Source organism: Myotis nattereri, assembly GCF_964212035.1.
Source record: "Myotis nattereri genome assembly, chromosome: 2".
NCBI lineage: Eukaryota > Metazoa > Chordata > Mammalia > Chiroptera > Vespertilionidae > Myotis > Myotis nattereri.
The window spans coordinates 147607235-147679323 of NC_138076.1; the positions used below are offsets into that span (position 1 = coordinate 147607235).

At 40.5% G+C, this 72089-nt stretch overlaps 1 protein-coding gene across 8 annotated transcripts; it reads left to right on the forward strand.

Moving 5' to 3' along the window:
* The first annotated feature begins 9031 nt into the window (after positions 1-9031).
* Positions 9032-59840, forward strand: TSPAN8 (tetraspanin 8). Of its 8 annotated transcripts, XM_081084812.1 has the most exons (10): positions 9032-9204; positions 26158-26325; positions 26739-26883; positions 40829-40891; positions 44944-45078; positions 46478-46552; positions 46653-46760; positions 51321-51455; positions 54221-54304; positions 58536-59840. In XM_081084812.1, the coding sequence occupies exons 3-10, from the start codon at positions 26746-26748 to the stop codon at positions 58587-58589; spliced, it is 792 nt and encodes a 263-aa protein (XP_080940938.1). In that variant the 5' UTR covers positions 9032-9204; positions 26158-26325; positions 26739-26745; the 3' UTR covers positions 58590-59840. The 8 variants fall into 8 exon arrangements, with proteins under 8 accessions (XP_080940938.1, XP_080940939.1, XP_080940940.1 ...); XM_081084813.1 differs by lacking the exon at positions 26739-26883 and having other exon boundaries at positions 9036-9204; XM_081084814.1 differs by lacking the exons at positions 9032-9204; positions 26739-26883 and adding an exon at positions 25891-26062.
* The last annotated feature ends 12249 nt before the right edge of the window (positions 59841-72089 follow it).

The window sequence follows — 72089 nt, forward strand, 5'->3', positions numbered from 1 at the left end:
AAAGACAAAAAACGTCCAGGTCAACCAAAAAAGTTTGAAGACCAACAATGACAAGCATTACTGGATGAAGATGCGTGTCAAACTCAAAAACAACTTGCAGAAAGATTAAACATTGCTCAGCAATTTCCGAACATTTACAAGCAATGGGAAAGATTTTAAAGGAAGGAAAATGGGTGCCACATCAACTGAACAAAAGACAAACGGAAAACCGAAAAGTCATCAGTAAAATGTTGCTTCAACAGCACAAAAAAAAGTCTTTTTGCATCGAATTGTGACTGGTGATGAAAAGTGGATTTATTTTGAGAATCCCAAATGCACAAAAACATGGGTTGATCCAGGTCAACCATCAACATTGACTGTAAAGCCAAATCACTTCAGAAAGAAGACAATGCTCTGCGTTTGGTGGGATCCGGAAGGTGTGGTGTATTATGAGCTTCTAAAACCAGGTGAAACAGTTAATACTGATCGCTACTGACAACAAATAATCAATTTGAACCATGCTTTGATTGTGAAATGACCAGAATGTTTCAGAAGACACGGCAAAGTAATTTCACTTCATGATGACCCACTATCACACACTTCAAAACCAGTTAAAGACATGATAAAAGATCTTACCTGGGAAGTATTAACCCACCCACTGTATTCACCAGACCCTGCTCCTTCAGATTACACTTGCTCCGATCAATGGCACACGCACTTTCTGAGCAGCACTTCAAAACATATGAAGAAGTGGAAAGTTAGGTCTCTGAATGGTTTGTTTGCCTCAAAAGAAGAAAAGTTCTATTGGGAAAGTATCCACAAAATTCCCTGAAAGATGGGGAAATGTGTAGCTAGTGATGGACATTATTTTGAATAAAGCATTTTTGATGTTTCTCTTGAAATTATTGTGTGTTCTTTTATTGCAAAATCTGCATTTTTTAATTGATACACCTAGTAAATGATTACCCCAGTCTCTAATCCATCCTTCATAGTGCCATCAGAAAAACAACAGCATAATTCTTTCTAAAAAAGAAAAATAGTTCACGACTGCCCCCAGCTTTAAACTGTCAGTTGTCTGTTTACTATAGATAAAGGTAAATGTTTTAGTTTAGACTAAAAGGATCTTTGTGATCTGGCTATTCCTTCGCAATACAGTTCTTGGTGTGTTGGCTCATGTGGCTCTCTTTCTTTTTTTATTTTTATTGATTTTTAGAGAGAGAGGAAGGGAGGGTTAGAGAGATAGACCCATCAGTGAGAGAGAATCATTGATTGGCTGCCTCCTGCACACACCTCTGCTGGGGACTGAGCCTGCATGTGCCCTGACCAAGAATCAAACTGGCAACTTCTTGGTTCCTGGGTCCATGTTCAACTGCTGAACCTCACTGACTGGGCTCTCTTTCTTTTTGGGAAGCTCATGTCCCAATGTATAAATGTACCTCTGTCATCTTTCAAAATTCAACTCAGTTGCCTCCTTCTCCGGTTTGCCATGTGCACCACTCACCCAAGATAGAAGTAAATGTCTTATCCTTGTGAAACATATAGTATAGAAATTGGAGTACAAGCTCTGTAATTATTCTTAGTCTTATATTCTGGCTCTAACACTTATGGCCTGTGAGATCTTAGATACATTTCTTTAATTCCTCTGTGCCTCAGTTTCCTCATCAGTAAAACAGGACTAGAAATTGTACCTACCACATGGGGCTATAAGCATTAAAGAAAACAATCATGTAAAAGCATTTAAAACAATTCCAGGCATATAAGTACTTACTGAAGGTTACTTATTTTATCTGTTCTAAATAAGCCTTTATTTTAATTCCTCTGGCACTTTTTGCACTTATTTGCTTGCACATAATTCTCTCCCTGTGGTATTTTAAGCTTTTTGATGACAAAGACTGTTTATAATTCACCTCTGGGTGCCCAGAGAAGAGCATTCAGTCTGGCATACCAAAATATTTCAATATATATTTGTGGCTGAGTGAATATGAGCATAAGAGTGGGAAGCATATGTGCTATTTTTACTCTAGAGAAAAATTTGTGCTTCAGTGGAAAACTCTGCTTTGGTTAAAGCATTCCCTTCTGGGTTATTCAATTCTGATTTTATGGAGGTGCTAGGCCTTTAACTGCCTTTGAGCTATTTTCTAATTCTGCAAATTGTAGATAATTGATAGCAATAAATAATAATTTTTGTTTTGGGTATGCAAATAAATTCAGCATTGTAGAGATTCTATTGATTCCTTTCCCTCACTATAAAAGTAGCTAAATGTTGCTTCCATTTGTACATTCATTTCAATATTCTTGATCTACAAATTATCTTTGGAGTCTTCTTTAAAGTTATTGTAACTTCGTATCAACTCCCTCATTAATGTTAAATTAAATGAAATCTTTAACACATGCTCATTTGATATCTTTATGAGCATCGTGACTTTATATGTATTTTAAAAAATTCTCAAACAGTGCCTATCACTTGTCTAATGATGATCGTGTATTTTTTAAAATATTTCATGAGATGGTCTAAATAGGACACACTTTAGAGATGACCTAAAACCATCCTTCCTAAACGATATCAAGGTTATCATTCAAGATTATTAAAACACATTAGTCATTCACGGCCAACTTTGAAGCCTTTTGTCTAATGGGAGGCCTGACTTCAGGATCTCTATGTTAAAACTTGCACAACTCTTCTAACAACTCATCTCCTCTTCCCATGAGGCGGAGAACAAAGACAATTTTTTTTAAAGCACGTGGGGAATCATATGGGGCCCTTATGGGGCTCTGGGCATATGGAATCAGAGATGTGGGAATAGTCTTGAGGATTATAAAAAGGAAGATTTGGCAGAATAATAAAGGAAGGAAAATTACACCTTGAACACCCTTTCAATCTTTATCAAATTATAACTACTACAAAGATCATTTAACCACAAAAGAGTCCACCTTAATTGGATCCACTAATTTCTGGAAAATGACAAAACATAAATGATGAAAAACTACTAAAGGAAAGCAGGTCAGGTTAGGTCTGTCCAAACAGAAAAGTGTAATTTGGACTAACTGAAGAAAATAACCAGTCTGAGTTAGTGGCATACCTTATTTATGGCAAACTTTGACAAAAAAATGAAAGTTTATGAAGGTCACGAGTTACAGAGTAAGATCTTAACTTGCCTTGCTTTAATGAGAAAATTCAAGTCATTTGTAATCAACACATTAATTGTGTGCAAATGTATGTGGTTAAATCTGCTCAGAAACAACAGTTTTCCTTAATTAAATTAAAGCCTTCTGCTCCTTACATTTTGATTACATTATTTGTTTGTTTCACAGAACAAATGTAAAATCTTTAATTATCAGCATAATTAGTGAGCTTTTGTCATACTACAGAAATAAAGATGAAGGACTAATCAAGGAAAGATGGGAAAAAAGATGCTGAATTTCTCATGCGATTTTCTTTGTGTTTTATAAAAGTTTCTATTTTCCTCCTGTTTGAAGATATAACTATTTATTGATGCTTATTATTTGAATGAATGTTAGGTGTCAAAGATTGCTCAGTGATCAGTAGGCTTATATAGGTTGGCTAACAGGTGTATAAGGTTAAGAGCCATAGCAATAAGAATGATTACTTGTTGAGAATTTACAAAGGGCCAGTCTTGTACCAAGCACCTTATATGTAAACTCTCACAAGAACATTCTTCTTGTGAATGAAGTAATACACCTTTTCCTTTGAAGCCTCACTCTCCTTTATGGCTGGCTTTTCAGTTTTCATTACTGACATTCTTAACACCTTGTCCTTTTCCTTCATGGCACTCATCATACTTTGTAAGGACAAACTGACTTGTTGCTTTTTTGCTTTGTATCTCTATCCTGCTAGAGACTGTAAACTCTACCAGGGCACTGACCATACTTGGGTCTACTGACTATAATATACCAGGAATCTAACACTTTATAGGCACTTAAAAATATTTGTGGGACAGACAAAAGAACCAAGTTCCCTAAGCTGGTAAGAAGCAGATTCTTACTCAGACTCAGAACTCTGAAGACAAAGCCCATGCCTTGGCCAAGAGTCTTTGGCTTGCAACTCCTCCTCTTTGGAGCGCTCATTATCTCTCTCTTTATGCCCTTTTACCTCACAGCCTCCCTGATGGAGCCTTCTTGTCTTCCCTGCAAGCTGAGCTGCTTTGTACGTTACCGTTCCTGGAAAAAAGTGGTGAAGCTCTCATTCTTGAAAACATTGTGTTTTTGTGATGTCAATGGACACTGTTTCCAGCCTGCTGTGTGTTAGCATAATTGGAACCTGCCCTCCTCTTGGGAGGGCCGGGGTGTGCAAGGTGACTTCATGATGGGCAATGCTAACATGAAAGCACTCGGAAGATGTCAAATAGGCAAGTTGGGAAAGGATTTTAGTGAAGAGATAAAAGAGATTAAAAAAAGGCTGCTGACACGTTAGAATGCAGTTATTGGTTTTGCTGCTTTCACATTAGGTTAAAATATTGCAGCAGGTTTAATGAAAGGAAGCACTGGGTTTTGTGCCAAAACAACCAGAAAATCTCCACTTATGGTGATGATGAGACAGAGTCGGGGAACAGTTGTTTCACTGGCAAAAAATGATTGTTTTTCAAAATCATACCCTCTCTTCTCTCTAGAAATTCCTTATGAAAAAAGGTAATCACAACATTTATTTACTCTTCTGTTCACTCAATATTTGCTAGACACAGTTTATGGTATGAGAGACATAAAGTTGAAGAAATATAGGCCAGGGTTACAGGCATGCTAGTAGAAAGAAAATGAAAATAGACAAATAACTGCAATAGAAAATGCTTAAATTGAGTTATGGAATAAAAAGGGATATAAGAGATTAGAAGAAAGATATCTTTTAAAAATATCTCATGTGTTGGTGAAGATGTGGAGCAAAGGGAATCCTTGTGCACTATGGGTGGGATTGCAGATTGGTGCAGGCACTATGGAAAGCAGTATGGAGTTCCATTAAAAGTGGAACTGCCTTATGACCCAGAAATTCCACTTCTGGGAATATATCCAAAGAAACTTGAAACACTAATTTGAAAGAATATATGCACTGTTGTGTTCACTGCAGCATTATTTACAATAGCCTAAATTTGGAAGCAGCCAAAGTGCTCATCAGTGGATGAGTGGATAAAAAAGATGTGGTATATTTACACCATGGAATACAACTAGGTAGTCAAAAAGGAAGTCCTACCTTTTGCAGCAGGATGGATGGACCTGGAGAGTTTATGCTAAATGAAATAAACCAGTCAGAGAAAGACAAATACCATATGATTTCACAGATATGTGGAATCTAATGAACAAAATAAGCATAGATACAGAGAAGAGAGTGATAGCTGGAAGGAAGGGGGATTGGAGGGCTGGGTGAAAAAGCTGAAGCTATTAAGCAAATAAGCAACAAAACAACTCATAGGCACAGACAACAGTATTGTGATTGCCAGAGGTAAAGGGGTTGGGGGAAGGTAGAAGAAGGTTAATGGGGGATAAATGGTGATGGAAGGAGAATTAACTTGGGGTGGTGAACACAAAATACATATATGGATAATGTATTATAGAATTGTACACTTGAAACCTATAAAATTTTATTAACCAATATCACCCCAATAAATTTAAGAAATAAAATTTAAAAAGCCAGAAATTCAAAGGCAAAAAGTGGAGGGAAATTCAACCAGGCAAGTAAGTTTGTAAAAATTACATTTATAAGCAATAAATCATTGCTATACCCAATTACTCTAAGCAAAAAATATTTTTAAATCTCATCTGAGAGGTATCATTTGAGTTAAGAATCAAACAGATCTGATTGTATCAATGAAATTGTTGATATGAGGAGAACATTTGAGATAGGGAGAATTGAAGGACTAAAAGAGAACAGGAGGTAAAATCAGGAAAAAGGCAAAATGTCCAAATTGGTTGTCATGATGGCACTAGGTAGGAAGTTTTAGGAATGAAGATTAGAAAGGAGCATTGGGAGACTGGTGTTGAAGGGGCTTGAATGTTCTTCTAAGGAATTTATATTTTGTTTAAGAAACAGGAATAATTGATTGAGTCATTGGCCATTGATGATACACTCAATCTCCAGCCCCTCTTTCCTCTTGGAGGTCAAGGGGTGGAGTTGAATGTTGCATGTGAGCCTTGGTCTTTCTGGCAACCAGCCATCCTCAGCAAGCTATTTTAGGACCCCCTTCCCCACCACCAGTCATCACATTAGCATACAAAGACACTTGTTATCCCTCTGGAAACTGTAAGGGTTTTAGGAGACAAACACCAAATATGTATTTCTTATTATGCTACACGTTTATACTGTATGATTCTAGTTCTGGAATTTTGAAGAAGGCAAAACTATATGGAGAGAATATAAAGATAAGTGGTTGTCAAGAATTGGAGGAGGAGAGAGGGATGAGTTGGTGGAGCACAGGAGATTTTAGGGCACTGAAATGATTTCGTATGATACTGTGATGGTGGACATATCCTTATATATTTGTTAATGCCTATAGAATGTACAACACAAGGAGTGAACTCTAATGTAAACTATGGTCTTTTGTTATTAATGTTTTAATGTGAACACATCAATTGTAACAAATGTACCGCAGTAAAGCAAAATGCTAACTATAGGGGAAAGTCTGACAGGGTCAGGGGAAGGAGTATATGGGAGCTCTGTACTTCCTGCTCAGTACTTCTGTAAACCTACAACTGCTCTAAAATGAAGTCTATTATTTAGAACAACAACAAAGTAAATATAGGAGGTAATGGTTGTTTAGGGGGCAACAAATAGTTTAATTTGACAGTCTTGAGTTTGAAGTCCTGAGATATATAAGATACCAGTATGGTACATAAAGGAATTTCACAGTCAGGAGGAAAAAGTGACCCAAGTAGGACGGCCAACAAAATGCTGGGCAGAACACCAACAAATTGAGTACAGTGACTTATCCTGGTTTTTGGAAGAGAGAGGTCCCCTGCCCCCTGACACACACACATTATGAACACTGCCTGTATATGACTGATGTGCCTTGTGAAAGCCATACTAGATCTGGGGCTTGAACCCTAAGTGTCCTCGAGAGGAACTACCACTCTCCCTTTACCGTCTTCATTAGCTTCCAGCTCTGGCAGAACCCACTTTGCTTTTCTTCTGGAGAATATTCTAACGTACCAAATTGGCCCCTATACTTTGAGAAAAAGTTTAAAATGGAAACAGAACAAAGTGTCCCTGTTCTAGAATGGATGCTCATACAACTTTGTTTTCTTATGTATATCTGCCTGCCTGCATCTTATCCTGAGATAATTGTGCTCATTTTCCTTATCCTGAAAAATTTCCTAAATCTTTTATTGGGCCCTGGTCCCTGACTTCCTCTTTATATATTTAGGCTCTGTCTCTACTCAGGCAACACGCTGCTCACACCTCGCTGCTTCCCCTCTGAGAGGAACCAAAGCAGATCTAAAGCCTCGTCATCAGCCTAATGCTGAGACCTGTCCAGTTCTCTGTCTTTTCAGCTTTAGATTGAGACTCTGGGTTTTTAAAATGTTAATTTTCTAAATAGCTAATACATTTGTATCATCCAAAGATAAAAAGGAAATAAAAAGTATACCATAACAAGTCTTGCCTCCATCCTGCCTCCTCCATTCCTTAACCTTTAATTTCTTCGTTTACTTATATATTTTATAATTATGTGTATATTTGTGTAAGTTGCCTAAGATTCTTTCTGGGACATGGCATGATAAAGCTATTAAAACTTTCATATATTTTGCCATCTAATACTTTAAATATTTGGTTGAATTTACTAATGCAATAAGGCAGGTGTTATTTATTTATTTATTTATTTATTTATTTATTAATATATTTCTCTTGATTTCAAAGAGGAAGGGGGAGGGCGAGAGAGATAGAAACATTAATGAAATGAGAGAAACATTGATCAGCCACCTCCTGCATGCCCCCTACTGAGGATCGAGCCTGCAACCTAGGCACGTGCCCTTGTCCGGAATCAAACCCGGGACCCTTCAGTTTGCAGGCCAATGCTCTATCCAATGAGCCAAACCAGCTAGGGCTAGGCAAGTGTTTTAAAAGTGAGAGTCAAAAGGATGAGTTGCTAGGAAATGAGATCATAAACGTACATCATTCATTTTTGGATTGGTGGGGGCAACTGGACTTTCAAGAGTCTTCTGACTCAATGGTCAGGAAGTGAGGTTGTAGCATGAGAACAATGGGTAGTTTCAGTTGACATGGTCAGCAGATAGAGTTGGGAAATGTGTAATGGTTTTTAATATCTATTGTGGAAGGTATGGTTTCTAGTTACTGAAGCATTTTAGAGAGATTTGCCTAAGGGCCTATAGGTTGTTATTATCCAAGACAAGAAACCCTTGAGGTTTCTAATATCATAATTTTGTGATCTAATATCTAAACCCTACTGCAATTTGGTCTCTGACCCTGCTGGAGTGACTAGATCATTTTGCAGTTTAAACTCTGAATCTGTCTACCTAAAGAACCGCATTCCTTGCATTTTTCAGTTCACCACATAACTTGTGTTACCAGACTTCACGGGAAACTGAGGCATTAGTCTCTGGCATTCATAATCCTCTTCCCCTGCTGACTATGTCTTATGACTCCAACTGTTGGCCATATCCCCTGACTCTATCTGCTGACCATGAGTGAACTGAAACTATTCACTGTCCTCATCTTGTAACCTCGCTTGCTGACCACTGAGTGAGATGACCCTTGAAAGCCCAGTTACCTCCACCAATCCAAAAATGAATGAAAAGTTTATGGTCTTTGTTATAATAATGTTATCATCATAAGGAAACCCCTCTTATGTGTGGAAATAATTATTGTGTGAAATAATTAATGTGTGAAATGTTTGCTGTGTGAAGACCCCCAATACTCTGTAACTTCCAAAATGTGGTGAACACCCCACTGTCTTGATGTGAATGCCCTAAGCCTTAAAGCGTAAACACCCTGCTCCTAGCATAAGGCACACCGTCTGGCCCACACTGATAAGACACAAGTTGCTTATTACTGGCTATATAAGCACCAGATTTTCTTCAGTCAATATCTCCTGCCTGAAGAGAGGAGGACTCCATGTCACTCCTTGAGACATGCCCCTGACTGACTGCTCTGCTGTGTGAGCCTGAACCAGCTGCGGCCTCCTGTCTGTCTCTGTCTTCATCGTCCATCTTTTGGTGTGTATCGCCGGGTGGCCTTTGCTGGAGCCTAGGACCCACTAGGAATAGGTAAATAAACCTTGTGTGATTGCATGCTAATTCTGTCTTGTGTGTTCATGCGTTCCGGTTCGGCTCAGCTGTCTAGATGTTGAAGTACCAGGGGATAGGCCGTTATTATTGATCCCTGGTCACCTGCATATGTCCCACTAAATCTAGACAGATAATTAATTAATTGGGGCATAATTGGGACAGTCCTATTTCCCTAGCAACTTATCCCTTTGACCCTCACTTTGAAAACACTTGCCTTATTCTTCCCATCTTAGAGCATGTCCTTGGTTCATGCCAAAGGCTATGTTCTCTGATTAATAAAATTACCTTTAATTCCTCAAAAGAGTCCTGTGGAATGTTCATTTACACCCTACATTTCCATTTTTTTTTTCTGTTTTAAATGACCACTTTCTAAGCTGTAATCTGCATTTATGATTTCCTATAGATTTTCATAGAATCAATGAACAGTTTACTTCTAGATGATACAGCCTCATAATCTTAACTGTACAAATGGTCAGAAACCCTTCCATTTAATTAATATGGGGTCAAATTTCCAGATCCTTCTGAAATTTCCATTGGAACTATATTTTATCGCAGCTTCCATATACTGAGTGCTTCCCTTTCCAGTGACACTTAAAGTATTTGCCTAAAGTAAGTGATTTCAACTTCATGTTTTTTGTTTCTTCTTCAACCCTTTCCATTTGGACTCTGTTCTCTCCATGGGACTGATTGGTTTCTCTTTGATAGCAGTAATGTCCATACTGCCCACACCAGTGGTGACTGAGAGTTCTCAGCTCACTAGACCTCTCAACAGCACTTGGAAGCTGTCCCACTCTCTTCTTAAGACACTTTTCCCCCCTTGATTCATGGACACTACTTTGTTAGTTTTCCTCTTAACTCACTTTTAACTGCTTGTCAGTCTTATCTACTTCACTGTTAAGCCTTAAAATTTGACATGCTGCAGGAACTGGGTCAGGATTCTGATGTTAACTATCCATGCCTTCTCTTTAGGGAATCTTACAGAGTACTTTGGTTTTAAACATCTATGTAGCAAGGATGCCCAGATTTATATATCAATTCCAGATTTATGTATTCAACTGTTCACCTAACATCTCCACTTGAGTGTCTGATAGGTGATCTCAAATTGTAAGAACTTCTCCTCCCCCGGTTTCCTGCATCTAGTAGCTCACTGTCTACAAGTTGTTCATGCTGCCATCTGGGTGGCTTCCATGTCCCTCTATTTCTCCCATCCTCAATGTTAATTTCTCTTCTAAAGCTGTCTTGAATCCAGTCACTTCACTTCCTCTGCACAACTATCACCTTAGACCAACTACCATCATTTTCTGCCTAAGTGACTTCATTATGTCACTTTAATTGCTTAAAACCTTCTGTATTAATTTGTTAGGGCCATCATACGAAAGTACCACAGACTGGGTGACTTAAACAGCAGAAATTAGTCTTAAAATTCTGGAGGTTAGAAGTCTGAGTTCAAGTTGTCAGCAGGCCTCTAACTTTGGCTTATAGGTGGCTGTCTTCTTTCTATGTCTTCACATGGTCTTTCCTCTTTGTGTCTGTGTCCTAATTTCCTCTTCCCCAAAGGACATTAATCTTATTGGATTAGGGTCAACATTAATGACCTAATTTTATCTCTTTAAAGACCCTGTGTCCAAATATAGACACATTTCATTTATTTACCTATTATTTTACTACTAGAGGCCCAGTGCACGAAATTTATGCAGCGGGGGGAGGGGGTCCCTCAGCCCGGCCTGCACCCTCTCCAACTCTGGACCCCCTCAGGGGATGTCCTACTGCCGGTTTAGGCCTAAACCGGCAGTCGGACATCCCTCTCGCAATCTGGGACTGCTGGCTCCTAACTGCTGACCTGCCTGCCTGCCTGATCGCCCCTAACTGGTCCCCTGCCAGCCTGGTTGCCCCCAACTGCCCCCTTCTGCTGGCCTGGTTGCCCCTCACAGCCCCCCTGCCAGCCTGGTTGCCCCATGCAGCCTGCTGCTCAGTCGTTTGCTCGTCCCTCACTAACTCCCTTGCCAGCCTGGTCGCCCCACAAAGCCTGCTGTTCAGTCGTTTGGTTGGCCCTCACTAACCCCCCTGCTGGCCTGGTCATAGGCAGCCATCTTGTGAGGGTGTGAGGGTAATTTGCATATTACCTCTTTAATATATAGGATAGGTACAAAATTGTAAAACACATCCCTAGAACTTACTTTATCTTACTTAAGGGAAACTTTATACTTGTTAATAAATAACCCTCCATTTCCCCCTCTCTCATCACCCTGGCAACCAATATTCTGGTCTTTGATTTTATAGATTTGATTGTTTCTGATACCTCAAATAAGTGGAATAATGCAGTGCTTGTCTTTCTGTGACTGGCTCATTTCACTTAGCATAATGTCCTCAAAATTTATTGATGTTGTCACATATTGTACAATTTCCATTTTTAAGGCTGAGTGGTATTTCATTTTGTATTTATACCACATTTTCTTTATTTATTCATCTGCTGATCAAAGTTTAGATTGTTTCCACATCCTAGCCATTGTAAATAGTGCTTCAATGAACTTGGGAATGTAGATATCTTAATAAGAACTTAATTTCAATTGTTTTAGGTATACTTATATACAGAAGTGGGATTGCTGGATCATATGGTAGTTTTATTTTTCATTTTTTGAGGAACTGTAATATTGTTTTCCATAGTGGCTGCACATTTGCATGCCTACTGACAATGTACAAGTGTTCTAATTTCTACATATCCTCACCAACATTTTTTTTCTTAATAATAGCTATCCTGACATATATAAGGTGTTATCTCATTGCGGTTTTGATTTGCATTTCCCTCATGATTAGTGACAATAAGCAATTTTTTTTTCATATATCTGTTGGCCATTTGCATGTCTTATAGGAAAAATGTTTATTAAAATCCTTAGCCCATTTTTAAAATTGGGTTATTAGTTTTTTGTTGAGTTGTATGAACTTCTTATATGTTTTGAATATTAATTCCTTATCAGCTATATGGTTTACAAACTTTTTCTCTCCTTCTGTACAATATCTTTTTACTCTGTTGATTGTTTTCTTTGCTGTGCAGGAGGTTTTCAGTTTGTTGTAATTCCACCTGTTTGTTTGTTTGTTTGTTTGTTTGTTTTTGTTGCCTGTGCCTTGGGGGTAACAAACTGCTAGACTATGGTTGGCTAACCTGTCTGAGCTCCAAGACAGGCAGGGCAGAGGTCAGTCTTCTGGGGAGACCCTCAGAGAAGTTGGTGTGCTCTGTACATGGCTCTACTCTTTCCCCAGGAAAGCTGAGGGCTGGACTTTTTTATTTGCTCAGTCTATGCTGAACAGGAGGTGGGACTATGTGTCTGTGGGCGCAAGTTGCTGTCTCCATTTTCTCTTAGGCTGCTAGACTGTGGTGACTCATCCAAGTTCCCAAACTGGCAAGACTGAGGTTAATTCTCTGGGGAGGCTCCTCAGAGCAGTTGGAGCACTGGATAGGCAAGCTAAACCCTTCCCTCTCCTGGGAGAGTTGGGTGCCAGGAGATCTCTTTCTAATCGCATGGCTTTGCATCAGAGGGAGGGACTCTACGGAAAGAGTGTCCTGAATCTCCTTACTGGCTAATCAATCTGTTTTTGTGTTTAGGAACCTTTTTCATGTTTAGGAACCTTTCACTTAGTTTCTAGATTTCTCATAAAGGAAATATGCCCATGAATTGTTGCTTAATTGGTGTGTTTGTGGGCTGCATGGCCTAGGGCCTCCTACTTCAATATCTTGCTGATATCATATTCAAATAAATCAGGGGCAGGCACGATTTAGCTTATAACACCTGCCTATACTTCCAGTCACACTTAAATGAGCGCTTCATTCTCATTTCCCTGGCTTACAGCTCTCTCTACAGGATAGGACCTGAAGAACTTCCTCTGATCTCACCTCAAACCACGCTCCCCATAATGCTTTATAATGCGTGCACACCAACCTTTCCCCTCCAACATGCCAAGTTTGTGCTCACCTTAGGGCCTTTGTACTACCAGTTACTTTTTTCTGGAATTATGTTACCCTGGTTTTTGCTTTCTTATCATGCAGGACATGTAATATTTATTTATTTACTCAGTGTATTAATTTTTAATAATAATAATGAATATCACTTGAGAGCTTACTTTGCATGAGGCACTATGCTAAGCACTTATATGCCCTATTTGATAGAAACAGCATGCAGAGTGCTTGAAGACACATGGTTTGGAGTTAGACTGCCCGAGTTCACATCCAGGCTTTGTCACATACTTTGGGACCTTGGGAAAGTTATTTAACTTTTCTGTTCCTCATTTTCGTCCAAATCAGCAACCATTTATTTTTATTCTAAATAATCTCAAAATTACCGAAAGTATATAAATAATCCTCATGTAGTTTTGTTTGGAGACCCATTCATGTTCATTAATTTGGCCAGTAGCCTCTCTTATATAAAGGATCTCATTTAGGATCATGCCTTTCACCAAGTTGCTGTGTCTTTCTCTAGCTCTTTGAGTAAGGAACAATTCCCTAGTCTTTCCTTAACACTCATGACCGTAATGCTTTACATGTTTTAGGCCAGTTATTTTGTAGAATGTCCTGAATTTAGGTTTGTTAAGTGCTTCCCCATGATTTGACCCAGGTGTAGTACTCAATTTAAGTGTTACCCTGTCAGAGTTTCATTTAATGTGAAATAGTTCCCTCAGTTACTTGGTAGACAGTATCCTGCCTTTTTTTCCCCTTCTGGTTTCTTTTCCGGCATATTTGTTTGTGTGTTTGTTTGCTATCTCAATTTGGCGGACTATAAAGTCCATGAAAGCAGCCTGGACTTTATTTTTATTTTGCAGTGCTATATTCTAGCACATATAGTGGTTATAATCTGCCAGTCACTGGCACAGGCAATAGCAATATAATGGTGAACACAAACGGATGCTTTTTGTTGTTATTTTAAAAATGCATTAGGTGGTATATTCAGGTAACTTGCTATTTAGTCATTCATTCAATAAATATTTATTGAACACCTACTACATTCCGAGCTCTGGGGATATGGCAGTGAACAACATAGAAAATGTTCCTGATGTCCTAAAGTTTACATTCCAGAAAGGAAGCAGATAATACAAGTAAATCAATGTATTACAAAATATGTAATACAAAAACATGTAATACAATGAATGGAGAGGATAAACCATCTAACTCTACAGATGAAGAGAATTCCAGAGAGAGAAGAGGAAATGGGAAGACCCTGAGATGGGAATACATTCGGCAACTCCAAGGACCAGCAAGGAGTTCACTGTGGCTGGCGCAGCTTCAGTGAGGGAGAAAGTGGGAGGAAAGGAGGCCAGTGAGGCAGCCAAGGGCCCAGATTGTGTGGCTTCGGATTTCATTCTAATTGTGATGGAAATCCATTAGGGGGTTCAAAGCCTGGGAGTGACATAATCTTGTACTGCACAGAGAATTGCTTTGTGCACTATTTCCTTCTCAGAAAGCTCCTTGGGGGATTGTCTGAGAATCAGTGATTCTCGAGAAACTTGACATTTCTGGCTGATATTTTCGATACATCAAGCCCTGTACTGGTAGCTGGAAATCCTGGAATGTGTTCCCAGATTTGCACATTCCTTTTTGAGGGGCCTTGGCTAGGCCAGTTTTTCTGGCTTAACAATACCTCTTCATACTCATGTATTTAAGGAAGTATGAAGAGTGGAGAGGAACGAGAGCAGAGCACTTACGGGAATTCCTGGCTCTCTGAAACCTCAAGTATGAATATGGCATAAATAAATTAGTACGCAGAAAGTGTTTGGGTCCTTTCCATAATAAAAACATTATCGGTAAGTTCTCCTTTGAAATATTTTCTGAAGGTTCAATGATTAGTGTAGGCAAAATTAGAGATCAGCATGATTGTGCAAAGCAAAATAACCCCTCTGCGTTGTTTTACCCATAGGCACTTCAGTGATCCCCAGAGTAGCTTATTGAAAACATTTTTTATTTCCTCACACTGTTGGCCTATGGATGAAGCCTTTCAGAATGAATCAGGGTGTTAATAAGTAAGAGAATTACTGAGAAAGTCAGGGAAGGACAGTTTCGTGGCTGAGTATAAAGGAAGAAAGGATCTAGAAGAGAATTCTAGGAGAAATGGTGTATTTCGTGCCCAGTTTTTGAAACGATTGCATGTGAATATTGTATTTTTAAACACACATACTCTTATTTGATATGAATTGAATTTAGGGTGATCTGTTTATGTGGGATGACAGTGAAGAAAGTGTAGCCAGGTCCTTTTGATTCTGGAACTATGGTTTAGGTGCTAAGCCACAGGTTTCCTGGAATATTTCAGTTTCTTTTGCCTTCTTACATTAAGAAAGAACTAGATCTTCCAAGCGCTCAAGTAAATCTAAATAGTATTCTCAGTGGTTTAAAAATAATTTAAACCAGAGCCTGACTTTTCTCCTTTCGCCAGCTTATTTGGGGCACATTTTGTTGCTTCTTATAAAGGTGCAAAGTGGAAATTTGGTATTTCCTGATCAATGACCTTTTACAGTGACTTCCTGTTATTTTGTTTCCCCCTGGGAACCAGAATAGCCATGCAATACATTCCCACTGTGTGAGGATGAATAAACCTTTCTAATTTAGAATTAGTCACTTGTGAGATCCTAATTAACATTATGAGTAAAATGTCCATGTTTATTTTGGACCAGTCATGGGGTAAGCCTGTGTTAAATTCATGGTAACACTTTGTTGACTCCTTCAGTTTAAGCAGTTGGTGTCTGATAAGAGTATTAGCATCCCCACCCTATTCCATTTCTTCTTCTTTTTTTAAAAAAATTCTGTGTTGGTGGCCTTCAGTCACTTCCCTTCCTCTTAACCATTACCTCAGAGCCTAACCATGCCTGGCAGCTCATGTGTACCTTGTGAACTGACCAAACAAAGGGCTGATTCAGAGAGAACTCACAGAAAAGCAGGTTGGCATTTAAACTTCAAACTCAAAAAGCAAACAACCAGGCAAATATTCAGCACAAAAATGGAGAATCCAGTGATCCTGGGCTGGTGATTACAAAGCTCTGTTTTGTATTCTTTATCTTCTTGTTAAGTATTGTAGTCTGGATGTGGCCACACATTCCAATTTAGAGAAAAGGAAAATAAGATTGACCTCTGAGAAATCAGCTAGTAAAATCTATAGGAACAGACCAAGAGAGCAGTCATGTTTACATGAAGAAATTTAAAAATATCTAAAATGCAATTAAAATGCGATCTTGGAGCAGGACTGAATTGTAATTACAGTCTCGTAAATGGATGTCTAGTCAATTTTCATGTCCCCTTGTCTGGGGAGAGGCTGTGAGCACAGAGGAGACATGGACTGGGCAGAGTTCAGGAAAGGTAACCAGCAGGACAAAGAATTTGGTGGTGTCAGTGATATTTTGGGGGTGGGGGTGGGGATGCTGCCCCCACCGAGAGTGCAGTTTGGAGGGTTTGGCTTTCGGATCCCTGGTGTGGTTCTAGACTCATCAGCCTATCAAATCTTGGCAATGCATTCACTGACTCTTCTACTGAATTTCTTCTCCAAGAAACCATCTGTGTATGCTCTGGCTTCTGTGCTGCTTTCTTACAGGGAGAGAGAAGATTTTCTGATCAGCCACTAACTTATGCTGGAAGGCTTGATGGGTGCATTTCTCATGATAAACAAAGAAATTGACAGTCTGGCTTGTGTGAGATCACTTAAGGTGAACCAGTCCTAAGAAGCAGATCACTTTAGGAAAGGCTGGCAAAGCTGACTTTCAGGGGCTGCTGAGCCAAGGACCTGACCCAGAAGCTGGCCTCTTTCTCATCTTTCTGCAACTGCTACAAGTATGAAAGGGCTATGAACACTGCAGTGAAGCCTAATAAGAATTCACGGGCATGTTTAATCCATCAGGGCTAGAAACTGCATTTGAAATCATTGTACTGTTTGCCTGTCTTTACTGATAAACTCTTAACAATAGATTTGGGTGATCTAAAGTCTACGTTTTTTTCTCGTACACACCTTCATACTTTTCCTTATGTGACCTATATGATTAGTAACTTTATGTCCAGGTGCAAATGATGAACATTTCAGAATAAGCATATCTATAAAAGAGGAAGACTATTGGAAGTCCATTCTTCACAGACACTGTATTGCTACTTCATGACTATTCCAAGCCACACGTTTTTTGAGCTGGAATTAATACTACAAGTAGATATTATATTTTCAAAATATCCTAAGGAAGGAGAGGGATCATTTTCATACCAGATGCTTCCCCTCCCAGTGGGAATATGCAGAAGGCTTTTATGAGCCAGGTTCCGTAAGCATACAGGGTAGGAAGGGTAGACTGTGTGTTCAAACAAAGCATAAGAAGAATGTTGGTCTCAGGGACACTGGAATTGAACTAGAGGACAAGAGCCAAGGCTCTGTCCCTGTAAAAAGGGTCATAAAAACGGTAAGTGAGCAACCTCAATTTTCCAAAAATAAGACAAATGATTTTTCAAAATGAGAAATGCTCAGGAGTACCAGATCGTTTTCTTCACATGACCTCATGCACTTACATAACCACACGTAAGAACAGTCATAAGGAAGAGAAACTTCAACATCACTTTTTTTGCTACTGCCACCAGCCTTTGAGACAATGACTGGAAGAATATTCACAATACCATAAAAAAAAAACCCTGTAAGTATAGAGTGACAGCAATCTACACTAATAAAAGACAAAGATGCTAATTGACCATACCTTCACTACTCCCTAAGCCACACTCACCAGCCAATCAGAGTGACTATATGCAAATTAACCCAACCAAGATGGCAGACTGGAGCCACAGAGCTGGAGCAAGCAGGAGGCCTTCCCTGAGCTGGCTGTGGCCTCCATTCATGGCAACAAAGTTTCAATTATAGAAGACAAATAAATCACAGATACCTGCTTCCAGCCAGCCTCCACTGGGAGCTTGGGTGGCTGGGGATTGTGGCCAGCCTGCAAACAGCCATCAGCCCTTCACCCAGGCTGGCCACACCCTCATGGGGTGAGGGTCCCCGCTGGGGGTCTTAGCCAGCCTGAAAATGGCCCTCAGCCCCTCATCCAGACTGGCCAGGCACCCCAGCAGGACCCCCCCCCCCACCTTGAAGGGGCTGTGGCCAGACTGCAAACGGACCTCAGCCCCTAACCCAGGATGGCCAGGCACCCCAGTGGGGACCCCCACCCTGAAGGGACTGTGGCCAGCCTGCAAACAGCCATCAGCCACTCACCCAGGTTGGCCTCACCCTCATGGGGTGAGGGTCCCTGCTGGGGGGCTTGGCCAGTCTTCAAACAGCCATCAGCCCCTCACCCAGGCTGGCCAGGCACTCCTATATAATAAAAGGGTAATATGCAAATTGACCCTAACAGCAGAAAGACTGGGAATGACTGGTCACTATGACACACACTGACCACCAGGGGGCAGATGCTCAATGCAGGAGCTGCCCTCTGGTGGTCAGTGCGCTCCCACAGGGGGAGCTCTGCTCAGCCACAACCAGGCTGCCAGCTGCCAGCACAGCGGTCGTGGCAGGAGCCTCTCCTGCCTCCTCAGCAGCACTAAGGATGTCCGACTGCAACTTAGGCCTGCTCCCTGCTGGCAAGTGGACATCCCCCAATGGATTCTGGGCTGCCATAGTGATGTCTGACTGCCAGCTTAGGCCCATTCCCCCAGGAAGTGGGCCTAAGCCAGCAGATGGTCATCCCCCGAGGGGTCCCAGACTGAGAGAGGGCACAGGCCGGGCTGAGGCCACCCCCCCCCCGGAGTACACATATTTTTGTGCATTGGGCCTCTAGTCCTATATAATGAAAGCCTAATATGCTAACTGTCCAGTTGTCTGGTTGTCCATTCAACCAATCAAAGCATAATATGCTAATAATCTGCTAAGGCTGGTCAAATGCTCACTATGATGTACATTGACCACCAGGGGCAGACAGTCGACCAGTCGACCAGTCGACCAGTTGCTATGATGTGCACTGACCACCAGGGAGCAGACACTCCAACTGGTAGGTTAGCTTACTGCTGGGGTCTGCTAATAGGGACTGAGCAAGATGGGCCCAACATGCCCTGGCACCCTCCTGCAGTCCCTCCCTGGCTGGTCAAGCTCCTGCACCCCTCCCCGGCCCTGATTGTGCACCCTCTTGCAATCCAGGACCTCTCAGGGGATGTTGGAGAGCCAGTTTTGGCTCGATTCCACAGGCCAGGTCGAGGAACTCCGCTGATGCACAAATTCGTGCACTGGGCCTCTAGTCTATAAATAAAAACTTCCTCTTGGAGGGATTTGGTAGTGATTTGGCAAACATTGGATAAGTGTGGTAGCCCCCATGGCTGTCACAAGCAAGCAGCCTCTCTGTATTTTTCTGTTTCTTCAGTCTATTTGTCACCCTGTCCTTTTATCCCTCTCACCTTCTCAAATTGAGTTTCAATTCAAATGGAAAATTACCATGGTAGAGCTATAGAAGTATTGTGGATCAGATCCTAAAGGCTGAAGCCTCTCATCTGAATCATAAAACCCTTTCTGGTTTACAACATTTCCAAATGATCAAATGAGTAGAAAGAATGGTTTTCTATCTTATCTCTTCCTCAAACACACACTTGGACAATATTTGGGAGGAATGAAAGTGTGAAACTTTTGTATCATACCCTTTAACCTTGCTGTGGCAGGCTCTGACTTCACATTTCTTTGACCATATCTCTCCCAAGAACCTGTTGTCATATAGTACCTCACAGAAAAATGTGGATATTTGCAATTTCAAGTGTGAATAACTTTGTCTGACATCCAAGTGGCAACAAGTTTTCTTTCATCGATATATGTATATACTAGAGGCCTGGTGCACGAAATTCGTGTGTGTGTGTGTGTGTGTGTGTGTGTGTGTGTTCCCTCAGCCCAGCCTGCACCCTCTCGCAATGCGGGACCTTTTGGGGAATGTCCGACTGCCAGTTTAGGCCTTGCGGATCGGGCCTAAACCAGCAGTTGGACATCCATCTCACAATCCAGGACCGCTGGCTCCTAACTGCTTGTCTGCCTGCCTGATCACCCCTACCCACTTGCCTGACTGCCTGATCACCCCTAACCACTTGCCTGCCTGCCTGATTGCCCCTAACTGCCTCTGCCTGCCTGCCTGATTGCCCCTAACAGCCTCTGCCTGCCTGATCACCCCTAACCACTCTGCCTGCCTGCCTGATCATCCCTAACGCTTCTGCCAGCCTGCCTGATTGCCCCTAACACTTCTGCCTGCCTGCCTGATCACCCCTAACTACTTGCCTGCCTGCCTGATCGCCCCTAACCACTCCCTGGGGGGCAGGGCCAGCCTGAGTGAGGGGTCGTGGTGTTCTGCACTTTCCAACCAGGAATGTTTTAATAGTCAGTCTCCAAAAATTTGAACTGGAAAACCTAAAAGTAGGGTGCTCAGATTTCAGGCATCAGGTGCTATTAGCAGGATTTCTATCCCAATTAAACTTTAATTCTGAGCTCTCAACAGTCTGGACAAACTGCCCTTCACTATCTCCAAAATTTCTTACTCATCACTATCTCATTTTCCTCTGCTTCACTTCAAATCAAGATAACAAATGAAACCTTTAATTCTGATATTCCTCGCCACAAGGGAACAGCAAACCTCAATCAAAATAATTTCCCGCCAGAAGTCATGTCCAAATACTGTGAGACTGAGGACTATAGGGCTGACTATCTACATGTGCAATAACAGGCTCACGTTCTAGTGGTAGGCATCCAGGCGTCCTCCACAATCCCACAATCCTCTGGTCATATACTTCCGATTTTTCTAGTTCCTCCTTAAATGGTGTTTCCTTCAGTCGTGTTGCGACATCCAGGGTCTCTAGTTGGAGAGGATTTTTCTGTTCTTTGATGTTGATAGCTGTTTACTATTTGAAATCAGTGAAGTTTTGGGAGTACTGCCGCACACTCATGAAACCACCTCCATTCAATCCATGGCTGGTGCCGTCCCTGTTTGCAATGAGAAAGGTGCTGTGCTGAGCCTTTCTCCAATTGTATCTTTCTCTTCCTTCCCCAGCACACTCCAAACCTACTCCAGACTGACCACCCCAACCCAGCAGACCTTCAAGACCACCCCTGCTATTTCTTCGACTTTCCCCCATCAAACTCGTACCTTATCATGTTGCCTAGTAGCGCCCCTAGCTGCTCCCTTGGGGGCAGGGCCAGCCTGGGTGAGGGGCCATGGTGTTCTGGTCTCTGGTCATTCTGGTCGTTCCACCCTTTTGGTAGCTGGCCTTTTATTATCTACTAGAGGCCCGGTGCACGAATTTGTGCACGGGTGGGGTCCAGCCGGCCTGCCCCGATTGCAGCTGATCGGGCTGTGCCGGTAGTGGGGAGGGGACGTGGGAGGTTGGCTGGCTGGCCCTGCCCCCTGGTTGAACTCCCGGTAGAGGGGACAATTTGCATATTAGCCTTTTATTATATAAGGATACTAATAAAAGGGTATTATGCTGATTAGACTGGATAGACTGGATGTCTTCCAGACATCATTCTGGATGTCCCTCCTGACAAAGCTGGGGCCTGGGTGAAGCCACCCGGGGTCCCAGGTGCCTGCAGCCAGCCTGGGTGAAGCTGGCCCGGGTCCTGGGTGCTTACGGATAGCCAGAGGAGGAAAGCCTGGGTCCCTGGTGGAGGGGCCGAGGCAGAGGCAGTTAGGGGCAATCAGGCAGGCAGGCAGGCAGAGTGGTTAGGGGTGATCAGGCAGGCAAGCAGTTAGAAACCAGCAGTCCTGAATTGTGAGAGGGATGTCCCCCAGGGATCGGGCCTAAACCAGCAGTCGGCCATCTCCTGAGGGGTCCTAGATTGGTCCTGGATTGCAAGAGGGTGCTGGCGAGCTGAGGGACCCTCCCCTGGGCATGAATTTCATGCACCGGGCCTCTAATATAGGATAAAAGCCAAGTGACCAGAACGACCAGAATGACTGGAACAACCAGTCAGTAAGACATGCACTCTAGCTGACCAACCAGACTGATCGGGGGCAAGGCCAGCCAGCCAACCTCGTGCAGCCCCTCCCCCCATGAATTCGTGTACCAGGCCTCTAGTACATAAAATAATATTTTCTCTAAAACACATGATTTTTTTCAGTACCTACTCCACAGACAAATATATTGGGTAACTAGATTTGGGGAACAAAAGCTTCATTGTTACATTTTTGTTTCTGAAATCTAGTTGCCCAATATACTTGTGTATATAGATAACAAAATCCCCCATGGGGCAAATATTTTTGTCTTGTTTTTTAAACTGCTATATCTCCAGTACCTAGTATATAGTGCCTTGAGTATATTAGTCATTCAGTACATTTGTTGAGTGAATTATTGGGTGTATCTAGTAGAAGGAAACATGAGGTCATGATGAAAATGTAAACCACTATATATGCCTGCTTTCTAGTTCAAGTCTCAAAGATAAGCCTGATTTGCTTATGACTTAGAGAAAATGCCAGTTTGCATAGGGTATCTGATGGTTCTATTCATGCTCTTTACTCTGAGCACAAGGAGTCTCTCTCTCTCTTTTTCCTGTCAGGGTTCCCATACTGCTATCAAAACCCAGTTTAATAAGACTGCCTCTTATAGAGTTTTCACGATTAATCAGACTTGAATCTCCGTCCTGCTTTTCCTAGTGCATTCCCTATGAGTGATAGTCATTGACATGATGGAAGCATTAAGAAAACTTTATCTAAATTTATTGAAACTCTCCTTCTGCTCCTTCCTTCAGTAGTTACTTCTTGTGATATCCCACTCTCTATTGCCTCTCTTTCCTGGCCTGGTCTTTCCCGGGGTCTAAGATTTACTACTAACACTCTCCAATCCCTCCCTACTATAACCTTCTACTGTTAAATATCGGTTAAGACAATTTCTCAAGATAAGTTAAGTTGATAACTGACTCACAATCTTAGAACTTAACTCAAGAAATAGTTGATGCAAGGATACTGATCTGATCACCATGAGGCCTCCTTTCTGGAAAGTGCTCTGACAATAACCAGTGTTGTGAACTTGGGCTACTCAATCCCTCTGAGCTTCGTTTCTCACGTATAAAGTGTGAGGGTTGGTATAGGTTAGTGTTTCTATAAGTAAGTGCTATAACACTGGTCCAATAATATATTTTTCAAAAATATGTTCTGAGGTCACATTTGTTTGGAAATCGCTGTGTACTTTGTCACCTTCTTAACGGTTAGCAAGTTAAGGTTTTGACAAGTCCTGAATTAAGAAACTATTTTTCTTTACCTGATATTTACTTTTTTTTTTTTATGGGGAAAAGCTAACATGTTGGTAGTTCCATATAACTCTATGAAGGAGTCCCTAGTTGAACTTTCTGGGAATCTTGGCTGCAGTTTTATATTCCTTCATCTCCAATGTCAGCTGCTGTCAGTATAGAGATAAGTAGGTCAGGATTTTGGTCTTTCGGGCATCAAAGATCAAATTGGGCAGAGAGGAAAATCAGTGTTATAAGGGATGTCAATTTTAGACTAAAGGGTTTTTTTTTTTTGTTTTTTTTTTTTCAAATTATAATGGGCATGAGTATGGAGAAACAAGGTTTTCCCAGAGTAGGTAAGGAAGTGCCACAGGTGAAGTGTCATTTGAACTGAGCACTGAGGAGTGTTTGTAATAACTCACCAGGTGGAGAAAGTGGGAAAGGATATTCCAGGTAGAAGGAATGCCATGGCGCAGAGGGATAAAATACCAACGTGTGTTCTAGTCCTGTGACACACTTTTGTGGAGGCTGCCTGGGGAGAACAGAGCAGGACAAAGTTCAGGGAGATGTGTAGGGGTCTGCCTGCCATGTGCTTTCACTGTCACTCTGAGCCTGAAATTTATCCAGTAGGTAACAGGAAAGCATCCTTCGCTTGGTTTCTAATCAGGAAAATTACATGATCAGTAAGTATTTTACAAAGAGAATTATGGAAAGCAAAAGAGAAAATTCTAGAGTGCTGAGAGTAGAGAAGTAGGATCGGGAAACTAATTATGATACTATTGAAATGGTTCACGTAAGAGATGACAAAAGGCTGAGTAATGACAGTGGTGAATGAATGAGGTGGAAGAAACAGATTTTGGAGAAACTGTAGAAGCTCAACAGATTGTGTGAAATGATAGGATATGAGACAAGAAAGAAGATGGAATGTAAAATGATTCTATGGTATTTAGCTTGGGCAAATGTGTCTTCTCAAACTTACTGGGATAAGAATTTAGGGGAGTGAACTGTTTCATATAGATTTTTGAATTGGACTGGGGAATCTATTACATTGAGTACTTTTCCTTTAAAAACACATCCATTGATTTTTGTGTTTCAAAGTTCAATTATGATTTAAACTAAAGACTATAATTTTTTAAAGGAGATTCAGCACCTATAAAAAAATCTATTCCAAACTGAAATTTGGTAGACACTCAATTACATGGTTGTCAACAAAACAGCATTTTAACCTATACTGCATGTTTCTTTTGATAAATAAAAACCAAAACCATTTGGTTTTTCATTCAGTTAAAAACTCTCTCTTCGTTTAGCCATGGATAATCCTAAATGTACTGATATCTCAATAGCAATTTCAAAATAATTTCCATTTTCTAGGAGGAAACAGCACAGAACACCAATAATTTTAGTGTTTTAAATGTTAAGCAATACTTTTTAATATTAGTTCTAAATTTGGCTTTTGACACTAAATATTATTGCTACTAATACATGAAAAACATATTATGTTTATACTCAAGTACTGAGATTGTTTCAAAAGCATCTTTGTATGTCAGTAAAAGTTAGAAAAATATTCTTTTAACTCTTCACATTTTTTAGAAGTTCATGCTTGCTTATTGTATAGAACATAACAAAGATTTTAAAGAATTATTTTTTTCAAAAAACCTTTTGAAGTACAGGGTTCTTTTATTTCAGGGGTGGGGGCAGGGAATCCTTCTTTTTAGAGGCAGGATGTGGAGACTAGCATGACCCAAATTGTTTACACAAAAGCAGTCCACACCTCCCTAATTAGGTCAGAAAACTTTGCCTTTACCTGCAACAGCTGCCTTCTATTAGTACTGGAAACAAACTCTACAATCTATGGTCATTGAACTATGACCACCTTCTCTTTTTGAAAAAAAAAAAAAAAAAAAATTTTCTGTCCAAAAGACCCGGAATCCAGAAATTGAATTGTTGGTGAGGAACTGTGATAGACATAACTTATCAGTGTCCACCTTAAAAACAAGCTGACTTATCAGAATGGCTACACGTTATAAAATGAATGCAAGTACGGGAGTCAGAGAGTGACACCTGAAAATTTTTCTTTTCTTTTTACATCATAAAGAAATAAAGATAAAAATGGAATGTTCTTATGACAGGCAGGGCAGCCTCTCCCTCCCCACTTCACCCAAACTGCGCTGCATTTAAAGAAGCTCCATGAAATTGTTTCGAAATACATTGAGAAACTTTGGAAGGCAGGTACAAGCAATGGTTGTTACCACTATTCTGGAGTTAAGGATAAAAGGCTGCTATGTCTAAGCCTTCAGATCAGGCAGATTTCTGAATGCATGTTATTGCACCTGAAAGAAATTTTGCATTCTTGAGAAAATACAATGCAAAAATAAGTTGAGACGCAATGTCCCTTTATCTCAAAGCTGCAACGCAGCCTTATTTCCTTCCGTATAGTTAAACTAGAGGGCAGGCAAGTCAGGTTGTGGTTTCTGAAATCTAACAACCTAGTATCACTGTGCCATTCTCTCCCGGGTTCAGTGCCACTCCCTTAACTTGATATCTGTTTACTTTAGAGGAGGCAGTTTTTGAAAAAGGACCATAAATATCCTGGCCTGATGCCCCAGAGCCATGACAAGCAAAAGAACATACTCGCCTAGAGATAGCCCTTGAGATATTTAAATGTGTGGGTTAATTTTTTATCCACTTTAATAACTAGATTACCCCCCCCCCCTCCTCTGCCCCCCTCACTTCTTTGCTTTCTATTTCTGCTCTGAAGCCGCGGGCACAGAATTCTCCACAGGCAAATTACTCCTGAGCACATTGCCGGACTATCCTATAACGAACAGCTAAATTCTCAGCATCTGATTCCTGATCCTTTTCCGACATGGCAGGTGTGAATAACTGTCTAAAATATTCTATGTTTGTCTTCAACTTCTTGTTCTGGGTAAGTGTTTTTCTTTTAATTATCAATTTTATGCAACAAAGGGGATCTTGATATAAATATCATAAACGAGAGCAGGCTCTGTACTAGAGAAATAGGAAGAGGAAAATGTATTTTCCATTTACTTGTTTAGATTTGTTTGTTCTTTCTTTGGTTATTTCAGTAATTGAAAAGGAGCCAATGACTCAAGAAAATGCACCTCAGGATCTGTGAGGATAAACATTTTATAAATGTTTTGATATTGTTGCAAAACAATCACAGAGGAAAGAAATACCCCTTAATTAAAGGCTAATTATTCTTAGTTGTGTATCATGCAGGCCTCCCTGGTGTTAGGACCCAGTGGGAAAATTCTGATCTGATTCCATCTGGATGGAGCCCAAGCCCCTGAATCGTAACCTTTACATCTGGGGCTGTAGCAGGTGGATGGTGGGATGTCAGAAGATAAAGGCCTGCGAAAAGGATTATTTTCAGAAACCCGCAGAAGAAACAATGGGTCATAAAGAACTTGAGAAGGAAACAATAAAAGTATTCAATCGTGAAAAGGTGAAACTAAGCAACTCGGTTAGTATCAGCAATTTAAAGTTAGGATTTTGATGCGTCATCACCCCACCTTTTAATCAACAAGTTTAGTATTTTAGCAAGTTCTTATGTTTCCCTTAAAAGTCTATTGACATGAGACATAGCAAATAAATTGATAAGTGAAATCTAACATTGGAAAATGGAAAAATAAGGTATGGAAAGGCAATAAGGTAAAGGGCAGGCAGGGATGTAGGAAAACTGACATTACTTTTAGTATAGATGGCACAATTTTAGACTGTTCAAAAGAAAAAATCATTTTGTGTACTGATTTAAAAACTGGCTAATGCAGTATAAGCAGAAGAGAGTTGTGGTTTTGTTTTCTACCTGGTTACCTGTAGTAAACAGGCAGCTGGTAAATTTAAATATTGGTAAATTTCTGTTCTATTAAACTAATGATGTACTTAATTAAACAATAACTATGAGAATACAGTCTTATTGTACAGACTGACTTTCCATTCAATGTCCAGTAGCCACAATGAGTACAGATGATACATAGGTGAAGTGAGTGAGCATATAAATAGGTACAATAAAATAAAGAAGGTTTGTTCTTTGTACTTTCTCTTTTCTCTAGAAAAATGGGCCGCCTTTGTAAATAGTAAATGAAGCTCATGAATATATGCTGGTTTTTTTAAGTTAGTCCTGATAAATTTCTTCCCTTGGATATTTAAAATTGATTGGATATTCAAATGTACATTGAGAGTAGAATGTAAACAAAGAAATGGCTGGCTTTGTTTTGAGCTTTAATTAGAGAGAATTTGAAACATCCACATAACAGGACAGGGGTAATCAACACCATCATCTAACCCCAATAGCCATGAAACCATTGTCAATCTTTTCCTGCACATAGTCTCATCCAACTTCCCCAGCCCATATTATTTTGAAGCACACTTTGGATATAGCATTTCATCTACAAATACTTTAGTATATATCTCTAAAGGATAATTCTTTTAAAAAATGTAACCACAATGTCATTATCACACTAAAAACATCAAAAATTTCTTAACTGATTATCAAATATCCATCCAGGGTTCAAATTTTCCATTGCTTGTAAATGTCCCTGTTTGAATCAGAATCCAGATAAGGCCCATACATTGTGCCCACACACTGATACATCCTTTACATCCATTTTCACATTTAGATTATCCCTCCATCTTTATTTATTTATTTTTTTCTCCTTGAAATTTATGTACTGCTGTGTGTTGTCTTGTCACAGTTTTCACGATCTGGATTTTGCTATTTTCATACCCACAGTGTATATAGATTAACATGTTCCCCATTCTCTGTATTTACTCTAATTTAATAGTCACATCTGGCAACTTGAAAAGATTCAGGTTATTCCTTTTGTCAGATATAACTACTTTATAAGTGATACTGCAGTTTTTCATCAGGAGGCACATAATGTCTGACCATGTTACTTTTGATAATGTTAGTAGCCACTGTTGCTCAAGAACCTAAATCCTTAGTTCTGTAAGAGTTTCAAATGAGTGATATTACATTTCTATTATTTTTGTTTTATTTATTAGCAATAATGTTTTCCATGAAGAGAAATGTATCATTGACTCATCGGTTCCCAGTTTTTATTTTAAAAAAGCAGCACAAATGTTTCTTACTCTTCACCCAGCAGATTTCAAAATGATGAGTTAAGTTTTTGGTATCAGACAACAGTGATTAATTAGCCTATGAAGTAATACATTTAAATACCATCAGAGTTCTCATCCTCATTGATGTATAATTTATTCCATCTTTGGCCAGTGGGAGCATCCTTAAAAGTTGTCTCCTGAGTTCTTTTACCATGATCCTTAGAACTTTGATAACTTCTTCACTATTAGGTATGACAAGATATTTCAGGCTCACTTCCCTATTTCCTGCCCCAGCCTGGACTCAGCTATTTTTCCAAGAAATCCTGATACCCATTTTTTAAAAAAACTGTAACCATTGTCTTTTCATGATACAGAATGCGTCTCATTTAAACAAACCAAAATATGAATATGCCAATAAGTGCATGGCTCCTATTTTAATAACATGTCCCAAAGTACTCAAACCAGTAGCAATCCTCATTATGACATTATAAAACAGTGGAAATATATCGCTGTTGTAAAAATACAGCATACAAAGTGAATACATCAGAGGTCAGAATAAATAGGTAAGCAGGAATTTGGAATAAATCCAAATTTTAAACTACTATGGTAAAGACAGTGTAAGAAATGGATATGCCATAGGTTCAGCAGGATACATTTAAGAGCAGAGTTCAAAGTGAGTTGGAGACATCTGTACCATGCTGTTACTTGACATTACTGTTGCTTTCCTGGGGTGCTCTGATTATTTTATGGGTACCATTATTTCTTTGTTTTTCCGATAATGAAGACAAAGTCTGATGCTGTAGATTTCAGTTAGACATTACTAACTTCCCTGGGCTAAAGGCCTTGTTCTTACCACCAGCAGAATGCTGAGATCTACAGTCTGTATATGAGCATCTTGAAATGGAGGCTTTGGGTGAGCAACAGTTATAAAGACCAATGATAACTTCTCAGCCTCCAGGCAACATGTTTTCATTCAAAATCTAGACAGCAGGAGCAGTCTCTGAGGTTAGCGAGCCATTCCTATTTCTATTCTTCTCTCTACCCACAACCCAGAGTTCTCAGCTGGAATTTTACTGTCCTTCATAGGAAATTAGCAATTTGTCACATTCCCAATGTTTACTTACACAAAATTTCAAGGGTCCCACTGATGTGGTTTTCGTATAGATATCCAGGGCCTTATGTTTTTAAATGCATTCTTTCTGGTGTAACTTGTGAAACGAAGCCTTTGCAAAGTAGGGCCAGATGTTGAAATATCTGTAAGATATGCATATGGTCACTTAAGTTAAACATACCGGCTTCTTTTGTGTGAGAACTTGAGATATGCCACACAAATATGCCGTGATTTCCATTTGTTAGAATTAGTAATTGAAGGAAAACATGTGTAAGTGAATATCGCTTCTAATCGCTCATGCTAGAGGGTGGTGTGCGTTACAGTGACTTGCAAATGCTATAAATGATAGGTAAATGATAGGTACAAAACCTATTTCTTTAGTCTTGTCAAAACAGATGAACTGCCCACATTTTCTCATGCTCCTCTCAGATGAGTCAGGCTTGGGAGTACTGTAGATGCTTCGGGTGTCTCAGGAGTCTGGGGAAGCATGGAGCACAGGGCCTTGGACCCATGGGTGCAGAGGAGCCATTGCCAGTGGCGGAGAGCCATGGAGAGGCCAGCCCTGTATGAAGGAAAGCAGAGTGAAGGATCATTACCAATGGCAAATGAGGTGAGGTAAGAAGGAGGAGCTAAGGTGTAAAGCCAAATGGATCAGCAAGTGAGGGAAGCCCATGCATGAAGCAGTTTGAAGAGAGCAGAGGGGAGCTAGAGTTTGGAGAGTGTCCAGAAACCAGCATTTTGATGTTCATCATTGTATTTTATGTGGTGCCTGGGTCTCTAGATTAGATGTTCTGAGAGCAATTAAAAGAGTTGATGCAGAGCAGACATAACTAGGAGATAGGCTGTATTAGAAAATAGGACACAATTATATTTCATTCTGTCAGCTGATAAATTCCCTCGAGATAAAGATTTGACCATGGCAGAAATATGTGAGCTTTGTAAATAAAGCATTTGTCTGCCAGTATGCAATCAGTGTGGAACTAACAGTGACAAAGGGCACGGGAGCTCAGTGGTTGAGAGCTCAGGCTAACCTCAGCTGCTTCCTCACCGGCTGTGTGACGGGGAAGTTAGTTAACTTGTCTGTGCCTTACTGTTCCTCATCTGTAACATGGGGGTAGTAGTGGTATCTACCTCATGGGGTTGTTGTGAGATTAAGTGACTTAATTTCTATAAAGAACTCAGAATAACACTACATAAATGTTTAAAAAACAAACACTTCAGCCAACGTTGTATAGGCATTTTAAAAAGATATATTTTTATTGATTTCAGAGAGGAAGGGAGAGGGAGAGGGATAGAGAGAGAAACATCAATGATGAGAGAGACTTATTCATCAGCTGCCTCCTGCACACTCCCTACTGGGGATCGAGCCCACAATCCAGGTACATGTCCTGACCGGGAATCAAACCATGACCTCCTGGTTCATAGGTCAGTGCTCACCCACTGAACCACACCGGCTGGGGTATATAGGCATTTCTACGAGACAAAAATATAAAACCATTGTGCACCGTGATGAATACATTACAGTGTTGGATTTTCAAACAGAGGAGGAAGTAAAATGTCATAAGGCAGAAATTCTTCTATCATAAATTAAGGGAATGGAAAGAAAGCATGTTTTGTAAACAGACAGACAGATTCAACTCCTGAATTCACCCATATCACTTTGTGGCCTGGAACGTGTTCCCTGACTTTTCTGTTCCCTGGTCTCTGCACTTGTAAAATGAGGGTGATAATTTTCTTTTTCAGGATTCACTGAGATGTTTTATGAATGCCTATAACCAAGGATTGACATACAATTATAGTTCAGTTAATGGTATTTTCCCCAAGTCCAACCATCATACTGCTTTTTAATTTAAAAGTATTGGAATCTGGTGTGATAGTATTTTATATATGACTAAAGGCCCGGTGTACAAAAATTTGTGCACTCGGGAGGGAGGGGGCGGGTCCCTCAGCCCGGCCTGTGCCCTCTCGAAGTCTGGGACCCCTCGGGAGATAACGCCCTGTTGGCTTAGGCCTGCTCCCGGGTGGCAGAGGGCAGGCCCAATCCCTAGGTGCAGCCCCTGGTCGGGCTCAGAGCAGGGCCGACTGGGGAGTTGGGGCACCGCCCCCTGTCATGCACAGAGCAGGGAGATTGGGAGGTTGTGATGCCACCCTCAGTCACATTCAGGGTAGGGCCGATTGGGGGGTTGGGGCACCGTCCCCTGTCACACTCAAGGCAGGGTCGATGGGGAGGTTGCAGCGCCACCCCCTGTCATGCACAGAGCAGGGCCAATCAGGGGGTTGGGGCACTGCCCCCTGTCACTCACAGAGCAGGGCCCATCAGGGGGTTGGGGTGCCGTACCCTGTCACGCACAGAGCAGGGCCAATCAGGGGGTTGGGGCGCTGCCCCCGTCACTCACAGAGCAGTGCCAATCAGGGGGTGGGGCACCGCTCTCTATCACCCACAGAGCAGGGCTGATCAGGGGGTTGGGGCGCCGCCACTCTCACACTCAGGGCAGGGCCGATGGGGAGGTTATGGCTCTACCCCATCACACACAGAGCAGGGCCCGTGGCGGGGGGGGGGGGGGGGGGGGGTTTGGGGAGCTCCCCCCTATCAGGCACAGAGCAGGGCTGATCAGGGGGTTGGGGCGCCGCACCCTGTCACGAACAGAGCAGGGTGGATAGGGAGGTTGTGGCCCTGCCCCCTGTCACACACAGAGCCACAGGGCAATCAGGGGGTTTGGATGCTGCCCCCTGTCACGCTTATCCCGGTGCCGGGAGGCCTCATGGCTCCGCTGATCCTTTTACTATTTAGGGTAGAGGTCTGGTGCATGGGTGGGGCTGGCTGGTTTGCCCTTAAGGGTGTCCTGGATCAGGGTGGGGGTCCCCACTGGGGTGCCGGGCCAGTCTGGGTGAGGGGCTGAGGGCTGTTTTCAGGCTGGGGGTGACTGAAGCTCCCAACTGCTCCTTTATTTTATTTATTTATTTTTAATTCTGGGCCAGCTTTAGCTTGAGGCTTGGCTCCAGCTCTTAGGCCTCCGCTGCTGAAAGTAGGTTTCTGGCCTTTGCATACAATGTTGCGATTCTGCTGGCTGAAGTCCGGCGGTATTTGTTACAATGTTTGAAACTGCAGGCTCAGAGGCCTGCAATGGCAGGCGGGGAACGTTGGTTTCCTCTGTCACTGAGGCAACCAAGCCTCATGTTAGTTTCAAGCTGCCTGGCTGCCCGCCGCCATCTTGGCTGACAGTTAATTTGCATATCTCGCTGATTAGCCAATGAAAAGGGTAGCGGTCATACGCCAATTACCATGTTTCTCTTTTATTAGTGTAGATGGTCTTTGAATATAATTTTATCCCTCCTCTGATTCTCCTCTAGCCTCATAGTGCAAGAAATCTGTATAATCTTATAGCTAGAGGAATATGCTCACCCTAAATTCAACCTCTATTTTGAGCACCCAAGACCACAATTTCCCTCCCCAAATGGCCCTGTTTCCAGGGTCTGCACAAACCCTTCTGCAGGGGTGATCAAGAGGGAGCTATTTGCCAGGAATGAGAACAAATTGTAAACAGAATTGGCTTGCAAGCTGAGCTATCCATACCCATTCCGTTATACCCCTTAGAATTTAAGACAGAGCTGGAAGTGAGGGATGGGGGCCTGGGCCACCTCCTTCTGCTAGTGAACTCTGAAAATTCTAAATCAAACCTTGTCCTTCAGGTCATTAAGTGGGTACATTTGCGATGGCAGAAAGATGGAACACATTTGATATATATTTATCACTTGCGTTATAACTTCTCAATATAGAGACCTGTGGCCTGTGGTCTGTTATTTGTATTCTTGCCCCAAGCCCTGCAAATGTACTTTGAAACAAAGTGCTAAAAGAATTCCTGAATGTGCATCGTTTCATCATTCAGAAACATTAGGATGCCAACCAAATGCTGAACATTCATCTCTCTTTATATATTTTGAAGTTGTGTGAATTTTAGTGATTTTAAGCTTCAGTTCAGGAAAGATAACCTGAAGTATGCTTACCCAGGACCTATTTGTGTCAGAAGGAGATGTGGTTGATTTCTTTCCCTTAAGTTTAGAGATATTTAAAGTTAGAATTTGCAGTAGTTATACGGGGTTCTTGGCTTACATCAGAGGTTTAGAAAATGCACATGAATGCAACCATAGAGACATGCCACTGTGTATTTCACACATATTAATAGGGAAGATAGAAAACCCAAAATGTCACTCGCAGTAGTAGAGCCTGCTAAGAATCAAAGGTTTTAATTTACTCCCTTGGTTTAGAGCGTCAGAAAATTCAATATTATCTGACGGCTGGGGGCCATCTCTGTAATAAGTCAGAGTGGCATTAGGCCATACCTGCAGAGAAAATGCACAGCAACCTCCCTCCAACAGCAGATCTGAGAATTAACATCTCCACTGTTGTTAGAGAGTGAGGCAAATTAATAAGAAATTAGAACAGGTTCAATAAAGAATGAATAAGGGCTGGCCGACATGGCTCAGTGGTTGAGTGTTGACCTAGGAACCAGGAGGTCATGGTTCGATTTCTGGTCAGGGTACATGCCCGGGTGCATGCGTGCTCAGTCCCCAGTGGAGGGCATGCAGGAGGCAGCCAATCAATGATTCCCTCTCATCATTGATGTTTCTGTCTTTCTCACTCTCCCTTCCTCTCTAAAATCAATAAAAACAATTTTTTAAAATAAAAATATAGTGAATAAGGGAAAACCAACATAAGTGCTGATAAAAAACAAAAACAAAAACCCATTGAACCAGTGAAAGGGAATGTCACTCTGAAGCCTTAGAGGACAAGTGCACACCCCTGAAAAAAACTCTCCAGCATCCTGAAAAAATATCAGGAAATTGGTATCCACATGCAATGCAAGAAATAACCCCCCATGAAATGGTGGCTGGAGGTCATAAGAGAAGATAAAGTTAACTGGGAAACCATAGGATGAGATGAACAGGGAAATGGGTAAAATAAAGAAGTACTTTGAGTAAGCCAGAAACACAATGATAGAATTAAAATCCACTCCAGAAATCACATTACATGGAGACAGTAAAATAGAGTCCCAAATTGAGAGGCTCTGCCAGAGGAGAATCAAAAAGAGGTAAATGATGGGAAAGGAGATGAGAGAGCGAGAGAACAGAGAACAGAACAACGATCGATTATATCAATTATATCAACAATCAATTATAAAAATTCTCATGAGCAATGATTTCACAGGCTATATTATCTTACTACAATGCAATTGAACTAGACGTTTGAGTCATGGTTAATAAAAGAGGAAGCTTGAAAATTCACAACAGGAGCGCTGTCCCAAAATGTTAGGACTGTACTCATGATCTCTTGTGCTCTGGGTTATTGTATAAACAAACGCTGTAGTTCTCCACAGTATCCATTCGGATATTTTCTTATTCATCTGTGACCTCTCAGGAGCAGCATAAGATGTCCCTTAAGTTTATCTTAAAAGTGTCTATTTTGGATCAATAATGACATAGCTCATAATATATACTCTTCCTCTTAGCACAGCACCATGCACTTCTTCCATTTCTGACATTCTTTTTTTAATATATTTTATTGATTTTTTACAGAGAGGAAGGGAGAGAGATAGAGAGTTAGAAACATCGATGGGAGAGAAACATCGATCAGCCGCCTCCTGCACATCTCCCACTGGGGATGTGCCCGCAACCCAGGTACATGCCCTTGACCGGAATCGAACCTGGTACCCCTCAGTCCGCAGGTTGACCCTCTATCCACTGAGCCAAACCGGTTTCGGCAATTTCTGACATTCTTCAAAAACACTTTGATAATCACCCAAATTAAAAGATAGGATTGAGAGAGAGTGAGTAAGGATGGTTGGAGGACACATTATCTGAGAAGAGGACAAAGGGGCTTGTTCTATACCATTTGTTTGTGCTCTGGACGTTGCTTCCCATTTTCTTCCTGCCCTGTATTAGTGGGCTTGGGCTGCCATAACAAGATAGTATAGAGTTGGTAGGTTAAACAACAGATTTTTTTTTTCTCACAGTTCTGGAGGCTGGGAGTCTAAGATCACGTTTAAGATCTAATTTGGTTTCTGGTGAAGCCTCTCTTCCCAGCTTGCAAATGGCTGCCTTCTTTTGTGTTCTTATATGGCCTCTCCTCCCTCCATGTGTACAGAGAAAAAGAAAGATTTCTCTCTCTCCCGCTTGTTACAAGGTCACCAATCATACAGGATTAGGATCTCGCCCTTATGGTCTCATTTAACCTTAATTACCTCCTAAAAGCTCTACCTCAACATACAGTCACGTTGTGAGTTAGGACTTCCAACATCCCAATATAATTTAGTCCACAGCATGCTCATAAGCAAACCAAAATTACCTCATTTCTTAGCATGCTGGCTCAGACCAACAGCATCCTAATTCCATAAAAAGAAAGATGTCCTGCCCTGGCCAGTGTGGCTCAGTTGGTTGAGCATTGGCCTATGTACCGGCCCGGTGTGATTTCCAGACAGGGCACATACCCAGGTTGCAAGTTTGACTCCTGGTTGGGGTAATTGTGGGAGGCAGGGGATTGATGTTTCTCTTTTGCATCAATATTTCTCTCTCTATTTCTCTCTTCCTCTCTCTCTGTCTAAAAACAAATTCATAAAAAATATTTTGAAAAAGAAAGATGTCCCATGAGAGCCGAGTGACACTGCAATAACTCATTGGGGGTTGGGATGGGAGTGGAAGTAAACCTAGTCAGTTCTGTAGTTCAGCTAACCTGGGGGCCCCACATAACCCATTTCCTTTTATAGTCTTATCAACAGAAAGGACAGAGCTAGACATTTTTTTCTTAATTTATATTCCCAATTATTTAAAACATTATAAAAAGACTCGTGGCCCGGTGCACATTGAATTCATGCACATTAAAAGGGAATTAATTAGAGAAAATATTTTAATACTGCTATTTGCCCTTTCTCTATAATAGAAGTGTCAGAGATGAAAGAAAATTAGTAAAATGTATATGAAAATCTTCCTGTCAGAGTTTGGGGTGCACTGCGGGACCCAGAGTCAAGTCCCTACCCACCTGCACACTCCTCAAAATTGCAGGAGACCCAGACCCGGCCGGACCCACCCCCATTGGGCGAGATCCAGACCTGGCTGGCCCCACCCCTGTCAAGCCCCACCAGGCGAGGGGCACAGTATCAGGTCCCCTGGCCCAGCGTCGGACAGGGGCTGCAGCCTCAGGTCCCCTGTCAAGCCCCGCTGGGTGGGGGGCTCAGCCTTAGGTCCCCTATCAAGCCCTGCCGGTGGGGGGCTCAGCCTTAGGTCCCCTATCAAGCCCTGCCGGGTGGGGGGCTCAACCTCAGATCCCCTGTCAAACCCTGCCGAGCAGGGGGCGCAGCCTCAGGTCCCTTGGCCTGACGCCAGGGCCGGGGCATGGCCTGAGGTCCCCAGTCAAGCCTCACTGGGCAGGGGGTGCAGCCTCAGGTCCCCCACTCCCCAGCCCAGCCTGGTGCTACGCAGCCTCAGGTCCGTGCTGATCACTCGTTACCGCTCGTTACAGGAACCCCGCCTCTGCTGTGGGCGCAGCCATCTTGTGACGGTGTTACGTGTGAGGGTCAATGTGCATACACCGCTTTGTTTTATTGGATTGGGAACAAACCTTCAAATACAAACTGGAAAAGAGTCCCAAGAACTATTCTTACCAATCTAAAAACAATTGGGATAAATTAGGCTGGTATCAATCCTGACACAGAATGATTGTTCTTGACAGAAAATCAATTTACTTTTAAAGTCATTTAACAGATTTATAAATGATTTCATGTTATTAAGACTCTGATTTTTACATATGAATTTCTTCAATAAGATGAGGATGATATATTTTGAGCATTTATTTCTTGTTTTTAATGATAATGTTTGAAGAAGGGATGGAAATGATAGTTTGGCCAACTTCAAAAACCCTAAGAATATTGATCTAATTGGGAAGATTGAAGTTGGGCAAAATATTCTTGACTTCTGAAATAATTGAATACTCTTTATTTTTATTTTTAAAAAGACTGTAATTTGTTAGAGCAGTTTTAAGCTCACAGCAAAATGAAGAAAGTACAGAGATTTCCCATGTACTCCTGGTCCCCACACATGCATAGCTTCCCCCATTATTGATATCGCTACAGTGGTACATTTGTTAACAATTGTTGAACCAACATTGACACATTATAATGGTCCAAAGACCATAGTTGACATTAGGGGTCACTCTTAGTCTTGTATAGGAGTTTGAACAAATGTATAATGACATTGACATATACCCATTATATTATTATACAGAGTATTGATTCACAGGCCTAAAATCTTCTGTGCTCTGCCCATTCATTTCATCCTCCCTCCAGCAATCCCTGATTTTTGTTGTTGTTAATCCCTACCTGAGGATATTTTTTCCCATTGATTTTTAGAGAGAGTGGACACGAAGGGAAGGAAGAAGGGGGAGAGAGAGAGAGAGAGAGAGAGAGAGAGAGAGAGAGAGAGAGATACAGTGATTGGTTGCCTCCTGCAACCCAGGTATGTGCCCTTGACCTGGAATCTAACCTCAGTATTCTTTTGATGTTCTAACCTTGGGCAACACTGCCAGGGCAATCCCTGATCTTTTTACTGACCCCATAGTTTTGCCTTTTTCCAAATGTCATATAGTTGGAATCATGCTGTATGTAGCATTTTCAGATTGGCTTTTTTCACCTAGTAATACGCATTTAAGCTTTCTCCATATTCTTTCATGGCTTGACAGCTCATTTATTTTTATTTTTATTTTTTATTTTTTTTTAAATATTTTTTTTATTGATTTCAGAGAGGAAGGGAGAGGGAGAGAGAATCATTGATCAGCTGCCTCCTGCATGCCCTCTAATGGGGATAGAGCCAGCAACCCAGGCATGTGCCCTTGACTGGAATCGAACCCAAGACTCTTCAGTCCGCAGGCCGGTGCTCTATCCACTGAGCAAAACCAGCTAGGATGCTCATTTCTTTTTAGCCCTGAGTAATATTCCATTGCCTGGATGTACATAAAGAAGAACATCTTGGTGGCTTTCAAGTTTTAGCAATTATGAATAAAGCTGCTATAAATATCCTTGAGCAGGTTTTTCAAATCCTTTGGATAAATACCAAAGAGCATTATTGCTGGATCACATGGTAAGAGTATATGTAGCTTGTGAGAAATTGCCAGATTGTCTTCCAAGATAGCTGTACCATTTTGCTTCCCATCAGCAATGAATGAGAAATCCTGTCACTCCGAATCCTTATCAGCTTTTGGGATGGTCAGTGTTCTGATTCTGGCCATTCTAGTAGGTGTGTAGTGGCATCTCATTGTTTTCCTATCCTTCCTTTAAATGTTAATGTAACAGGTAATTGCCAGTGGTTGAGAAGACTAAAAGTTATCATTTGAGGGGGAAATATGATTGATTTCAAAAGATTTTGGAATAATTTGATGTCTAAATACATTGAAAACGTGAACTTACAGATCACATAGAAACAAAAAAAAGGTAACGGTTTAAACAATCTTATACTCTTAGTCTCTTAGAATTCTTAAAGTTTTTTTTAATAGTGACATCAATAAATATCAGATAAGGATGATAATCATATCTATTTAGATAACTAATACTGTTTTCAATTAAATCTAAAAGATAGAGCAACTATTAAGACAATCAATGTAAGCCTTCCTACAAAAGAAGAAAAAGAAAGAAAATATCAGTGAACAAAGAAAATAACAAAAATCCAACTGCTATAAAATTACAGATAATACCAGAGAGTCTCATTATTATTTGACATAAATTCTTACAGACTTACTTATTAACAAAGAACTGCTAGCATGAGTATTTTATCTTCATCTGCAAATGAAATTAGAACTAGGTGAAACAGGGAGAGGAAAAAAGGAGGGTTCTCAGGCTCCAAAGAATGGTTTGTATTTTTACAGTGTGTGCCTATGAGATAATTAAATTGTACAACTGACTTGGTGACTGGATAAAGAGCGTTGGTTTTCCATTGCATTCCTTATTTTGTAGGAGTAGAAGCATGCAATAGAGACAGGATTGGATCAGCTGCAGTGCTGGATTTTCACGATATGACTGTGATCTGCTAAGGGTTCTAGTTTCTGTACCTGAAAAGAAGGGTTTGAACCTAGATGATTTTTGAATTCTTTTAGGGAACACAGATTCTCAGGTTATTCAGCTACTCATGGCACTCGCTATTCCTCATCAAAGCCCTTGACTCTACTTCCATAGCAAACTTAATGAAAAGCCATTGGAAATGAAACTGTTGCTTTGGAATTCCAGACATGTGGTCCAACTGTGCATGAAAGCAATGATACTTCAGGGTCCCTGGGCTTTGCGGGGACTCAGCCAGGTCTGTGTCAGAGCACCATAAGGTCAGAATAGTCTAGAAAGTCCTCCAAGGCCTGCTGTATTTGGTATGTTACCTAGTTTGTTCTCAACATCTCTATCTAATAATAGACCTTTGATTTTTTTTTTTTTTGAGACCACAACATAAATATCTTAAAAAAAAGGAAAAAAAAAAAAAAAAAAGACAGGGGTTTTCCTTACACGAAAGTAAAATGTGTTTCACATTTTATGTTTTGGCCTTGGTCCACATTAAATAATCTGGTAAAGTCATTTATGGAATTTAAGACTTTAAGTACTGTTCCTCATTGTTGCTCTTCTCCGAGTAATCTTTACTACCTAAAAGCTTATTTTAAAAGAGTTTATTTGGGTACAGAAAGTGCTATGAATGCTTGTTGCTTAACTACAAATTTTGTCAAATGTTCTACTTTTCTTTGTCTATCCAACTTCTTGTTTCTTGGATCTTGACTAATGTTTGGTAATTAGTCAGTTATTCTCCTTATTTTGGTCTAAGATAGCTTCTCAGAGACAATCTAGGGCCTAATAAGGATATTTTGTCTTTAAACTGTTGTGATTTATCTTTTGTAGGTTAAAATCTAGCAAAACCACCGAGTTAGGGTTGAAAAATGGAAAATCATCTTTCCCCCTGCCCCATATTGGAGATGATTTTTTGTCCTAGACCTATGACTGGACTGTAGATGGGAAACATTATTCTTATCAAACTTACCAATTACGGTGGATCATTTTAGCAGTTATCTGCATGGGAATATGCCCTATTTATGTCTTTTAGGGCTTAAAGGTATAATTAACAGACAGACTATTGTAACCAGATGCCTGGGGGCATATGGGATAAGAGTTGCAGTTTATCTTAGTTGTACTCTAATATATGTTTTTTTCTTTTCCTGCAGCTATGTGGCATCTTGATCCTGGCATTGGCAATATGGCTACGAGTAAGCAAATTTGAGCAAGAGGTAAATAAATAAATACAGACCTCTCCTATCCCTAAGTAGATCATTTTTCCTATAATGATGAGAGTAACGACTATAATAAATGTTTCCATAGCATTTTCCTTAACTGAGTCATATAATTATTTACATTGGTAAGTGATTTTTTAATATACTTAAATTTAATTAATCAAAAGTACTCACTATGTGCCTGTGTTGGGCATGGATCAGTTCTTCTGGAGAATGGAGGTGTTATTTATTCCAAAAATAGGAAGATCGCAAAGAAAGTGGAGGTGGGAAGGGGCCTGAGTGGAAGTTAGCCTTTTCCTTCATGTGCTTAAGGCCAGCCTGAAGTGTAGCTGGACGATAATGATCACCTTTCCTCCCCACCAGGAATGGTTTTTGTAGTATAAGGTATTGGCAATCATTTGGCTGATCCCAAGGTGGGGTGGTGGTCCAAAGGAAAGAAGGTAAGAAGTCCTCTTGGAGACTTTGAATCTGTGTTTTAAAGGCAGCAGTGTACAAAGATGGTTGGTAGTTACCTGTGGCCACTGGCAATGAGGGTAACTGCTGCTAACACTGGTGGTCAGTGTTAGCACACTGGTGTAACTCAGCAGTGGGCTGGGGATTTCCAGCTCCTTGCTATCTAGATAGGATTAGCAGGCCCCTTCCCCCTCAACACACGCTGTGCATTGTCCTGTGGCAAAGCTCTCACCCAGATTTCCACAGGTCTAGAGGAAGTTTAGTTCATATATTTAGCTCTGTGTCCAATTTTTGGATTCCACATGCACTGTTTCTGTTCCACATCATTGTGTCACAAATGTGGAAAGAATGTGTGTTTGGGGAAAAGGGTGAGGGTGTGTGTGTGTGTGTGTGTGTGTGTGTGTGTGTGTGTAGGAGAGGGTTCTATTAGTTTAATCCAACATCATGCCTGGCACTATTTCCTGCTTCCCTGCTTCCTTTTTCTCTCCTATCTTCTCAGAGTCATTCCACCCTTCAAAGTAATATCCTTACTGCCCTCAGGACAGTTTTCTTGTTCTTTGTTGTCTGGGCTTCTGCCACTACTCAGGATCACATTATCTATTGCTAGGGCCTTTCCAAGGAACTTTACCAAAAAGTTTCCTCTAAGAGAAATGCTGACTTTTATTTGATGATTATTAAGTTATTATTAAGCTATCAATTAAGGTAATGAATTTTTAATTAATTAATTTTTTGTTTAATTTTTCAATTGAAGTTTACATTCAATATTATGTTAGTTTTAGGTGTATATCATAGTGGGTAGACATTTATATAACTTATGAAGTGATCCCCCAATAAGTCAAGTATCCCTTGATACCATACATAGTTATTACAATTCTATTGACTGTACTCCCTGTACTGTACAGGTAAAGCATTTTCCATGAATTCTTATTATACTGTGGTGCAGCTAAATGCCTTTGGATATAGCCTAGTTGAAAGAAAGATTACAAGAAAATTAACACTTATTCTAAATGCATGGTTTTCCCCTTCTATCCTTCCTTCCTTCCTTCCTTCCTTCCTTCCTTCCTTCCTTCCTTCCTCCTTCCTCCTTCCTCCTTCCTTTTCTTCCTTCTGTCCTTCCTTCCCTCCCCCCCCCCTCTCTTTTATTTATTTTCATTTAAAAGTATGATTTCTACCATTAGAGAAACCAGAGAATCACAGTGGGAATTAGTTGCTTCCTCATTCTGTGTCTTACCCTGTTGAAGAAATTGGGTGAATTGGGTGAGGGACAGGTGTGGCAACTAGTTGATAACATTCTAGTCCACCAGGATTTCATGTGTTGTTTTATGCTGATAAATGTAACTGTAAGTTCCTAATGGCCTTGGGCTTTGAACTTTGAGCCTGTTGATGGTATTTGAAGATGCACAGACTCTGTTTTCTAGAAACTGATGTCTGACTTTGAGTCTCAAATTAAAGCACAGAGATTACTCATAACAGCCACCTATTTAGAAGGTGCTTTGCCTTTTAAGATGTGTGTACAGCCTGTATTTTATTTTATTTTACTACTAGAGGCCTGTTGCATGAAGAGATTTGTGCAAAAGGCCTTCCCTTCCCCTGGCTGCCAGCACCAATTTTCCTCTGGCACCCGGGACCCAGGCCTTCGCTCCGGCCGGACCCTTCAGTCTTTGCTCCGCCGCTTCACGCATAGGTATGCAAATTAACCGCCATCTTTGTTGGGTTAATTTGCATACTCTCCTGATTGGCTGGTAGGCATAGCAGGGGGGCGGTCAATTTACATGTTTGTTTATTATTAGGTAAGAGTCCTGGTTGATATGGGAACATTTTCTTACCCCCCAGTGCTTCTGGTAAACAAATTTGGTGTTTAGTCTATTAAGAAATTACCCAGATTGAATGTATTAAAGAAGTGTCCCTGAGGATAAGAATAAATTAATAGAGCTAGACAGCATCTTTAGTCACATTTTGCTTCTTGTCCTCTGCCAGGTTCTAACCCTGAACAAAAGTCATTATCTTTCAGGACAACATTACCTAGCTTGACTTCTGTTAAATTGGCTGGATTTGTATCTATTCAAAGTCAGTGACAAAGAATCCAGACTGTGCAAAGAACCCATTTTACTAGTGGAAAGCAGTGGTTGCAATTTTAGAAGGAGAAACCTGAGCATAAACACAGAAAAGAAGGATGTCAGAGAGGGTTAGGTGAACATCTTTTAGGGTACCTCTTTGTACTAAAGTGCTCTTTTTTGGGGCACGAAATTTGACCTCTTTAAGTGTAATAATATCCATGATGTTAACACCTTCAGAAAATTTGGCATATGAAGTTTTGAAGCTTGTTGTCAATACAACAAAATAACATACATATCAAATAGCATATATATCAACATATGAGTAACTCCATCTATTGAAAAAATCTGCATTATTAACCAGTACACCTAGCAAGTGGTAGATTGAGGCTAGGTGTTAGGAAGGTGATGAAGAAGAGTATGTGTGGGGAAGAGGAATCAAATTATGCAAGTTGTATAGCCTAACCCCCCACATAGGGACCTAAGATTTTTTCCCTTAACATTCTGTTACTTAACAGTCAGGCAAATTGAAGAGTTTTCTGGAAGACTCTATGGACTATATATCTTCTGGGAACAAGGAGATAGAATTGATATGAAATATCAGGTACTAGATTTTTTTTTCTTAGTTTAAATTTTTTGTTTGTTTTGGCAAATGTATAGACCTGTGAAATTACTATTATAATCAATGTATAAAACATTTTATTAACCCCTAAAAGCTCCCTCATCCCTTTGCAGTCAGCTCCTCCTTTCTCTCCTACACAGCTAACAGTCATCCCCTGCTCTGATTTCTATCATCATAGTTTAGAGTTACCCATTCTTGATCATCATATAAATGGAATCATACAATAATCACTTGTTTGAATGTGGCTTATTTAGCTCAATAAGAGATTAATTCATTTTTGAGATCATTCATATTCTTGAGTCTCTCAGTAGTTTGAGAAACTTGGGCTTTATAATTCATTTAATTGCCATAGAAACACATGCTTTACAATGCTACTTTTATGTATAAAACACAAAATATGCAAATCAAAGAGCACATCATAGGTGAAAGTACATGTCCTTCTAAATTTAAAATAATTGGTGTTTCAAAGCCTTTTACATTGCCTCTATCCAATATCCAGTTCCTCTTAGAAAAGTATAATGTTGGAAACATTATCCAGACAAGAAAAACCTTAATAGAATGTAAGCTCCTTGAGGGCAGATACTTTTGCTGGTGTAGATCATTAGAGTATTTTTTACAGAGAGGAAGGGAGAGGAATAGAGAGTCAGAAACATCGATGAGAGAGAAACATCGATCAGCTGCCTCCTGCACACCCCCTACTATGGATGTGCCCACAACCCAGGTACATGCCCTTGACTGGAATCGAACCCGGGACCCTTCAGTCTGCAGGCCCACGCTCTATCCACTGAGCCAAACTGGTTAGAGGCAATCATTGAAGTATCTTAAGGTACTAAGGCACATACTAGGCATCCAATGGATTTTTTTGTTGACTAAAACACATCAAGGAAAGGGATTTTCAGATTTCTTTTGTTTATTTTCAGTTTGTCAGTGAGGACGGTGGCATGCATCCTTATGTTGCTGTGAATATCTTGATTGCTGTGGGTTCTATCATCATGATTCTGGGTTTCCTGGGATGCTGTGGTGCCATGAAAGAGAGCCGCTGCATGCTTCTGGTGGTGAGTTCTCCAGCCAATCCCAACACCCACCCCCATCGCCTGCCAAAAGGACTTGCCAAGACTGATGAAACTCTTGACTTCTGTTTAGCAGGTTTGATTCTGGAAGCTAATATGTTTAGCTTAGATTAGAGGGTACCCTGAGAGAAGACAAATTTCAGCATTCACTTATTCATTATTGCTGAGTACCTGCTACATGCCAGATACTGTGCTAAATGATGCAGAAGCATTAAGACAGTTAGAACCCATTAAAGAAGACAGACAAATAAATAATTAGCTACTGTGGGAGTGGCCCAAGAAGAAAAGGGCAAGGATATAGGAGGGAACTTCAAGCCAGAAGCAGAAGTAAATAAGGTATTTGTACGGATGTGGTTGTGATGTGCTTTCCAAGAAAAAAACACCCTGGATTTTTGGAGGAACTATAGGGCTTTGGGCACAGCTGGCCTGTTTGGGGAACTGGTAGGCCTTGGGTCTGGCTAGAGTGGCAGAGGCCCCTTTGGTAAACAATGGGAGATGGGTCTGAGTATGGACTGTAGCAAAATCACATTTCATGTTAAGAGAGTTAGGTAATCTGATCTGTCACTTAGAAAGCTTTGAAGAGGATGGCTTCAGTTGGGCTAACCCACAGACTCCACTTTTAAAATAAAGAGTAGAAAATAATAAATGGTTATAAAAAACACATTAGAAAAACCATCACATATTTATTAGGTATAAATCTGACATAAGTGTTTATGAGAATTCACCTCAACTTGCTTCTCCCATAAAGTAAGTATTGTGTCATTCCCTAAAAAATATTTTTTAAGTGTTTATTATGAGGGAAGGTAAGGACAGCATTTTAACAGAACTTTATTAGCATCCATAGTGGTTGCCCTTAGATTAATAAGGCCTCATTTGCAATTGGGGATTCAATTACTTGAAGAGCTTGCTTTAAAAATCAATTTCTGGGCTATATTCTCCAAAATTATGATTTAATAGATCAGAGGCTGGTTTGGGAATCTGCATTTATAACAAGACTGGCTGATTCTGATAGCGGTAGAAATGTTGTTTTGTAGTCAGTTCTGAAGTTTGTGTTTGAGGAAGAAAGAGGAGAAAGATAATATTTAAATAATTTTATCTGACTTTTGAAACTTTTCCCCATTCAACAGCATACTGATGCCTGCAAATCTATGAATAATTTTTCTTTTTAGCTGCTTTCTATAGTCAGTCTTTGGTACAAATATTTCTCAGTAGTAATGGTCCCAAGAATTGCTTCTTGAGGCAAAGGTTAGAATCAATAAAGGACATGGTTACTACTTCAAATTGTAACATGACCTAGACTGTAGAATGAAGCGCCATGCTGACATGCCCAAGATGTTACCGAATGCACTGGGGGATAATGTATGTTCCTTTTTCTCTTTTGCAGTTTTTCATATGCTTGCTTTTGATCCTGCTCCTGCAGGTGGCGGCAGGTATCTTAGGAGTTACTTACAGATCTGAGGTATGTGCACATATGATTCTTGATAATTTTGGAAAATTCTGAAAAATAAAAATACTACCTTCTGGCATGAACAATTTTAACAATATTCTTTAATTTTCAGTATGAACGAGTCCTGAATGAGACTCTCCATAAAAACGTAGAGCTTTTGAGGGGAACAGATGAGAAAGCAAAGTCATTCCAGAAAAACCTGATTAATTTTCAGAAAGAGGTAGGTCATTTGGGGAGTTAGACTTAGTTCTGTGCTTACTTAATTTTTAACAGGTGGGTTCCTTAAAGGTTGAAAAATCCATTTTGCAGATTTTCTGTCACCATGCAATAAAAAAAAATCCGAGAACATTTCTATTTTTTTCCAGCATCTTACAAAGTTCTAAAGCAGTTCACAAGGACAGAGATTAAGAAGATATGTTCATAATAGATTAAGTTTCAGGGCCAAATCAATTACTGTTTTAATATTTATATTGTGCTTGGGCATTTGGAGAGTCTCTCTCTCTCTCTCTCTCTCTCTCTCTCTCTCTCTCTCTCTCTCCTCTCTCTCTCTCTCCCTTTCTTCATGACCGCTCCCTCTCTCATAAAAATAATTATAATGGTCACTTATTACATACTAGGTACCAGGCTTTACATTTAGTAGCTCATTGAATCCTCACAACTCTATGAGGCAGATAATATAATTATCTTCATCGTCCCTATTTGACAGATGAGGGGATTAGGGCTTTGAGAGGTCTGACAGCTAACAAGTGATAGGGTTGGAATTTGAACTCAGATCTGACTAGTTTATTCTTTTGAACCAGCACATTAACACCCCCATCCCCCATTTGTTAGTTTATTTATTTAGGCTGCTTTGAAGGTATTCTCCTATCGGGCTCCTGCCTAATAGTTTAACTTTCTGAAACACGGCTTCATAACAGAAACACTCTGGTCCAGCCAGGTCTATCTGTGCAGGATGCGTGAAACGGTTCTGCTTCTCTTCTTTTGCATTTTTGCATGGTTCCCCACCTTTGGGACGCACTCACTGCTTTTCTCTTGCTTTCCAAATATACATGTGCTTTAAGGCTTGACTGAAATATTACTTACTCTGTGAAACTCCTTCCAACCACACTTTCTTTATTCATAATCCCCATCATCTTAACTACATGTAGCATTTCATGTATGTCGTGGAAACTGAGAATCTTAGAGGAGAGCTGGATTTGATAGAACATTTAACCTGACTTCTCATTGACTGAAGTGTTTTATATCTATGTTCACACACCCTCTACTTAAATATGGAAGAGCTGAAAGTTCACCAGTTTTTGCCCATCCCACCTATAGCCATGTCTGATCATTAGTGTGCTCTTTCTTAATTGGACACAACATCTGCCTCCCTACGATGTGCATCATTTAGTCCCATTCTTTCTTCTGGAGTTTCAGAGGAAAAAGAAAATCTACGATGGGCTTATATGCTGCAACTTTTTCTTTGAAAATGGCTATCATGTGACTTCTAAAAGCTTTGCCTTTCAAGTTCAAACATCCTTTCTTGAGCTATTTATCAGATGACTTTTTTTTCCAGAGCATTACTCAGTCCCCATTTGGATAGACTCCAGCTTGTAAAAATTCTGCCTTAAGAATCATTTTCAAGAGCCAAAACCTGATATGAGTCCGTCCCTGTGTAACTTTCTCTGTGTTGTGCTTTCTTAGCTTCCCCATAGCTGCATCACTTGGTCCACTCCTCTCTGGATCATTCCCACCCTGACCCCCAGATTAATCAAGAAAGAATTTAGGCAATTCAATTCCTCCACTGAGCGTGATTAAGCATCCTTGACTCTCCCTGGTAGCTGACCTGGAATCAAATGTACTACAGTTAACCTCTGAGTCTCTGGGTTGGGTCCTGAGTCATACTTATTACACATTCTCTCTGTTATCCAAGGTCTCAGTGCCAACAGTGGGGTTCTAAATGTTCTCTTTATTGTAGTACAATTCTGAATTGTTTTCATTCTTATACATTAATCCTCTATCTGAAGTTCCTTATGTCATAGGACAGTGATGGCGAACCTATGACACGTGTGTCAGAGGTGACACGCGAACTCATTTTTTTTGGTTGATTTTTCTTTGTTAAATGGCATTTAAATATATAAAATAAATATCAAAAATATAAGTCTTTGTTTTACTATGGTTGCAAATATCAAAAAAATTCTATATGTGACATGGCACCAGAGTTAAGTTAGGGTTTTTCAAAATGCTGACACTTGGAGCTCAAAAGGTTCGCCATCATTGTCACAGGATAATAGTTCCTGTTTATTATTCATTCTGAGGTTTTTTTTTCTCTTTACTTTCTGTTATCCACCAGGACTTTCCTTCCTTCCTTCCTCTCTCTCTCTCTCTCTCTCTCTCTCTCTCTCTCTCTCTCTCTCTTTCTTTCTTTCTTTCTTTCTTCCTTTCTTTCCCTCCTTCCCTCCCTCCCTCCCTCCCTCCCTCCCTCCCTCCCTCCCTCCCTCCTTTCCTTCCTTCCTTCCTTCCTTCCTTCCTTCCTTCCTTCCTTCCTTCCTTCCTTCCTTTTTAATGCTTCTTTGGGAACAAAATATCCTACTTCAAACTCTGGCTGGGTGACCTGCACTCCACCACACATGGACAGAAATTCTAGATAACAAATGGCTTTCTCTTTGGATTTCAAGGAATTCCCACACAAATTACCTGCTAACATGCTAATGGAATGTGCCTTCTGCGTTCTTGTGATGACTGTTAGTCTAGAGGTTGTTGTGTCTCATTCCCTGCACAGTGCCTTGTTCATGTGGCAGTTATAACTCCTTCAACACATTCTGACCAAGTTCTTCCCAACTTCTCCCACATCCGATCTGGGACTAGATATCATGGCAAGTTTAGCCTTTCTACCCTGTCTTCTGTATCTCCCTGAGGATTCCTGAGGTACACTGTGTTCCTAATATGGACTGATCTGTGAGTGCATAGAGTAGGGCTTATATTCATTTCGGTCTGAAGTATCTCTATCAATTAACACTATTCAAGATTATTTAATCAGAAAGAGTGAGCAATTAATGATGTCTACCGTGGGAACAGGAAAGGAGGTTATTTCAAAACTGCCCTCTTTGCTAATATTGATTGGCCTTTGAACCACCAGAAATCTTCAGCTCTCTCATATAAATGCCTGTTAAGTCATATACAGGGAGGGGCAAAACTAGATTTACAGTTGTTCATATGGAAAATAATACAAGAATAATAATACAAGAATAAAATCTGCATTTTCATACTCACAACTGTAAACATACTTTTGCCCCCTGCTGTATTGGTGTAAATGAGTCTTTGAGCCAAAGTGCAGACTTTTTTAATTTTAAATATATTTTATTGATTTTTTTTACAGAGCGGTATAGTTAGAAACATACATCGATCAGCTGCCTCTTGCACAACCCTACTGGGGATGTGCCTGCAACCAAGGTACATGCCCTTGATCAGAATCGAACCTGGGACCCGTCAGTCCGCAGGCTGACGCTCTATCCACTGAGCCAAACCAGTTAAGGCCAAAGTGCAGATTTTTTATCCCCCCCCCCCCCCCAGTTAAACTTGCTACTTTGAGTCCATTGTTTGAACTATCTTTGCTTTTCTCCAATATATTGATCATCACTCCCAGCTTCTAGATCAGCTACAGAGTTGAAAAGATACTTTCTATATCTTTCTCTAAATCATTGGTATCAATGTTGAGTAGATCATGTGCGGTGTAAGCATATAACGGAAATAACAGCAACTGCAAAACAGAAACAACAACAACAGCTGACACACAGTGAGTGCTTCCTGTAAGTCAGTCCCTGGGTAAAGCATTTCATATCTTCACATTGTTTTTCTTATTTTTATCTTTACAACAAATCTACAAATTGATCCTATTATTATCTGTATTTAACAAATGAAGAAACGGACACAGAGAGGGTTGAGTAACGTGGTTAATGTGGTCACCCAGTCAGTATGTGAACATTCTTTCAGTTTCCTGGCATGGCGACACCTCTGGGCCTGGAAAACCACCCAGGATTGGCTCCGTTTTCTTCTGCCTTTCTGCATGAAGCGTTTTCTCTCCCTCTAATAGAACAAGTAGGACAAGATCTAATAATCTGTGCCTTATACTCTGTGCTATTGGGCTCATCACTTCCTTGTTTTTCTTCCCCAAGCATGGCCACAAGTGCCGCTAGTGTTTCTCCATGTTTCGGTTTGTTCTGGGCCTCCGTCTTTGTGACATTGTTCTAAGAGTTTCATCTCTCATTGGCACCCCTTTCCCTCTTGTGCAGATGTCCATGTAACATTGCATCCCACGGGAGGCCCACGGAGCATCTTTGGCTTTTGAGAGGCCTCTCGCCCTTTTCTTCCTAGCCTTCGTAAGTGGTCAAAGATCATGAGATGGAAATTTCATTTTTAAAACCTCTCATCTCTTTTGAGCAAAAGTTCTTTAAAGAGATCTTGACTCTCTCATGAACTCTTTGGAAGCTTCTTTCCTAAAATCTAGGCCAAGTAGAACTGATTCTGCTCCTCTTTCATCATTAAAATCTAGAAGGTAAGTTTTTCATCTCCAAGTTCCTCAGACTTTTGCTCCTGCAACCTATTTTTCGTTTTCTAATATTAAGACCAAAAGGAATAGTCCTTTATTTTTGCTTTTATACTCAGAGAGGTGGGTGAAAATATATGATATTTTATTATAAGAAACATCTTAATAGTTTCAGGAGAATGTGATTCAGTGTACTGACAATGTTTTTTATCTTCTTTAGTGCCTGCTTTTCATATCTATTTTTTCATCAAACAGTTCAAATGTTGTGGTTTGGTCGATGGAGCTTCTGACTGGGGACAGAATTTTCAACCCAATTCTGAGTCGTGTGAATGTTCAGATACATCAGATTCCCCATGTACACTATATGATGGAAAATATGTTTACCAACAGGTAAGAACAAATAAAACTTGTCACAGTAAGTGGTTCTGTTCATTTCTTTTTCAAAATGAAAGACTTCACAAAAATTTAAATTTCAGCAATTATAATGGGAATCATGACATAAACGTCCCAGGAATTTCCCAAATAAAAAAGAAATCCTTATTTAAAGATAAAAGCCAATATAAAAGATGAAAGTATTTCATTTCTTCTATGAGCCTGGCAATCATTTAAACTCAACTCTAATAGATCAAAGCAACATTCTGCTTGCAAGGGGAAGCAACGTCCAAATTAACAGATACATGTTTATGTTGTCCTCTTTTTGGTGACTTTAATTATTATTCTCCTTCATTTTTTTTTTCTATTTTAACATAAATTCTAGAAATTTATATTTTCACTTTAATTTTAAAAGTGAAGCTTCCGTTTTCTAATCAAAGATTCCTTTTCTCAAGTAACTGTATCAGCCTAAAGAAAGGACTTGGCCTTTCATGGTTTCAGCTCTGGATTCATGTTTATTTACTGCTTTGTCTCATTAGTGCTCCAATTAAAAGTTGCCTTAGATATTTAACGTCAATTGAAAAAGCTGGGTTTATTTTTTATGTGTTGTAGATGTCCTATTTAACTATGTCACTTGTGAATGTCAATATATGCATGTGATATTTCTTACTGCTTAATTCATCCCATATTTCTTGACTACCTCCTATCATCCATTGGAGACCAATTTCTGTGCAGGGCACAGGGTCAGCCCAAATAGGGAGGAGAGGAAGATAACTCGGCAACTTCCATTTAATGAACTATTGGTATTTCTTGGATAGGGGCAAGCATAAGTGTTATGGGACACCATCTAATTCAGGGTTGGAGGTACAAGCTATGGCTTCCTAGAGGACATGATGTCTGCCTGTTGCCACAGGGTTTTATATAATTTTTTCCTTACGCCTGAAAGGATTGTGTACAGAAATGACAGTTGATATGAATGATATTAATGTTTCCTTTATTTGCTATTATACTTGGGTGCCTACTGTGTGTCAGACAGACCCTTGTTAGAGTCAGATAGACTTCTGGCTCCTCAAGGAGATTATAGTTAGATGGAAGCAAGATCTATAACAGCTATGTGATTCAATAAATTAATTTCTGTAATGCCTTAAGATTATTTTCAATTTAGTATTGGCTTAGTAATGGCTACTGAGATGAATTACATTTCCGGACATAGAAAGCGTCTCAGGAGAAACGTCTCTCCTGCTGACTAGCACATCCCTTTTACTAATCTTATCACAATGAAGGAGACTGTGTTCTGAAAGGGAATTTCGGTTACTGGTGTTTAAAGTAACAGATGGGGAAGAAGTTATCTATCCAACTACACCACTACCCTGTCTTTCATTGTCCAAGTAATACCAGTAAAAATATTTTATTCTTACTTTTTATATTTCTCCCTGCTCCCTTCCTCTACCTAATGTTAGTGACATGGTATGTATGAGGAAGAGAGAAATAAATATGGTATAAGCAAATGTAGTTTCTGCTTGGGATGATGAAAATGGTAAATTCAATAGCAAATTGCAGATTGTTGTGTTCTGGTAAAGATTCAGTGCAAAGATGTTTTTCCTTAGGATACATTTTGAAAAGTCCTAACATTATCCTCAAAAATAATAGACATTCCCTCCAAATTCACACATAATTCAGCTGAATACAGGGTGATAGCTTCACCAAGTTTCCCAACAGGATGGTCATAAATTCACAAAATACTTCCATCTGCCTTGTGTCATTTGCAAGAAGTCTGGAAAAATAAGAAATCTGAATGGCCATAATTTGTTTCTTCCCCCACCCCCCACCCGCCTTCTCTTTTGCCGAGATAACCTGGTTATCTAAAGGGGATGGGGGAGAAAACTCCTCAAGCGTAACAAATATGACTCCATAGATCATTAATCGCATAGTTAATCCTAAATAATGTAATCACTTCTAATGTTGACCACTTTGGATCAGATGAGAATGGAGAAACCCAGGCAGGAACAAAGGGGGAAAAAAAACCTTATGGAAAACTTATATTTTATTTAACAAATAGCAATATTTTGCTAGCCCATTGAACATATAAGACTATTATGGGAATGAAATGTTTTCTGTCAATACAGATAATAGGACTATTACATTGTGCAGTATTTTTCATTTTTAAAATTATTCATGTAATTTACAATTTTTGGAATTTTTAGGTTGGTCTGAAATTTTTTAAGGTTGGAATTGCATACTGGTTTGAATAAATTAAAAAAAATGTGGTAGAGAGATAACTTCCAAAATTCTCCTTTTTTATCTCAATTAAGGGCATAATAGTGGACATATGATTTTTAAGCTAAAAATTACTGATAAGTATTAGAAAGGGAATTTATATAAACCTCCTTTTAAAAGTGAAACATTTCACTATAATTAACTGAAACCCCAACCAGAGAACTCTGGTTGTAATCTGCAGATTACAAACCTAAAAATATACATAGCCAATGTCATAACTCTAAGTTGCCAGTTAAGATAAAATTATTAATTATTATTTATAACTAGAGATCCCTAGATTCAGCAGTGATGTAGCTGAAGCAAAATTTTGCTCCACGAGTGCTTGCTATAACCTTTCAGATGGGGGTAGGAGTTTGAAGCAGAGGAGATAATCCAATTCCTTTTTGTTGAATATGTTTCTTGGTAACAGTGCAAAAAATCAACCCACTGGGAAAAAAAAAATCTTAATTCTGATAAGGTCATCAAAATGTGATTAAAGTTAACTTTATGTATATATTTTTTAACAGGCATGCATTACTCTTATAAAAGACATACTTAAAAAAAATCTCCTCGTAATTATTGGATTAGCATTTGGAATAGCATTTATTGAGGTACAGTATAACCTTTCATTAATTACTCTATTTATTCCCTTGCGTGTCCATTAATCCTGCTGGCACATTTATGGTGAGCCGAGTAAAAACCAGGTGCTTCAGACAAGCACTGGGTACCAAGTGCAACCTTGAGTCTGGGGAGGGGATTACAGTTGTATGAATTGAGCATGGCTAAGCCTATTTTTGAATGATCTCTCTACTGGGGAATAAATCTTGAATTAACTTCCACATAGTTCTTAGTCCCATATATCGTTTTCCCATTGGAATCTAATGTAAGAGTTAAAGTCAGAAGAAAGAGCCCAGACAAATCCAAAACACAGTCTTTACATTTTCTTATCTCTCCTCCTGATTTTGAAAGAGAAAATAAAAACTGAACTCAAGAGTGTGGGGAGCTGTTTTCCTGCTATTCCATTCCACAGAAATCTAATTAGTTTTAAAATTTTGAAGCAGTTGCCTTTAATTTTCTCATTGAGTAAAAATTCTCAAATGTACTCTCATCAATTTAATTATTGATGTTGAAAACAATTCCTGAATAGGGTTTTTATCTGGACGGCCTTACTTGGCATTTTTAAAAAGAATCTGAATGATACTTTTTACATGGCCTAAAAATGTTTGCCAAATAGATGAAATAAAACAATCTCAGGGAAGAGTTTTTGGAATCATCCTAGCTCTTGGTGAATATAGATATCAGGTGAGTTAAATTCCCTTGCATCCTGTGCAGGGCATTGGCAGGAGTCCTGATGAGGTGTGGGGTGTCTCTGGTTAACGCCTCTGAGGGCTGGTGAGCTCAGCTGAGCGGCTGCTGCTTCGCTTGCACGGAATGCTGTACAGCGTCCTCCTTGGGATTTCTGGTACCTTTTTACCTCTTGTGCCACATCAGTGCCAGAAAGGAATTTTAGCTGGGACTGAAGCAATTTAGTGTCCTACGTGGTCATTAAGGTTACTGGTGGAATTCCCAGCCAATCATTAGAAAAGGGGTTGGGACAATTAGCAGTAAATTGGGGTGTTGAGTATTCTTTCTGGTAGCTCAGAGTAGGTCTACATATGAAGCATTCTCTGTTGGAAACATGGATGTCCTTCTCTACGTCTGATATATGATCGAAGTTGAATAGTGTGATTTCTAGACTATATGTAGATATGATAATTGGCTTAAAGTATTAAGTCTATTTCTCTTGATTCTTCCTTTTTCGAAATGTCCTTTATTTCTCTGCTTCGTATTCTGGGTTAATGTTAATTTAGAAATATGAGCTAGTGGCTCTAGAGGTGAGAAAGAAATCACACACACATACACTCACATATTTTAGTAAGTCACACACACATGTGTTGCAAGAATAGACTTTAAATGAGTGGTTGAAAGAGCAGGCTTTAAATGAAGTATTCAATGCAAGTATCAATATGTGTCAAATTCCATATGAGACTCAAATTGACTATGACTGGCTACAACCCACAGATGCTTTTAAGAAGTTTCTCAAAAGGAAAGCCAGAGAAAATAAGGACATAATCAACTGGGGAGTTTGATATCTCATACAGTGGGGCCTTGACTTACGAGTGTCCCGACTAACGAGTTTTTTGAGATACCAGCTGTCTCTCGGCTGATTTTTTTGCTTTGAGTTGACAGAGTAATTTGAGTTAACGAGCTCCTTAACGCGCTCCTTAATGAGCTCGGTCTCAGAACAAATTAAACTCGTAAGTCAAGGCCCCACTATATATCATAGTCAAAGGCATTGCCAAGAATCTAAATACATGTAATGGAAAGTAAGAATACAAGAGGAGTAACATAGTCTATGAAATTGGTATATCCATGTGTTTGTTGCATATTTAGATATTTTATTGAGTGTTCTAAATATATGATTAGGGAAATACCGTTTTATGGGTATGGAATTTATATATATTAATATCATAAAATATAACATTTTTAGTTATGCCAGTTAGTGTGATTTCTAGACTATACTTAGATATGATAATTGGTTTAAAGAACTATAGCCTTGCCCTCACCGGTTTGGCTCAGTGGATAGAGCCTCAGCCTGTGGACTGAAGGGTCCCAGGTTCGATTCCGGTCAAGGGCATGTGCCTTGTTTGCGGGCACATCCCCAGTAGGGAATGTGCAGGAGGCAGCTGATCGATGTTTCTCTCTCATTGATGTTTGTGGCCCTCTATCCCTCTCCCTTCCTCTCTGTAAAAGATCAATAAAATATATATTTTTTTAAAAAAAGAACTATAGCCTTGAAAATAGTCTGATATTCAGCCTATAAAAATGTATCCAAAAATGTACATTAGTCTATCTTATACTCATTATTCCTACTTGACTAACACTTAGGCCCATTTCTAAGGCTTAATACCTAGGCCTTGTTTCCCACATTTACATTCAAGTAAACACAAAGACTCACAGAGAGAAAAAATATCTCTCTAATAAATACTTTTAAGGAGGAAACAGGGGCAAATATCTCCATGCATAAAATATATTCAAACTATCTCCATTAAAATATCATATGAAAACATGACCCTTTGACATTTAGACTGTTGGCAGTAGTCTGTTTATGCATAGGCTCTGATGGAGTGGGCCAATAGTCATTTTCAAGACTCTAAGTAAGACCACATACCTGTGCAATTCTTCTTAGAGAGGATGCTATGAATCTATGCAAAATGCTTTAGTTTGCAAGAAAATGCTATAGACATTCTTGGAATCCTCATTATTCCAAGTTAAATAATCAGACCATCATAACATACCTTGCCGTATTTGACTATAGAACTTACAAGCACAAAAATGATCAGCACTTTCTCTTCTCATTTCAACTAAGACAAAAGGGCACTGACACTGGTAGTCATCACTTTGTAGGATAAACGTTATCCTGACAGAAGGTCCCAAGAATAGCATAGTTAAGAGAGAGAAAAATGATAACTTTACATTTTTTTAGACTTTTCCAGAATAGGGGAACTCATGCACATTACGTATAGCAAGTTTATCCTGAGTCTTTGCATACATTACCATATGATGGATCTCATTTTAATTACCTGCTATTTTTATGAATAATGATAAAAAAAATTTTTCAGAGGCAGCGAAGTGCACGAAAGTGGGATATTAACTGTCTAGTCAGCTGATAAATATCAGGCTTCTATTTCAAGGATGTGATGATGAAAGATGATAGTTGCCTTATCTCAGTATTTTGTCCATGTTCTTTATTCTTTCCTGATACCTGTCTCCCAGACTTGAGGCTTGGGATCAAGGCAAAAAGACTAAATTTCAAGGCTTTTTGAAGTCATTCTAAAAGAATGACTCTGAGAAAGCTGTGAATGAAAATCATTATTTTTTTCAGAGAGCTGGTGTCTGCTTGTTTTCTTATTTATTTTTTTAAGGCGACAAATATTGGGCAGTAGTTCTCATCTGAAATGCATTTTCAGGAACAAATTCTTAAGCAGGACATCTCAATATAGTAGGAGCACTTGTGACGACTCAACATAAGTAGCCGCTCACCCTCCTCCTGCCTCCCCTCAAAGCAGGCTGGTGGGGAGGAAAACTTTTGGTTGGTAAAACACACAGGTCCTTCTGTCATTTCTACATCAAAGCCACGGCATGCGAGTCACCAACTGCAAAGACACTTAGGGCAAGTTTTGAGATGCCTCATTCTTGGGAGAGCCACTTAATAAATGGGAAACTATGCCCCCGATTTTCAGCTGTGTTTGTTCACTTCGGAGGAAATTTCTAAATTAAGCTATTCTCCATAGATTTAGAAGTTTGTTGTTGTTTTTTAAATGTTACTTTTTTTTCACTCCTCTTGGCAATGCCCTCACTATGGCAAGAGAAATTCTAGACTCCTTGATTTGTATGCAGATGATCTAACCCAGAGATCATAGCTGTTTCATGGAAGAAATAGGTATATTGAGCGTCCAGAGGCCCAAGTTTCCCTGAGCTCTGGGGCAGGTGCCCTACAGAAGGGTGTGTGTCCCCCAAAGTTGGAGTGCTCTGGGGGCAGCAGCTACTGAACAACCAGACTGGGCAAATTAGAGGTGGACTGGCAGCAGAAAACCCTGATTAAAACAGTTCACTCAGAGAACTTTCTCAATGCTCTCTTGTCCCATGGGAGTCTCTAATTTCCCAGGAAGAGAGATGACATAGGTTAAAAAGATTAAAACTGTCCATAGCCAGAATCTTTTCCTATATAATGTTCTTTCTGTCTATTTATAATGCATTTTCCCTTGAATTCCATGTTAACTCTATTATTTTGTTTTCTAGATACTTGGTCTGGTATTTTCTATGGTCCTGTTCTGCCAGATTGGGAACAAGTGATTCTGTGGATATGTCGAGCTATCATCAGTCAAGCTCCTTAAAATGGTTGCTTTGCCTTTGTAACTTTAAATATATGAGTGCTATGTTAGGAGCAGCTGTCTTATTAAAATTTCTTATTTAGCTAGACTTTAGTTATCTTCCAGACATATTGAATATACTTAGGATTTTAGTGATGCTAGAAAAGTAATATAAATGTGCATTTTTACTCAAAATAAAAGTGACATTCTTTACATTGGTGCTTTTTTTGTGTCCGATCATTGTGTTCAGATGGTACTGTGCTTAAAACACTCATCTGGAGCCAGCCAGGGGAATAGCCATCTCTGAGTGACAGGTAGTCAAGGCAGTGCATCTAGGGCTCTTCAGAAGCAACACTGTTTTGTGTAGTGTCTCAGCCATTAGTGATAAGATTAAGTCACAATTTGAAAGACTGAGAGAGTGGGCTGGCTCTTTGCTATTTATGCCAATGTCTACGGATGGCGTCTCTCTCTTCTCTCTGTTTAGGGGACAAGATGTGAGTGCCATCTTTCCAGACACTGACTCTCTGATTCCTCTCTGGACCTTCTCTGGAACATAGTTACAACAGCTTCTATCTTTCTAGTTCTCACAGACATTTTTACATTCTACCTTTTCTTAAGGTATAAGAGACACACAATAAGGTGAACAATCTTAAGTATGCACCTGTGTAAGCATGATGAGATCAGGATACAGGACACTTCCAGCACACCAGAGTGCCCCTGCATGCCACCGGCCAGTGCTATGACAGAGCAGACCATCCATAAGGGTCTCTTCCCCACTCTGTGCTCAGAGGCATCACACAGTGCTTTAAATCCATGGTGGTGGGAGTATTTACACGATGGAAACTGGCAAATGGCATACAATTGGGGATTTTTTTCCAAGAGCTGGTTGTTAAACAGTTACTAGTATGTCACCACCCTTCTCAGCTAATACCTCCCCAAAGATAACCACTCTTCTGAATTTTTTCTATGGCCACAGATTCACTTTGCCTATTCTTAAACATTCTATAAATGGAATAGTCAAATTTGCACTCTGGCTTCTTTCTCTTCAACATTCTGTTTGTGAGGTTCATCTATATTGTTGCATGCAACTGTAGTTAATTTTCATTGTTATGTAGTATTTCATTGTAGAGGACTATATATCACAATGTATTTATCCATCCTCCTGTTGACAGGCATTGTTGGATTTGCTTCCAATTTGGAATTATTGTGAATAAAGCTGCCATAAACATTCTTGTACATTTTTAAGTCTGTATCTGCACTCCTCTTCTGAGCAGGAGAAAGAGGAAGAAAGGCAGTTGTTGTCAAGTAGATGAGAGTGACCAGCAAGGAGTGGAAAACTTGAGGGGCGCGCTGGCTGGGTTACACAGCCTGATTCTGTGCTCCCCTATTGATGGTAAAGGTAACTGTCCTCTGAGCACAGGCCATGTCCCAGAAACTCTACTTTTATTACCTCATTTCTTCTCACCACATTCTTACGAGGCAAATACTATCTATTATTATCCTCATTTTGCTGGTGAGAAAATAGAGAATTAGAGCTCTCAGCCCAGAGCCAAACCATTAGTAACTGGCAAAACTGGGACACAAACCTTGACTCTTGTCTCCCAAGCCTTGGCTGAGAATCATTATTTGGCTTTCCCATGACATGTCTATTAATAAATTTTCCATATCTTATCTAATAATAGACAAACATGGTAATTGACTGTACCTTCGCTACACCTCCCATTGGCTAATCAACAAAGATGGCGGCTAATTTGCATACTGCAGGAAGGGTGGGCCAGCGCCAGCCACCATCCGGACCCCCATGTGCCGCCTAAGCCCCGCCGCCAGCTGGGACCCCTGTGTGTGGCCCTGGGTGGCGGGGCTTGGCAGTGCAAATGCACTGCCTAAGCTCCGCCCCAAGCCGGGACCCCCATGTGCAGCCCTGGGCGGCGGGACCCTGCGTCTGTGATCATGATCATGATCGGAAAGCCTAGCCGCAGGCAAGGCAGCACCCCGGGACCCAGGAGCCACCCTGCCTGCAGCCCATGATCATGATCATGATCGGGAAGCCAGGCCTCGACAAGGTGGCACCCCGGGAGCCAGGAGCCGCCCTGCCTGAGGCCTGTGATCGTGATCATGATCGGGAAGCTGGGCCTCAGGCAAGGCAGCACCCTGGAACCCAGGAGCCCGCCTGCGAGGTCTGCAGGTGAAGCAGTGATCAAGCTATGAGGGAGAGGGTGGGGGCGCGGAAGGAGCTACAGGAGCAGCTCTGGCCAGAGACTGAAGACTCCCGCCAGAGCGAGGAGCAAAGACTGAAGGCTCCAGCTGCAGCAAAGACTGTGTCCAGAGCGAAGATGGAAGGTGGTGGCCAGAGTGCAGGTCTGGGTCCTGGGTGCCAGAGGAAAACTGGTGCTGGCAGCCAGGGGAAAGAAGGCCTATTGCACAAATCTTCGTGCAACAGGCCTCTAGTTGTATTATAATTACCTGTTCATGGTTTGCCTCTGTTAGTAAACTGCAAGTCCTTAAAGGCATTAGTTATTTCTTATTTGCCATTATGTTCCCAGTACCTATTGGAGGGCTTGGCACATAAAGGGTACTCAATAAACTGTAGCTAAAAATAATACTTCAGCTCTATTATTGAGAGCTTATTATATGCCTAAACTATTCTAAGTACTTTGCATGGGGGTCACTGATTTAATCCCGAATGACACTCTTACGTTAGTGCTATTTTTTTAGTATATATTTTTTATTGATTTCAGAGAGGAAGACAGAGAGATATATAGAAACATCAGTGATGAGAGAGAATCATGTATTGGCTGCCTCCTGCACATCCTCTACTGGGGGGGATTGAACCCATAACTTGGGCATGTGCCCTTGGCCAGAATCAAACCTGGGACCGTTTAGTCCGAAGGCTGACGCTCTATCCACTGAGCCAAACTGGCTAGGGCAGGTTAGTACTATTACTAGATCGAATTTACAGATGAGGAAACCAGGGCTCATTGAGGTTAACTAATTTTCCTTAGGTTATGCAGCTAGTTCAGTGGAGGACTTGTGATTCAGTCTAAGTAACTCAAAACCTGTGCTCCTTACGTCATACCGTTTTGCCCTACCTTACAGTGATACTGAGAGAAGTGGGTGAGGAAGTGAATACGGAAGTGCCTCTGCATAGTGTCGGGCACATATTAGGACATGTTATGGTATCAATGGCATAAGGAACTAAAACAGAAAAACAAAATCTCTAGCTATTTAAATAATGGAAATATAGTAGAGGGAATTGCTATATTGGTCAGCTTGGGCTGCAATGACAAAACACTATAATAGTCTAGTCAGCAAACTGTGGTTCGCGAGCTACATGCGGTTCTTTGTCCCCTTGAGTGTGGCTCTTCCTAAGCCTTAGGAGTACCCTAATTAAGTTAATAACAATGTACCTACCTATATAGTTTAAGTTTAAAAAATGTGGCTCTCAAAAGAAATTTCAATCGTTGTGCTGTTGATATTTGGCTCTGTTGACTAATGAGTTTGCCCACCACTACTAGTGGGCTTAAGCAGCAGACATTGATTTTCTCACCGATCTGGAGGCCGGAAGTCCGTCAGGGTCCTGCAGACCCGTTCTTGCTGAGAGCCCCCTTCCTAGCCTATGGATGAATCACCCTCTTGTACTTTGCATGGGGGTCACTCATTTAATCCATAATGACACTAGTACTATTTTTTAAGTATATATATTTTTATTGATTTCAGAGAGGAAGGGGGAGAGAGATAGATAGAAACATCAGTGATGAGAGAGAATCGTTGATGGTTCTCACATGGCAGAGAGAGAAAAAATGAGCTCTCTGGTGTCTTATAAAAAACACTGATCCCATTGGATCAGGGTTTCATCTTTAAGATATCATTTAACCTTAATTACTTCCTGATGCCAAATACAGCTACCCTGAGGCTTAGGGCCCAAACCTGAATTTGGGGAGGGAGAGGACAACATTCAGCCCGTAGCAACTGTTTATACAGATGATAGAAGAAGAAGCCAAACAGGATAGCAAGGTAAACCAGAAATTAGCAACCATAGGAAGTTGCTACCACCCTTAGACTGGAAAGACCGAGATAACGGAACCCATGGCAGGGACCACAGAGGGAAGGATGTCTAGGAGGGGACTTAAGGGCTACTGTCAGAACAGAGAAAGGGAGAAGTGCCCAGGTTCATTCCCTCCTGCCCACTCCAGACTTTTGCCAGTACCTCGCACTGGCTGAAATCACCGAGAGACCAGGAAACAAGGGCGCCTGGGTAATGTAGTTCCTCTGATTCAAAGCTAAGCTGAACGTGGCAAGGACTGCACTGAGCAGACTGGGAAGACTGTCTTAGCAATGGGAGGTTTCGAGAGCAAGCACACAGGTGCTGAACTCTGATTAAGTTGTAGAAAGCATAACAGATTTAATATTCTTAGGAGACATGGTACAAAGTTTCCTGGGTTCTTTCTGTTTTGACAAAAATGCAAAGCATTTTAGGGATAGAACTTTTTAGGGCTGTTGTTCCTAACTGGGGAGACATTTGCCTCTCAGGATAGTTGGCAATGTCTGGAGATACTTTGATTGTCACAACTGGTGTGGAAGGGCAATGTTACTGGCCTTTAGTGGGTAGAGACTAGGTATGCTGCTAAACATCCCACCATGCACAGGAATGTGCCCCCATAACAAAGAATTATATGGTCCAAAATGTCCATAGTGCTGTGCTTACGAAACCCTGCTTTAGAGAATCACATCTGAATAACATGGCCTCTTGCCCCAGGCTAGGAGGTGCCTGTTATCATGGAGAGTGAACTGCCCTGGGGTCAGGAGTCGTTTTAGGCTCGGCTCTGAACTTGATAACTGTGTGATTTTTGCAAGTCACTTAAGTCTCATCAACTCCAAATGAGAACTTTTATCTAGAAGATATTTATCTGCTTATGATATTTTATTGAAGTCTTAATTTTGATCTTTGGTGCTGAAGGTAATTATAAGGGAAGGATATTAAAATCAGATTTAAGAGTAAGCTCATCTTTTACCTTCATGCTTCCCAGAACAAACCACAATATTAAAAAACATATTACATTTTATTAAATTACTTGAGAACACAGCAAGAAAAAAATAAAAAGAAACTGTGGTCAAATTGATAACTCAATGTAGGTAGAAATGTTTCTTCTAATTAAGAAAAATGTAGAGATTATCTCCATTATGTTTAAGATTATACAATTGCACTCATTTAGATATATAAAATATATATTATGTTTTGACAAATGCTTCTCAAATCTGTCCATTTTTCTGCTTCCCTGTGGCTACCATCCTATCTGATCTCTCACAATCCCTCCTGAGGTAGAAATAACTAATGGTCTATTGAATATTCTTTCTTTCTTTGTCTCTGTTACTGATATATTGCAGCTATTTATGGGTATATAATGAGCCCAAGTAAAACGTTTTATTTACCACCACCTACTGTAGTGAAACTCCTCTTTAACACAGCTAGCAAACACACACAGTGTACACTAATTAGTGAGTCTTCTACAGCAGCAGGCTGCTTTCATTTTTAGTTAATCTTTCAAAAACATAAGAGCATCTTTTAAGAGACTAAATTTATTGGACCCCACATAGAGCATTAGAGTAGAATTTTATCATATTTTATCAAAGAGACCCTCTCTGATGCCTGTCTTCTAAATTGAACATGAGTCACAATTGAAAAAAATGTGCACAATTGAAAAAAAATGTAACTTCTGTAGCCCAGACTGGAAAACACACTGAGATGGCGGTGTTGGATGACAATACAAACCATTCCTAAGCACCTTCCTTGGAGAGTTAGTTCTGTACGAGACAAACACCATGAGCCACTGGCAAAGGTGGGATATTGTCCCAAATTGCCCCAAGGTCTGCTTTTGAACTCTGTTTTGTTCTATCCTTGGGCCAATACCCTGCTGTTGAACATTATAAGGCTTATAGAAGAAGCTCTCTCACTTTGTTGTTGAGTGATGTGGTTATTCTTTGCCCTCATGTTTCTATAGAAATTTTAGAAGAAGCTTGTCAGTTTGCGCGTGCGCATACACACACACACACACACACACACACACACACACCCACACACACACTCCTACTAGAATTTTTATTTTGAATCTGTAGTTTACATCTTTACAACATTGAGTCTTCCTATCCATGGTATACCTATCCAATTATTTAGATTTCTTTGTTTTTAATAATGTTTTAGCATTTTTCTGTTAGAAATCTTTTAATTGTCTAAATTAATAAGTAAGTTTAGCAAAGTTGCTGGATTCAATGTCACCACATGCAAAATTGTTTTATATCAACTATAAATAGTACAAATTGGAATTTTTAAAAAAATCATTTACAAAGAATCATGAAATGTTAAATACCTAAAAATAAATATAGTGAATAATTGCAAGTCTTTTAATACAAAATTTATAAAACACCCTTAGGATAAATAAATGAATATAGAAATACAATTTTTGGCCCAGCCAGCATGGCTCAGTGGTTGAGTGTCGACCTATGAACCAGGAGGTCATGTTTCAGTTCCCAGTCAAGGCACATGCCCAGGTTGCAGGCTCGATCCCCAGTGTGGGGCATGCAGGAGGTGACCGATCAATGATTCTCTCTCATCATTGATGTTTCTATCTTTCTCTCCTTCTCCCTTCCTCTCTTAAATAAATAAAAACATGTTAAAAGAAAAGAAACACATTTTTTGTGTTGATTTTGAATCTGGTAACTTTGCTAAACTTACTAATTAATTTTAATAATTTATCTTCGATTATATTGCGTATTTTCTACGTATGTCACTGTGTGCTTGGCTAATAATACAGCTTTATTTCTTCCTTTCCAATAATTACACATTTTTATTTCTTTTTTTTCTTGATTTATTTCATTGACTAAGACCTTTAGTGCAATGTTGAATAGAAATGGTATCTTCCATGGGTGTGCAAAGTAGATACATAGGTTGTTTTTTGTTTTTCAAATTCTAGAATTAGTGATGCTAGTTTCATCAGTAACAAAAATATACCAAAATCTAGCATAGGACTAGGGATATATGTAAAGAAAAATCCATTTTAAGCAACATTATTGATCAGGCAATTTACAAGTATGGAAGAACAAAGAGATTTGGAGGAAGAGCTTGGATGGAATGAAATAGGAGCTACCATCATTGGAGCAGTGACAGGGGCCAGCTCCCAAAACGTATATTATTCCCCAAGGAAAATGGTAATGGGTATTGGAATGGAGAGAAACAGATGGCCCTAAACACATTCATATTTTATATTAGCAAAACCCAAATTTCTCATTATGTGAGCACTCAGCCATTTGGAAAGCAGTTTGAATAGGAACATGACTTTTGCAATAAAAAATATCTGAGTTTAAATTCCAGCTCCATCATTGTGTAACCACAGCCAAGTTGCTTAATCCCTTTGAAGCTCAGTTATTCACCTGTAAATTGAGGGTAATGATTCATAGTTACTGGGATAATTATAAGGATGAGTGAGATAACACATGTATGTTATTGGTTATATAAAAATGTACAATAAATTAGTTTTCTGCCCATTTTTGGCTTGAATTCTTCTTTATCTTGTGTTTCTGTATAATACTTTTGATATACTAAGCTATACACTTTCATCTTGGTATTTCTTTCCTGTCTCACCACCACCCTTAAACTTCCACAGTAATCAAGCACATAGTAGGGACCCTCTAGGACAGCGGTTCTCAACCTGTGGGTCATGACCCCTTTGGGGGTCGCCTAAGACCATCGGAAAACACATATATAATTATATATTATTTTTGTAATTAATCACTATGCTTTAATTATGTTCAATTTGTAACAATGAAAATACATCCTGCATATCAGAAATTTCCATTATGATTCATAACAGTAGCAAAATTACAGTTATGAAGTAGCAATGAAAATAATTTTATGGTTGGGGGTCACCACAACATGAGGAACTGTATTAAAGGGTCATGGCATTAGGAAGGTTGAGAACCAATGCTCTAGGAGGAAGGGATAGAGAGGAAAGCAGAAATAATCAGCAGTGCTTCTAGCTTTTGCATTTGAGAACTTAACATTTTGAGGCAGTTGTCTTAAACTTGTGGGATTTGGCCTGCATTTGCTTTCAGAGGTGTTCTATATTGTTTCGCAGTGTATAAATAATTCCTAGCACTTAAAATTGGGATACTTAATATAAAGCTCTGGAAGATCAGGCACAGCTGGATCTGCATTTTCATGGAGAGGAATTGGCTAGAGCTCTACAATGCCTGCCCCTTGAATGGGCTGCTTGAGCTTCAGTTTGACATGGCCACCATGGGCCTCTCATTCATCTATGTCACCTGTGCAGCTGTGGTACACATTCAAGTTTGTGTGTTCTGTTCAGAGATATTTGATAAATTTGGGGAATAGCCAAATATTTGGGAGAAGCAAGGCAGAGAGTTTGGGGCATTGCTGGTCCCTCACCAACTTAGAATATGTATCTTCCAGACCCAAACTGTGGGCAGGAGAGAATGAGAGGACAAAATGTGGGAGTTTCTCTCTCTCTTTTCCTTCCTTCCTTTCTTTCTTTCTTTCTTTCTTTCTTTCTTTCTTTCTTTCTTTCTTTCTTTCTTTCTTTCCTTCCTTCCTTCCTTCCTTCCTTCCTTCCTTCCTTCCTTCCTTCCTTCTTTCTTTCTTTCTTTCTTTCTTTCTTTCTTTCTTTCTTTCTTTCCTTCCTTCCTCCCTTCCTCCCTTTCTCTCTCTCTCTCTCTCTCTCTCTCTCTCTCTCTCTCTCTTTCTTTTTCTTTCTTCCTCTCTGTGTGTGAAGTAAGACTTCTTGACTAAGCACCTGGAAGGCAGCAAGCCCTCAGAGAAGGAATGACAGCTATGTCTAGAGCGGGCACGGAAGTGTTCCAAACAGCAACATGCCCCAGCTGTGGCACCAACATAAGAGGAAAAGTCTTGCTCTCCACCTCAAATATGGATTAGTCCCACAAGTGGCCATGAGACTGAAAGATATGAGGTCTTTCCTATGGTGCTACCTGTGCAACTGTGGGCCTTATGAACAATAATCAGATTGGCTCCTTCAACTCCCCCACCATATCTCAGCGTTGAGGTTTTCAGAAATGGGCTCAGATTAAGTTTCTATCTCTATACCCTATATAGCCCCCTATTCCCCTCCCCATAATGGGCACTTAAAATAGAGTTTACTTACTCTTTTTTCGTGTTTCTATGAATTGACAGTACTGACTTCTACTCTTTTCTTGTTCTCTTTGTCTCCTGTCACCACAACTTACTTGAAATCTTGTCCTGTAGCTTCCACAATTCTACTCCTTCCTGTTCTTGTTCCTCTTTTCCATCTGATTCCTGCTCTCTCATCATCCCTCTGACTGCTACAGTCAGGTACTCATCACTCTGGCTGCTCCTTTTATATCTAATTTGTATTCTGTTCCTTTTCCTTCTTCTTCTGGACACTGTTAGAATTTTGTAGTTTCTCTGGGATCTAGTCTTAGTCTAGTCTTTGTCTTTTTATTCTACTTTCTATTCCTGTTGATCCTAACTATTTCCAAATCCCCAGTGAACTCTCAAGTCTTCAAAATCCATATCCCTGGCTGGGGAATTTTAGCTTCTAGATAGAGATGGCATAGGCATATGTGCTTTTCCTTCTGCCTTGTTTGATATTGGTTATCAGCATTAAAAATTAGTGACTCAGAGCAGGCATCTCAGAGTCACATTGAACATCTCTTTATCTACCACGTTTAATTGGTCACCTTGTTTTGTTGATACTTCTATCTTCTCTCTTCCTTTCATGCTAGTCACAGCCTTAGTTCAGGCCATCATCATTTCTCTTTGGGATTGTTGTAATAATCTCTTGATGAGTTTTTCTATCCTTGTTTGTTCCCTCTTCAAATCCATGTCCCCTCGTACCACAAAAAATATTTCAAAAATGCAGATGTTATGTTGTTACATTACTCTCTCCCCAGATTAGAGAATTTACTACAGGATTTTCATAAGAATTTCACTTCTCTCTGCTCATTTCCAGACACCCGTCTATATCTATCTCATGAGTCTTCACTTTCTATTCTTCTGTTATCCCTTCATATCTTTGCCATGCTGCTCCCTGTGCCTGGGCTGACCTTGGTACTCATTTTGCTGGATTCCTTCAACAGCTGCTTCAAATGTCACCTCCTCACTAAAGCTTTTCTGGATCCATCAAGACTGATTTAATTTTCTGCTCACCTGCATTTTCCCATCGCACATTGCGTTTACATACCATGTATTCTAATATATTTTGGCTAGTATTTTGTTGCCTCCATTTTATTATAAACTTACTGAGTACTCCTGAATTGAATTTGTTTTCCAGACCCTGGCATGGCACCTGGAATATTAATTAGAAGCTCAACAAGTATACGTGTGTTGTTTTTAATATCACCTGGTCCACTTGAAGAAAGGCATTCAATTTTACCTTACAAAGCTCTTTCATTGACTATCAACATATTTATTAATAATCCTATCTAATAAAAGAGAAACATGGTAATTGGCATTCAACTGCTACCCTTCCCATTGGCTAATCAGGGCAATATGCATATTAACTGCCAGCCAAGATGGCGGCTGGCAGCCAGGCAGCTGGAATCGAACATAAGGCTTGCTTGCTTCAGTGACGGAGGACTCCAACATTCCCCGCCTGCCGCTGCAAGCCTCTGAGCTGCAACTCTAAGCAACTATGTAACAAATATAGAAGCTAAACAAAACCCCAGGAACCTGCTGGGCTTCAGCCAGCAGGATCGCAACATTGTAAGCAAAGGCCAGAAACCTACTTTCAGCAGCGGAGGCCTAAGAGCTGGAGCCAAGCCTCAAAGCTAAAGCTGGCCCAGAATAAAAAAGGAAAAAAAGAAGCGGTTGGGAGCTTCAGTCACCCCCAGCCTGAAAACAGCCCTCAGCCCCTCACCCAGACTGGCCAGGCACCCCAGTGGGGACCCCCACCCTGATCCAGGACACCCTTCAGGGCAAACCAGCCGGCATCCACCCATGCACCAGGCCTCTACCCTATATAGTAAAAGGGTAATATGCTTCCCAGCACTGGGATCAGCGTGACAGGGGGCAGTGCCCAAACCCCCTGATCACCCTGCGGCTCTGTGTGTGACAGAGGGTGGGGCCACAACCTCCCTATCCACCCTGCTCTGTTCGTGACAGGGTGCGGCGCCCCAACCCCCTGATCAGCCCTGCTCTGTGCCTGATAGGGGGAGCTCCCCAACTCCCTGATCGCCCTGCTGCTCTGTGTGTGACAGGGTGTGGCGCCCCACCCCCCCACCCCCCCACGGGCCCTGCTCTGTGTGTGACAGGGTATGGCGCCCCAACCCTCCCCCCCCCCCCCACGGGCCCTGCTCTGTGTGTGACAGGGTAGAGCCATAACCTCCCCATCGGCCCTGCCCTGAGTGTGAGAGTGGCAGCACCACAACCCTCTGATTGGCCCTGCTCTGTGGGTGATAGAGGGCAGCGCCCCAATCCCCTGATGGGCCCTACTCTGTGAGTGACAGGGTACAGAGCCCCAACCCCCCTGATGGGCCCTGCTCTGTGAGTGACAGGGGGCAGTGCCCCAACCCCCTGATTGGCCCTGCTCTGTGCATCACAGGGGGTGGCGCCACAACCTCCCCATCAACCCTGCCTTGAGTGTGACAGGGGATGGTGCCCCAACCCCCAATTGGCCCTACCCTGAGCGTGACTGAGGATGGCATCACAACCTCCCGGTCTCCCTGCTCTGTGCATGACAGGGGTAGTGCCCCAACTCCCCAGTCGGCCCTGCTCTGGCCCGACCAGGTGCTGCACCTAGGGATTGGGCCTGCCCTCTGCCACCTGGGAGCAGGCCTAAGACAGCAGGGCGTTATCTCCCGAGGGGTCCCAGACTGCGAGAGGGCACAGGCCGGGCTAAGGGACCCCCCTCCCCCCCCCTGAGTGCACAAATTTTTGTGCACCGGGCCTCTAGTTATAATAACAATAGAAAATACATATAGTGTTTATTATATGTTAGATACTGCTCTGAGGAATTCACATATATCACATTCAATTCTCATAACAGTTCTGTTACTAAAATTATTATCCTCATTTTACAGATAATGAAACTGAGCCTTAGGGAAGTTAAATTGCCCAAAATTAATGGACCCAGGTTTCAAACCCAGCTATAGTACATCTCTTCGAAAAAAGGGATAATTTATTTTTAAAATATAATTTTAGATTCTTTCCAGAGTCATTGAATTGTTGAGGCTGACACTTGATCATCAAAGTATATTAACAAATGACCATAAATCTAAATGTAGTGGTCTCCTTTCCCCCACCCTTATACTTTGTGTACACCTTCGGCATCACATTTATCACACTGTATCACAAGGCTGTGTTTCCATGTACTTTTTTTTTTCTGATTGGGAGAAACTTGAGGCAGGAAATATGTCTTTTTAGATTTTATTCTTACCCATGCATAGCATGATACCTGAGAGATGGTTGCTCAATCAATGATTAGTGAGTGAAAGAATAAGAAATACTGCTTACATTTTTAAAGACATTAAAATGGCCACATCCATAAATTAAAGTTGGTAAGTTCTTTTTTTAAAAAAATATATTTTGTTGATTTATTCTTTTTATTTTTTTATTTTTTTTTACAGAGAGGAAGAGAGAGGGATAGAGAGTTAGAAACATCGATGAGAGAGAAACATCGATCAGCTGCCTCCTGCACACTCCCTACTGGGGATGTGCCTGCAACCAAGGTATGTGCCCTTGACCGGAATCAAACCTGGGACTCTTCAGTCGGTAGGCTGACGCTCTTCCACTGAGCCAAACCGGTTAGGGCGAAAGTTGGTAAGTTCTAAAACTAGCAACCAAGTAAATGGACTCCAAGAGATTAGAATGTCCTGTCACCTTTCATGAGAGGACTTTGTTTAGTTTCCACTTCTTTCGTAATAGAAAGAGACGATGGGTGCTGATTAAGAGCTATGGAATTTGGAATCTGATTTGTCTGGGTTCAAATCATGGATTTACCATCTAGGAGCTGAGTGATCATGGGATTATAATTTTTTCTTTGCCTTCTCCTTATCAGAGATTCAAAAAAAATCTTTGTGAGGCTGTTGTGAGATTAAATAAACCAATTCATGCACAATATTTGGAACATAGAGTTAGTACTCAGTAAGTGTTAGCTATAATATCATTATTATAAGAGTAAGTAAGATTAGCATTAGAATTTAAATACTTCTCTAGTTTTGGTTTTGATTATGAAGCTTCTTTACACTTTGCAAAAGTTTAGGGCTGTCAAGGACTTCATCTTCAAAGCTCTGAGTTTTTTAAATGAATTTTGATACGAACTCTTTCACAAAATGAGAAATCTTTGGCACAGAAGCTGTGCTGTCCAATGCTCATGTTAAGCAATGGAACCAAAGAGACATGGGAGGGATAACGGGCCAGGAACTGAGCCACATCGGATGACAGACAGTAATTGGAAGGGGATTTAATCCGGGAATCAGTATGTTGTTAAAGAGCACG

Bases quoted from the DNA above. Each gene is read 5' to 3' on its own strand.
- TSPAN8 (XM_081084810.1), top strand. From the start codon at position 26,692: ATGGAGCCCAAGCCCCTGAATCGTAACCTTTACATCTGGGGCTGTAGC. The intron at 46,761-51,320 runs GTAGGTCATTTG...TTCATCAAACAG, and splicing joins TGATTAATTTTCAGAAAGAG to TTCAAATGTTGTGGTTTGGT. The intron at 51,456-54,220 runs GTAAGAACAAAT...ATTTTTTAACAG, and splicing joins GAAAATATGTTTACCAACAG to GCATGCATTACTCTTATAAA.